A 72,089-nucleotide genomic window follows, 5' to 3' on the forward strand; every position below is an offset into this window, starting at 1 on the left:
AAAGGTGGCCTGTAAAATATAATTGGAAACTTTTTAATGAAGTATTTTTTAACATGTCCCTTTCTATTAAGTGGTCACTTAATGTCGAAACCTAAATAAAATGGCAGATTTTGTAAGGTGGGATTTTTTTAAAGGTGGCCTGCAAAAAATATAATGGGAGACTTCAAGGAGAATGAAATGTACCTCTAAGTGGGGAGCAGCACACCAATCCCCTCTAGAAAGAGTTAGGTCAGACTGATAAGCTCAACTTTTGGAAAATGATTGAAAAAGGAGTCTGCGTTCTCTGTTGATACTTAATCTGTGGAACTAGTTTTCTCTATAGTGGTAGAATTTTCTTAAATATCTGACTGAGCGGAGGTGTCCTCTGGCAACCACTAGGGGTTCCCTGAAACCCAGTTATATATATATATATATATATTTTTTTTTTTTTTTTTTTTAATACGCCAGCCATTGTAAGAAATATTCCTCCCAATGTACATAGAATTTTTGGGTAATTGTTGAAAATATTAGTCTGCATTCTCTGCTTAAGGCATGCAGCCAGAAAAATTCCCATTTTGGAAGCTTGTACTCCAAAATCCATAAGTCGGATTGCTCAAAAAGCACAACTTTAATCATAACTTTATCATTCTCACATCTCACTGAGAAACGTAGCACTGGGAGTAACAAATACTTTGTATATCTACAGCTTAAGTCACTTATATGCTAAAGAATCATGCAAAAAAACAAAGATGAGTTTACTTTTCCAATCTGACTTTATTAACATCACCCCTCAAAATAAACTGCTATTCAAGATTTTTAGACTAATAATCAAATCACACACAACAATATCCATACCATGCAGAAACCATTTCTTAATCACTCCCTGGGTGAGTTCTGGGTGCACGTGATTAAAAGCATGAGTCTACACCTTATACAATACTAAGATATCCACAGGGTCCACTTCACTGGACTAGAGCACTCACTCTAGACAAAGCCCACCAGTTAAATGTATGCCCGATGGCATGCCCATCCAACACCTCTGGCAACAATTATCTCTCTATTAATCCTCCTAATAAAACAGCAATTATCCCAATCTCTCTGTCTGCTGAGAGATATATCAACAACAAGATTAACAAAACAAAATAGAAAAATATATATTAAGATATATAATATCATATTATTTCTCTCAATTGAACTCATCTCAACCTCCATTTAAAACAATTTCAGTTTGACCTGGTCAACAATCACTAATTTTATACACAAATGATTCTTGAAACCTGAGTTTTAATAAAATCTCAGCAGTGCCACAAGCTGATCACCTCCATATTATGATGCACTGATCCAGTAATTCATGGTAAAGGAGCCCCAACCATGTACTGAGTGTATAAACGATTATTTTTTTCAGAAGATGTACATTTCCATATTGTAAATCTTTTTCTGTCTGGTCTTAGGAAATATTATTGTATTTGAGATGCTGGATATCTGATATTTATTACATACAAGCTACACTGTACATACAAAAATAAATATAAAAGAACAAACATAAAAAGACTTGAGATGTCACTATTTGTAATGAATGTATTTACCTTTGTGTATGTGTGTGTGTGATATCTTGTACATAGGGAGGGATTTTGTATGAATATGGAGGGATTTTCCGTGATATCATAATTTAATAAATACTTAAATAAATTTTTAACACTGGAATTAATTAATTAAATGTTGGGTTAAATGATTTCATTTTACAATTTAATTTTAGAAGCTTAAACATTTATTTAATTATTGAATACATTTGTTTTTTAAATGTGTATTAATAATTTGACCTTTTAAAAATAGTTACTTATTGATTTATTTAATTCAAGGTTGCCTCTACTATGTATCATGAAATAATTAAATCTGTCAATATCATCCACCAGACTTAACTCCGATCTTTGAAGGCACTGTAAGCCATGACACATTGATCACACAAGAGCAGAAATAATTCCTAACACCTCAGCAAATCATATATCGTCTCTGTTCAGTTAGAAATATGTATCTCCCAACTTTACGCTACAGAGTAGGAAAAAAACTTAATTTTCAATGAAAGTGAATGTAAAAATATTTTATTAAAGATTTTAAGTAATTTTGGAGCATTTCTATTGACCCGTTCATCATGAAATTGTCACACATTGTGAAGCTTTTGAGTTCAAATGATGATATAGCAAAACTAAATATAGACAAAAATGGAAATACATGTTTTTAATTGGATGAGGATGATATACAGTGACTATCAATTGAATTTAATTGGTGGGAGCAATACGGTTTAAGGGGTCTGTGCAAAATAATGGCACACTTAACTACTGATGTCTTTATTCCCTACAAAATGCCATTTTTGCATTTCACCCTGATTAAAATTGCAGTTTTGTAACACATTCCTAAATGAAGAAAAAAATCTTTTCTATCATGTGAAATCCAGATACTCACGCACTGTCCTGTGCTTGCTCGTCAGATTTAGATATTTTTCTGTAGCAGTAGATCATTTCGACTAGCAGCCAGAAGGTGAGGAACACCAGCAAAACGTACATCATGATCTCTGAGTAGAGCGCCGTGGGGTCTTTACTGGCTGACACACACAACATGCATCAAGAAAAGATTAGACATGGGTAAATATGTAGTGATCAAAATGATGATAAACTGTGTTGTGCATAAGCAATATGCAGATATTTTAATCCGTCTATAAAGAATTCTTTCGGCAAATGGGTTAATATTTTCAAATTTAAATAGTCTTCATATTATGCTACAATACTACAATATGATGCAAAATCAATAATGAATTCTATATACAGCTAAGAAACTTAATGCCTTACATAACTACTGCACATGCATAAATAAATAGTCAAAGGCAAGTTTCCATTAACTTAAATAGTTTGAAGAACTGGTTTGTTCATTTTATCCAAATGGGATAACACTAAAAAAAACTTTTTAAGTACTATTCTTATATATCCAAAGGTAACTGGTTTATTTGTGTAATCAACTGAATTTAATGGCAGAGTTTTGTGGCTTTATGTTTTATCTTTAAGAAAACAATACCCAGGTGAACCTGCAACTCTGAATTGCAAAGTATGAATTTTACTGGCATTACCTTAGTCCCTGACATTTTCAGACCAAAACAAACAGTGGAGGAGAATGTTTTAATGACTCTAAATACATGGAAATCTTATCATAGGGCTGGCCCTGAATATTCGAATATTCGTTCATTGGGTAGGTATTCGGTTTATAATTTTGAGATTCGGATATTCGTGTTTTTTTTTTTGTTTGTTTTTGATAAATATGGCAATAAAGGCAACCCACGTGTTCAGCCTTGTCAACATAAAAGTTTTGAATGAAGCCTAAAACAGCCGAACACGCTACAGCAACCGACTTATAACGAATCATGGCAAAGCTACAGTTCATTTTTTGTCAGCTTTACACCTCAAAGAAGCTCTGGTTTATCTGTGTACACTCTGTGCTCTTAGTGGCACCGTGTATGTACGAACGACTCAGCGAGCGGAGCCATTTGTGTAAAAGAAGTCTAACTCTCAGTCATATAAAACAGCCTAACATGCTAAAACAACACACTTACAATGAAGCGAGGCAACACCACAGTTCATTTGGTCAGCTTTGTGCCTGTAATTAGAGCACCGCCGCTCAAACGGGTTAAATTGTGTATATTCTGTGCCCTTAGTTATCGAGCTAGTCCGCAGGTTAACGAGCGAAGCTGCGCTTTGAGCCACGGTGCAGCCTAAAGATTCGGGTATTAAAGCATGGGTCGGAAGCAGATTTTGTCATTGACAACAGTATACACCACCCCACTCCCCGAGTATTCGAATATTCGCCGAAAAATATTCGCTCCAAAAAATGGTATTCGGCACAGCCCTAACTTATCATTTTAAAAACAGGTGTTTATCTACTCCTTTATACAAAGTAACTAAAAATACACGCCCCGCCCCAAAATTAACATGAGACACAAGAAATAAATCATTGTCAGTGATGCTTTTAAAGACAAAGACAAAAAAAAGACTTAAAGGGCAACGGGGGTAATATGCTAGTATACTTTTTCTATACTATCTGCATGTTTTCTATATTATCTATCTACATTTAAACACAATGTGTGTGAGTCACATGCACACATATATATATACACAGGACCAGTCATGCTCTTTATACTTTAGAAAAAAAAGTAAAAACAATATCCAGATGAATAAAAACACACGAAAATGAGATTTGACAAATTCATCTCAATACAAACAAAAAGCCTAGATGAGCAGAGTGTGGAAAATAACAACACAGAGCTTCTCAACCTCATCATCTCCAGCTGAAAAGTGATCATACATGTTATGTGATATTAATTAATTTATTTACTTATCATCTTTCAAATAAAAACAATTTAGCCCAAAGAGGAAAAAGTTGAGAACTGTTGTTTTAATGGCGCATCACAAGCAGTGCAGTACATGTGAAAAAAGGTCTTAGATCATTTTTAATTCAAAAAGTGCTAAAAGGAATTTGCTGGTGATTTAAACTGATACGTGAAAATATATTGAATATTTCAACACACAATCCTGTGTACTGTAGGGCTGTTTGTATATTAATTGTGGCAAGTATTCTTGTGCACTGCACTTTACAACCTTACGCGGAAATGGCATGAAATGTGAAAGCTGAGTTGTACTGTAGGTTTGTGGTTAACTCGTTTAAAATCTCAGGCAAATTCTAAATCCACCACTTAAATACAGCACTCTATTTCTATCTGTGTGTCAAATTCAGTGGTAGACACAGATAGAGATAATGCATTGTGGTTACATGGGTACATCAAAACAAATATACATCCTATAAAGTATATTCGACTGAAGTGTGGAAGAAACTGTGCAATCTCAAGCAATCTCAAGGCAAGCATTCACAGAATAGTATACAAGCCAGAATATGTACATTACCCCTTAAAACAGAAACAGTAGTAACAGCTTGGTTAGATAAAATTCATCCCCTGAAAACAACTGCCTTCCGATAAACAGTAGGCAGTAAATAATAATAAAAACAGAACAAGGCATACTATTACTTGAACAACAGAAAGAACACAATAACACCATATGGCAAAATGATGTCCTAAGCTCATAGTCTGATACCAAGGCTCATCTAAGTGTATATATTATGTATCTAAGTATATTCATTACAGATGAGGCCAAACCACAACCATATACATCAGACAGTCAAACACATAGCGGAAAATCGGGTAAAAATATGGCTAGCTTGGGAAGTATACTTATAAACAATGCTTCGATGGAGAGTACACTTACCTTCCTTTCTCACCACCAGGTTGATTTGTATCCTGGTACTAAAAGTAGGGGTATACAAGTTGAAGAAAAACTTGCGGTGCACCTCACACGTGTATGAACCACTGTCATTCATTGTGACATTTGTGATGCTGATGGAGACATCCTGCATGTCTTTGCTGCCATTCCACACTAGGCGACCTTTCCATGGCCCGTCCAGGTCCCGCGGCCAGTTGTCAAACTGATAGATCTATGGAAGGGAGGAAAAATGATAAAAATGCCGAAAGAGACTCCAGTAATTTGAGATAACAATCCTGCAGCATTCTTTTCACAGTAGTTTAATTTCCATAGCCATTACTCACAATATTTAATGCTTGTTTCATGCATACATATTCAAGATTTTCCACTATTTAAAAAATACAAACATTGCTATAATAAGATTAACTGATTCCAGTCCGTGTCCCGAGTAAGTTAAATCTAAATTTTCAGTTTTTTATATCATTTATGTCTTGGTTAGCTCATTCTTAAACAGGTGTACTGTTGGTGGCAACCTTTTTTCAGCATATCAGGCCAGTATAGTAGGCAATATGACTAACATATGTAACAATGTGAAAGCAGGTTACCTGTTAAGATACTCCCTATATATGGTCTTTGAAAAAGGTTACAATTTTTGTGGACATGTGTATATAACTGCTGTGGTCAAAAAACATCAAACATCAAAAGATAATTTGGCAGCACAAAGGTGATCCCCAAATCCAAAAAGAAGTCAGTAGATCCCAAGTCAGCAAACATTTCCCAACAACAGCTAACAGCAGCTATTTCAATAATAAAGATTTAGCAATCTGGCTTATGTAGAAGAATGTGTATACCTCAAACCCCAGTGAGGTACATTTTCTAAAAGTGCTCCAGAAGTGCTGAGGTGACATTTGTGTTTTTCAAGGCTGCTGTTTTGAGGTTAAAATCAGTAATTAATTGGGAGTTATGACAAAATGGAGCATAATAATCAAAATCTAGAAAAAACAGCAGAACATCAGTGCAATGATTTAAGTTGTGTTAGGTATAAAGCTTAAAAATGAAGGTGCATGACGAGCTTACAAGTTTGCCGCCTGGATTGTAATACCAGTTCACTTTGGTCTCAGCCTCGATCTCCTCTCTCTTCAAACATGAGATGCATAAAAGCTTCATGGGGCTCCCCACCACTGCTTCAGATTCAACACTTACATTCAATCCAAGTGCATGTGCATGTGCATTAGGGTCCACACACACAGGCCTACATTCTTGCACTGGAGACAGAAGGCACAAACGACAAAGTGTTACCCACAGTTCAGAGACAAAACACAGACACACTCACTAGTGAGTTAACACAAACACTCTTATGTAGTTTATGGAATTTGCAGTAAATTTCAATTCAGCCAAGAAGTTTAACACCAAAAACTCTTCAAATCCCTAAAATTAGTTAAAATCGTTTTTCATTTTAATTTAAAAAATTTCTGTACTGACTGACAGATACTGATTGCTTCGTATCCAGCACGTGGTGGATTTAGCGCATACTGTATTTTTTTTCCTTTCTGCCGAACATTTAGCCTCAATCTGCTCATCTGTTAAGGAGGTCAATTAATTTGGAGCATACCTCTGTCAAGGGAGAAGTGCAGTATCATTGATTTATTATGAGTTTGAATCCCAAAAAAACCAAAAGATATTTGCACTCATCTGGCTATCCTCATAGTACCTGACCTGTGCAGGCTGATGAACCGTACTGGCCACTGTAGGCCCAAAAGCAATAAAGACAGCAGAGCGTGCCCCACTGAGGAGGGTCTGAGTTCAATGCAGTGATGTGGAAATCAAAGCACACTCTGGAGTGCCAGCCACAACCATGAATGTGAACACAGCCTCTTGTGCCATTGTTTGAAATGGAGGCCATCTTACATAACCTACAGCCCTGATCTGATACTGTCAACACTGATCACATCTTGTTTTAAAGGGTTAGCTGGGCAAATGGAAACACTCAGCATAAAAGCACACAAGATCTCGAGCTGTAGTATAATAGACAGAATAGTTCGATTTCATTTTAAAAATTATGACACTGGATTTTCTGGAGCCCAAAATATGACGCCGGCAGAGAAATAACTTCTTTACTCATACAAACAGAGGTGTTTGTGCATACTTTAAAAATATAGTGATTTAAATGTTTCAGAAACCTCAGGGATGAACGATTCGAGATGCACTATGGGAACTAGAGGCCAATTATAATTATATTATATATTTCTTGTCTGCGACATACATAACACTAAACTTGGACTATATTTGCCATTAGGGAAATATTGCATTCATTTCTATAAGTGCAGTTTTAAGTGCATTAAATATATCAAGCAGATATGTTAGCACAACAACCCAACGTCACTGAAACATTTTGCTCTTCCATTGTACAAGTCTTCATCATGGATTTTGAAAATCATGAAATGTTTCTTTTGCCATTTAAAGCATTTAAATCAGAGGCCATGCTTTTGTTGTAAAGTTATTGAATACACTTTTAAGTCACATACTGTGAAGGACTTTGGTGAAGGTTGCTCAGTATCAGGCCTTACCAGTAAATATGAGAATTGAGAGAAACCACAGCTGGGTCTTCATTTGAGTTATCATGCTGGTAATAACGAGAGGGCGGCGTCCTGCCCTGAGTCTCGCTCCCTGTTTCAATAGAGAGGAAAAGGATGAAATATAATTTAAATATTATATCAAGCAGCCACTAAATCACCATTTCACGTCAAGGTAAAGCCCACAAACTAAAACATACGACGATTTCTACAGGACCATGGACAGCAACCGTCCTCTTCTTAAAGAATTCCACTCTTAAATCCAAAAGTAAAACAATATCCGGTTTTGTAGCGTTGTAACTTACAAGGTATCGCTGTTGAAACGGTGAGTTGGAGACCGTTAGTGTGACGTTAACTAAACGAGGCGCAAGTAAAATTCAAATCCTTCTCGAGAGAAAAGTTTGAAACGTCGAGGGATAACATTTCTGAACTCTTACCTCGATACACAGAGACTAAACCAGTCTACATCCAGAGTTTCCAACAAACCCGCGAGGTTTAAACTCAGGGAGTGAGCTCTGTTCTTTCGATCATTTCCTTCATGTCGGCGCCGCTCCTTCTCTCAAATAAACCAAAGCACTGAGACCTGTGGATTCCAGAGATTTCGTCAACGCAAATAAAAATCCTCAGAAAGAAGACTCCGAACCGAAGAGACTCGAGTAAAATCACGAACGCTGGGGAAACAGCAGTCAGCAGGTTCCTTTCCTCCAGTTTAAAGAGTAAAAGCTGTCCTTCTGTTCGCCGCCGCCCTCCATCTCGCGCTCTCTCGTTTTTTTCACTAAGTAGCCACTCAGTGTGCTCATCGTTTTCTCACACTGCGCCTGCGCATGAAGATGAAAACCGAATCAGGCTAATTCTATGCCTGACTCTCAAATGGCTCCCACCTCCCTGGAGCGCACAGCGTAAGCCATGAAATTCGAGTTCTACGGTCAAAGGGGTGGTTCCACCAGACTAAGATTAAGCGTAGTCCTGAAGCAACTATGATTGTGAATTAAAATAAGTATTATAGTCCAGGATTAGGCTTAATCACTGTCCAGGGAATCACCCCAGAGTGCAGTGCGCTACTCATTTAAGTTTCACGTGCTGTTTAACCCCTTCAATTATTGAGTAAGCCCTTAAGAGCTTTTTTCTGTTCATCAAAATTACATATTTAAAAATTATATTCAAGAAGACACCCCCAGTAATACCTTAAAAGTGGCTTAGATTCACTCAAAACCCTTTGTCTTCATCCAGTATGTATGTATCTACGAATATGCCATTAGTTAAGTAAAACCAGTAAAATAGATATCAAGAGCAGACATGTTAGCATTAAGGAGCCAACCACTTTTAAAGACTCCCAAGGCCAGTTACCAAAAGCCCCTGTGGAAAAGGTCAGTAAATGTGGCCCAACATACAAAACATAAAACAAACAAGCCAATAAACAAAAATGAGTATATCATGTTTGAGAATGTAATTTTCTTGTTAACATCCTGTGAGTCATGTGTATACAGCAGTATTACAATATGGACTATTTGTCTATTATCGTTTATATAACATCTGTTTCATTTATTATCCTTTGTATGATGAGCATTATCTTTTTAGATGCTTTCCCACAAAAGCCCATTATACTTGCACATATCCAGTGATTAATATGTGGGCCAACAGTGTTGCATGTGCTATTGCTCTTTAGGTGCAGCTAGCCTGATCCGGACGCCCTCATGTCATACGGATTATGCAACACACTAAAGCTGCTGCAAGGGGAAAGCTTAGTCAGAGCCCCACACATTTGCCACACATCAGTGAAGCACACATTATCATCTATCCCGCCGCCATCAGCGTGCTTCTCCAGTTGCACCATCCATGCTCCAACAGGCAAGTCACTCCAGACAGAACTGAGCTTGGGTCAGCTTTAAAAGCAGAGGTCCACAGTACAGAATTCAAACCCACGCACTAGTCTCTCTCCACCGAGGAGGGCAGGTTCACTGCAATTACAGTAATTATTTTATGAGTCATGCTGAACATAAATGGTTTGTACATTAAGCTAGAAAGAGAATCGTGTGTCTTTTGAGGAGACAAATTAAAATAAGTATTTTCCCACGTTTAAGCCTCCTAAAAATATTAAATTATTTACAAAAACATTCATTTTATTCTATAATTTTTCACTGGATGCTATTGAAACAGTAAGATTCTCGCACACATTAATGAGAACTATCTGTGGATTAGGATAAAAAAAAAAAATCCATCATTCTGTGCATCCCATTAATCCATTCTTGACCTTTTCACATGTATTAACGCCCATAGTGATGGCTTTATTACTGCATTCCACAGACTTCAGTTTATTTTGCTCTCAGTGTGGATTATACAGTTTTACCTTCACTTGCATCCATATCTCATTACAGGCCTTTAAGGCTGGTGAGAGCCTTCCAGTTCTAGGGTCTATCATTAATCTGACCAAAGGTATTAATGTATAGGGAACCAAGAGGAGCTTAGCGCAAAGGTTAGAGTCAAGGATTTAAGGATTGCATCACTGGGATTACATTTTCTATTCAGAGGGGCTTCTGCATAATACTGATGTTACCAAAAATCAACCAGCAAAAATGTATTATTATTCCAGGCAGTGCATGAAAACAAATTTTGGTTGTTGTTGTTGTTGTGGTATTTGATGCACCCTGTTTTATGGAACTCACAGGTTATGGACATTATTACATGTAGTACAAGGCAGTGTGGCATGGCAGAAATGTGCTGTAATAACAACAGGAGTGGTGTGTGTTGCTGAGGGAGCTAGAAGCTGGCAGCAAGCTGAGACTGAGCTCAGACTAAAAATGGCAGGCATGGTGGTTGCCATATCCACAAGATAGGGAAACCATGGCAACAGCGATGCAGGGTGACAGCAAGCACAAAGCAGCCCAGTGTGAAACTCTGCTGGTCTGTTTATTAGCCTAACCTACCAGCTAGTTGCAATCTAGTTGCAGTCCTAGCACTGCATGTTAATATTATTGCTTACTCTTATTAATAATACTGTGATTACTGCATGAACGAAATGTACAGTAAATTACTATCAATGCACACCAATCAGCCACAAAATTAAAACCACTGAAGGGAACTATGTTGTAAGAAATCAAGGGTTTTATTAGGTTTGTCCTCCTTTTGCCACAGTAACACTTCTCTGACAAGATTTAACACTAGATCGGAACACTGAAGTGAGAATTTGAAGTCATATAACCACATAAACATTAGTGAGTTCAGGTGGTTCTCAGTGGACAGTCTAGTGCTTATGAGGACGGTGTAAACTGCAACTTTTGTGGACACCATCATTCTATTACACTGAGATTCTATAAAGCATTAAACAAAATGCAATATGCTGTAGGATAGATAAATCTATAAATCCACAGGACTGTCGAGCAGTGGAACTGTATTCTCTGGAATAATTCTCTGGAACAAAAATGTGGTCCAGTAAAAGGAAAATCATATTTCAACAGCCTGAGAGAAAAACACTAACGGCTGATATGCTGCCTATATGTAAACCTACTGTTACATTTTTGTGTATATTCCAATGCTTTGTAGATTATATTTTGCATAATCTTAGTCCTATTTATAATTTAGTCCATAGTCCTATATATAATTAAATTTTGCATGTAATCATTATCGAATAAAATCTTTCTCTGAGATCTATGCTCTTAAACAGGTCAAGCAGGATGTCAACCTCATCACTGTGTACTCAGATTAAGTTCACTAAATCTCTCACTGTAACATATGTACTGTCCAAATGCTTTAATTTTTGCCTTTAGCTAGCATCCTCGGTCTCTGCCATCATCAGCTTGAGTGCTTCAGACAAGCCAGAAACATCAAGAGGAATCTATTCTCCAGTGCATCTACTCAGCAGGCCAGAACTGACTAATAATATATGTGTTATGTAAACATATAGTCTGGGGATTGCACTGATGCTGCAGAACATGCTGGATCAGATATCTGATGGGAACGATACATTACTGTAACAAATCTAGTCTGAAATAGCACATGTGATGTCATGTGATGTAATTATCTGTGTAAAGCTTCCTGTAAGGGACAATCACATTTGAGTAGTTACAACATAATAGCTTACATTTTCAGATGCTCTTTTTAAGTGAAGCTGCTTTTAAATGTTATTACTTAATTTTATTAAAAAATAATAAATCAGTACTTGATATCAAACAAGACTTCTATATCAGTATAACAAAAGGAAAACTTGTATTATGGTTCTGGTAGATCTGCCATACCCTTAGTTCACTAACACATGATATAGAACTGTTGCTCATGCAGTTCACACATACAGTAATAACACACATTCTGAACACAAAAGATAAAGCATGATAATAATCTTTTGGCACAAGGCTGTGGATGGATTTGATGCAAGGCGGATTGGGCCAAACAGAGCACAAGCAGTGAAGGGAAGCATCTAGAACAAGGGAACAGATTTTAAGGGATTTGCAGGGATTTCAAGATTACTATATGATTACGACATTTCAATACATGGCCCGACTTAAAATTAGGTGAAATCTGGCAGCCCTTTTCTGTGTATTACTTCTTACGATTTTCAGAATTTCAATCAGTTTTCTTAACATGGAAACCTTCTGGAAGGTTCTGGAAACTGCAGTACATATTTACGCATGTGTTTAATTGAATTCAAACTAATTTCACAATTTCAATATAGATAAATATGCATAAATCCAGCATTAAATCAGTGGAACATGATGAGTCAGACTGAAAAGTTGCTGCTTCACACATCACAGGCTGAAATCCAGCTGGGATATAGAGCATATTCACTGTATCACCCTGAAATCCTTGCTCCATGTCTGTGCATGTCACCTGTTTACATGTTTGCTTTTAAAGATATAATGTGAAGTGTTTGCTTGGGGCTTATCATTATTCTATTACACATAATGGGCCTTCACAAAACATAAGGCACATCTTGTTGACCCTTCCAGAATATTACTTTGCAAATCAATTCGTTTTATGCATAAAGCATTTACTTTAGATGACATAAATAATAAATGGTGACACTTACTGGAGGAAGGGCCCCTTTTAATGGAGGTGTTACTCTTCCATTGCGTCTATCCCTAGGAAAATCCCACCTCTACACAAAGTTAGGCCTGGTAAACCACTGACGGCTGTGGACAACAGAAGCTGGCTTCAGCTGAGAACTGGACTAGAGTGTTTAAGCTTAGTCAAGCATTGTCCTCTCAGGTATTGCAGCTGTCCTTGTTGTAAGGGAGAGTGCCAGGACAGAAATAGGTGCAACACTCAGCCCGCTTACCCCCCACCACCCCTTCACCCATCCTAAGAAAAACAGCATGACAACCTGTTGACAAAAATGTAAACAACTCAATCTCCAAATGTCGGAACCTTTTTATACCAACAGCAGGAACAGAAGCAAAACATTGGCCTGGGACAATGACCCCAGCAGCAGCCGCAGCTGACAGCTATGCTGAGTGGCTGGTCAGCCTGGCCATGGCAAGTGGTGCCTCTCTCTCCCTTAATCTATGAGATAAAGGGGTAGGACAGGACTTTTCTGTAGATAATCAGCCCACTTCAGTAACTCATGGCTCATGGCACAGGGTTGGAGAGCTGATACAGGGAGCAAGGATTAGTCCAGCTGACCCTCCTCAATCTGTCCACAGTCCACTGTCCTGAAGGAATACTCCAGTTCCACCATCACTCAGCCTCTGGGCACCAGCTTAATGAGTACACAGCACACTACTGTAGATTAGTGGCTCCAGAGGACACCACAAAAAATAAAACAGCAATCTGCCAGAGATGTGAGAATCTTATACATTTTGGGTGCTCACTTTTGGTTCAGTGTTCCACCGTACATTCAAGGACCTTTGGCATCCAAGGAAATTCTTGTCGGTCAGGCTGGTGCAGAATAGTGTACAAATACAAATAGCTTGTAGAATACTAAAGGAAATATCAACTTTTGATAAACAACCCTTTACCTGACAGATGAAGACAAGCTTAAGTTATGCCTATGGTAGAAACATTAAACTTACTGAAGCTTTGACGCAGTGCGCTGTAATCGGAATGTTGGTTTAAGGGCTGTGGTGACTTGAGTGCCAGGAGGACAGTGATACGGGCATTAGGGCATCTGTTCTCTCCACTCTCTTGAATGTGTTGATTAAATACAGCAGGAAATCACAGGGGAATGGACACTGACCCGTGAAAGAAAAGCAGTGGAGTGTTCTAATTTGCCAGGCCTGCTTTACTGCTGTACTAGTTCAGAGCCCTCTGAGCCACAGACAGCTGGCACAGGTCTAAAGTTAAACTCCAAAAATAAGCATTAACATACTTTACTCAGTTCATTAGGGTTCATAAAGAGGGTCTGAACCAAGGTGCAAGTGTGCATCAGTTAGAAAAAAAAAAAAATAAAAAAAAAAACAATATATATATATATATATAATTTGCGTGTGTGTATGTGCAGTTTTAGAATGACTACACACAAACATTTATAAATGTAAACACATTTAGTAATTAATAATCATTTTTAACATAGAAAGGGTAACTGTGACCTTTTATTTGTCAAATAGAGAACCCACATCCATCTAGTTAGACCACTGGTCTTGCCAAAAACTGACCTTATTGTCTTCTCTTTTTTTTACATTGATGATAACGTGGTGTTCCTTCATATGTTAAATGACTAGATTCTCAGGTCTCAGCTTATTCCTTATCCTCAACATCTTTTATTAATTTCTCTGACATTCAAGTAATAGACAAAAATAAGTTGGTCACTGTTTCCCTTTCTACCTGTGTTACAAATTATTATTAATATCTTTTAAGGTATTTAAACACTAATTAATAACCATGCTATAAGCAGATTTGAAACCATTTATAAACCTTTATAGGTGTGGTCTTATTTTAAAGTGGTACACCTTTTTTTTTTCTTAGTGGTGTTCAGGAAATGGATGGAAGGCCTTCTAACTTGTCAGGTAGAAGAACATAATAGGAGGGATACTACAGATGTACACCAGTAATGAATGGTTATATATTTTAATTACAGTACTTTTTATACGTTTATTGATATTTATTTGGTGTCTTAATGAGCACTCAATATATAAAGAAAACAGATCAAATATAAATATATGTACATAAATTGAATATGTTCTTTATGTACAAATATGTACTTGAAATCCAGAAGTTGCAAACAAATGAGGGAATACGAGTCTTGTGGGTCCAAATATTTATACAATTATTATACACACTTCTACAGTTTAAGAATAATTCAGACAGTTTGTACTGTACCCCCTGTAGTTACTGAGTAATAAACCTCAGGGTGGTGTAAAGCTGGGATTTTAAGGGATTAAAAAAATTGAAATAATTAACAGTGGGATAGTGGAGAGGTTCAAATACACAATAACAGCTTGCACAAGAGTGTTGCAGATTGTTGCTTTGATTTGTATATTTTCTTTGTATAATTTAAATTTCTCAAGCTTTAATATCCTTCACATCGTCTCTGTGTTGGCTGGGCTGTTTCTTGCTGGAAAGCTGCCCTGTAGCTGGTGTCTGGTTTTCAGCTCCATTGTTTAGCACTGCTTGTTTGCTGAAGGCCTGGCTGTCTTTACAGATCTGCTGCACTGTTTGAGAGGGGCTCTCTCCACATTGCTCTCTCTCTGAGCTGAATTTACTGAATGTGTTCAGTTTCTCTCTCATCTCCCTCAGCCTCTGCTCCACTGGCTGCTGCTTAAGCTTCACCATTAGCACCTGCTCCTGAGAGAGAGAGAGAGAGAGAGAGAGAGAGAGAGAGAGAGAGAGAGAGAGAGAGAGAGAGAGAGAGAGAGATGGTGAAAGATGAAAAGGGGATATAAAAGAAAACAAGAGAACAACAGAAAATGAGATGGAAAATAAGATGTAACATTGATAGAGGGAGAGAAACAGGGATGTGAGGATGCAGTGAGCTTTAAAGATGGAGAGATGAGGAGAGAAACAGAAAATGTAAAAGGAAGCTTGGAAAGAAGCCAACAGAAAGTGTGTGAGGAAGACACTAAATAGACTGAGAGGTAACAAGGGCGAACATGAAATGGAATGCAAACAGAGTGAGAGGGAGATGCTTTGACGAGTCATCAACACCCAGCTGACATTACAGTCCAAAAATAACCAGATCAGCAGAAGTCTGGAAAGGAGAAGTGAAGAGGAAGGCAGTGGGTTACAGACTGAACTCTAGCTGGGTCACAGATGAAGAGATTGGAGGTCAGGTGGGAAGAAGGGGAAATGGTTACCTGCAGGGCTTTTTTGAGCTGGGTCTGGCTCTGTTCCACAGAACTGTGTGTGTGTGTTTTGTTGTGCAGCTGGGAGCTGAGCTGCTGGTAAACCTCATTAAGGTGCTCCATTTCCTGCTCTGAACAAAGCACCTAAAGCAAATACATCAGCCATTCAGTTAGCCACAGAAGGGGAGGGGGAGGTGGAAGGGGAAAGCACTGAAAGCACTCTGTGTATTAATGTATTCAGAATTCATGTAGAGTCTTACCTGCTCTGGAACTTTAAGACTCATTTGTCCAGAACCTGAAAAGAAAAAACAAAACAAAACTATGGTCTAACAGAGAACCACTCAGTTTGATTTTAAATAGCCCATAGGATTATAAATTACATTTTGATGTGGTATGTAAATGTCATGTTAAAGGTATGTCCATGTGCATCATATTTGGAATCTAAAATGCAAAAACAGTCTATTTTCCATTCACTGTGTTATTGAAGTCACAAAATCCCATCATTATATATACACCTGTCTACCCGGCCTACATTCAATTAAATTTAGAGTCAAATTAATTGAATGCATTTGAAAAGTGATTTTTTTTCCCTCCCATAATACATCCCCTTTAAGTTCACTGTCTTTGTAATGTCTGTAACTATACCTTATGGAACCTCCTCCTTTAGTAGCTATAATGAGCTATGATGTCTTACTCTCTGTGGGTCTGACTGTAGGTAGTGGTTTCAGTTCCTGCAGGAGTTGTTCTAACTTGAAGTACTTGTATTTCTGAAGCCTGTGACCAAAGACATAGATTATTATATTGATTCATATTCAACTGTAATTTGGTAAAAAAACAGTAGCTGGCAGTTCTAATAAAACCACACATCTTGCAGGTCAGCTTTGCTGGTGTAGCCCATCTGTTAATGCATAATTTATGTTAGCCACTCCCAGCTACTTCATCCCTAATCAGTTTCTGGGTGGTAACCCACTCGGAACCCAATTTTGACACTGTTGCATTTACAGAACTCCATCAACAACCATCTAATTCAATTAATGGTTAATCTAATGCTTCAGGACATCAGTTACACTTAAGCAGACTTAAACAGGAAATGTTGCTAGGCTGTGTCTACCTGGACATCACACAGTGCAGAAAAAAGATTGGACAAATTTCAGTGAGGAAGATGCTTTTATAAAGAATAAACTACATTTACAGTTAGGTACAATGTATATTCATTATATTCATGTAACGTTCAATAAATGTACAAAGCAGTATATAATGTGGACATATATATTGTTCCAGCAAAATGGAGAACAAACCTTTCTGCCAATAGATTCGGAGTGAACTGAGTCTCAGTAGGAACTTTGACACTGAGGAAGTCTTCCACTAATGGTCCAAATGCCAGCTGTGAGCTCTCATCTTCTGTCTGGAACCAATTTTCAGAATAAATACCTGTGTATATTTTTCTGGTGAATTTAAAATTTGTACTGATGTGGCCTGTGACCTACCTTTTCTCTCTGCTGCTCCTGAGAGAAGGAGAGATGGAATAACTGCAGACTCAGAGCAGATATGGCCAGGTGGAGGGATCTGATGAAGGCTTGAGGAGCACAGCCTGAAAGTTATAAATTAGCTTCTTAGACAATTCAGAAATTAGTTTTGAATACAGATAATAAAGAACATTGATGCATTGATGCATAAGAACATTGATGCATGTATTATTATTATATTATATATTTTTAAGTTATACACTTAATTCAGTAACAAGAAATATGCACAGAAAATTACACAGAAGCTCCAGTGTATATGAAATATGATATTTTCAAGTTATTAAGTAAAGTTGATATATTTCTTAGCCAGTTTTGGAAACTGTTGTAATTTGTGTTACATTACTTATCTTTTCTTATACAATCTCCTCAGAAATATTTCCTAAAATTACTAATTTGTTAAATGGCTTGTTGACTGGAAACCTAAAAATGTTGATTATAATTTCCATTGGTCTACAAAATGTACATAGTCTACAGGCCATGATGCTCTTTCCAATGGTGTAAAAAACTATATTTCCACATGCCAGCAATCATGGCTTGATGAGCTGATAATTCCATTTGTGAACCAACTGCCCAAGACTATCTTGGAGGTCCTGCTGTGTACCTGAACAAATGTAGGCCATAGAGTGTAAGAGAATAGAGATGAAGTGACCAGCGTTTTGAAGCTTGCTCTCAAGAATGTAGAGGATCTGATTTGATGTATCATAATAAAAGTCCTTGTTGCAGTAGGCCAGTGGAGAATCAGTGTGAGTGACTGGGAGAGCTTTAGCCAGCAACAACATCACTGCTGGGAAAGAGCCAGATCTGCTCAGCAGCCTCACAACGTAGCAACCAAAAAGGAAGACTGAGAAGGCCCGTGGAGACAGGTTGTCAAGGGCAACAGGGATCAGGTGCGCTGACTGCCTCTCCCCGGAGTCGTCTGGATTTGCTGCAGACAAATCATAGAGCCGTACATTCACTTCATCTATTAGTATGAGTTCTCTATAAATGGACCAGTAGAAAAGGTCCAAAATAATAAGCATATAATCATAGACTTGTAAGTTGAGAATATCTTTTCTGTCTTCTGTAAATCTGTCATTTTGGTGATATAAGGTTTTGATATTTCAGCTAGTATACATTTGTTTAATTTGTGCCTGCTTTTCTGACTTCTATTTTGCACACCTTTCTTTTAAGTATACTACACAGGTCTAAAAATACATGTGCTATTCTTTCTGTTATTGTGCACAGTATTCAGCCCTTCCTTCACTACTCTCTTAATCACTATCCACTTCCTAGGTCCAACCCAAAGTAGCCAGTGGCTTGGTAATCTGTGACTGACCATTATTTAAGTGCTGGAGGATTGCTAACACAATATGTGCAACAAAAATATACGGCGAGGTTGTCTTTAATTGCACAAAAGGTCTCTACATGACAGATGTTCACAAGTCATTATTTGCAAGTCTGAGTCAAGTCCAAGTCAAGTCTCAAGTCTCTCATCACGAATTCAAGTCGAGTCTCAAGTCTCTTATAGTTGAAATTAATGAATGCCCTCTGGTCTGGCCCACAACACCGCACTGCTATTTCTTATGATTTTAATGTACAGTACTGTCGTTTTTAGCACACACTAGTATCAAAACTGATCACTTTTACAAGTATATTTCAGTGCGATGTGTAGAAACTCACAAAAAATCTTTAATTTAACAACTGTATTTTGCAATATTTTAACAACTATTTTCTGTTTGTGTTTAGCATCATTCTTCAGTGTTTGAAGAAAAAAAATAAGACTACTGTAAAGCTGCAGTTGCCTCGTGTGTCTTACGCTCTGACTCTGAGTTGACTCACGGAACCTTGAAACAATCAAAGGACAGTGCTTCGCGCGTGAACTCTCACGCGGGGAATTAGAACTTGGCTGAGGGGGTTTGGTGAGATTTGGGCTACGCCACTGCGAGTGGACATTATTTTATTTTTAAGCGGTTGTTTATTTTAATAAAAACCAAGCAAGAATAAAAATAAAGTACGTTTAATTTGGTAGGTTGTGCTTTGCTGCAAAGAACACAGTATACGTCAACAGCAGTCGGCTGAATTTATCAGACAATTACAAATTAATATGCAGCCTATAGGCTTAGTCTATGTACTACTATAAATAGAAATCCAGCAAAATATAAACAACAATTAATAAAGAAGTATACTTTATAACCAAATTTAAAGACAAAAGGCTCAGCTACAGCGGGTAAACTAGTCGCTGCTGTGGTCAGGGCCGATATCTGTGGCTGTGCGCATGCACTTTGTTGCATGAACTGAATGCAGGTCACAAAACAAACGACAAAGATATACATAAAAAAACTAATTATAGTAATAATAATACCTTACATTACACAAAGATTGTTCACGAATCCCAAATCTCAAGTCCAAGTCGAGTTCGAGTCATTTTCAATGCGAGCCTGAAGTCACTGTTTAAGCGACTAAAGTGCAACTGAAGTCCCTGGTACATGACCAGGCAGCAAACTGCAAGTGACTTAGCACACATACAGAATACGCAAATACAGAACTAGCATGAAAACAATGAAAAATGGAAACTAAATCCAAAATGTTCACAAATATTTCAGGTTGTTTATGACCTAAAAGTAAGGCTCAGCTTTATATAATATATGATGTTTAACAGGGATTTGAATGTAAGCCAGTCATATGGTTGCACACACAGCAGAAGGTTCTTTAGTTTCTGAATTCCAAAGATGTCTTTGGTCTTTAGACCATTTTCAGCAGGCAAACAATAACATCCTAAACCATGGCTGGATTTTCATTACACATTACAGCCAAATGGAGCAAACTGATTAAGTGTCACAACGCATCTGGCTCAGCATTAAAGAACAAAATTACATACACAGATCTTCATCTTCTGCTGTGGGTCTTTTATTCAGTGCTTGGAGGGACTGTTGTATGTCCTGCAGAGTTTTGGTGAGTGGGGTCAGCGCTACAAGCTTGGCCAGGTCCTCCTCACTCACACAGGCAGCTGTACTTGTCTGGCGAACTGAGAGAATACAATAGAAATCACCTATGTTCAGCAATAAGAGTTAGCCTATGTATACTGTGAGGGAATGTTAAGTCTGTGTCTTTTGCACCTGGACCAGAAGAAGCTGCCTCTGTGTCAGGCCTCACTTTAAGTTCACTCATATCAGCCGAAGAAATCTACAGCAAGTCACATACACATAAATGTCTGTGCACAGTTTAGAAACTAAAATGTTAATTATAATAAATTACAGTTCAATGCAAATGTAAGCGATACATCCTTCTGAATTTTTACCTGGGTGTATCCAGTGTGGAGTTCAGTCTCTCTGGTGTCTCTGTGGCTGCTGGTCACTGCACTGTCCTGCTGCTGATAGACCTCTGCATTCATCCGGCACAGTACTGACTCCAATGACCGATGCACAGCCACTATTAGACCCATCCAGGGCTCTGCTGCCAAGCACAGCAGATTCATACAATGTCAGGATGTGGGGTTAAGAACCTCCAAAGTTCAGTATTAGAAGCTGGCTAAGATCCACATGGATGGTGAACATTGTTGGCTGCAAAAACAAAAATTCCAGCAGCCACCCAAGAATTACTTGGTCTCCCATTCAAGTACCTGCGTAGCTTCACTGGTTTGGCATGTTCTGATGTTCAGCTGCTATGGCTGTTATTTCATTTACAATCCTCTGACCTTTTTTTTACTTATGCAAGTGTATTAGCTTATGTGAAAATCTAACTGTTTTATGACACAAATAACTGTTTTTATTTTACATTAAAATAATTAAAGGTTGTCTCTGAATTTCACACAGTACTTAACATATGCAACTACCAATTTACAATTATAATAACTTGTGGTCCTGACAATGATGTTATATATCTGGACATGATGTCCTAAAAACATAATAAAAACTCACACACACCAGCTGATCATATTACTGTTCACACGTACATGTTGAACAGTCATACCTGGAGTTGATTCTTTTTTAGCTTGTTCATTACTGTCCAGCATCTTCTTCCACTGGATCAGCTTTGAAGGCTCCATGTTCTCCAAGACGTCCTAAAGGACCACCAGGCTGTTAAAAATAAACTTCAAATAAAAAGGCAATAATGCCTTTCACCATAAAGGTTTGCCTCTCACCCTCAGAGCTTCAGTCTGCTGACACATGTTCCTGTAAAACTCCTGTGTATCTTTACGATGCTTCGCCAGCTGCGATGCCAGGTGTAGATTCTGGTCTTCAAGTTTATCATACAGCGTCTTTACATTGAACTCCTCCAGCTCCATTAGTGCATTCCTAGATCCTTCAGTGTTGATAAAAATAGGTTTTTATTTATGTGAAAAAAAATAATAATTCTGAGCACATCTGACAATAATTTTTTTTGTGTAATCTTGAAGACATTCAAGAATTGATGAAAGGCTGTTTCCTCCTATGTTTCAAAGTTATTTTACAAATTGTTAATACTTATGTGATTACATAAGTAAGTCACCTTTGCATAGAGTTGGTTCTTCGGCTTCTGCACCTTCGCCCACTCCTCGGAACCCGGGCAGACCACTTTAGTCCATTCAAAGAAACAACATTCAGAGTTACAAAATCAGGGCTAGGGACATATGACTCATTTTGTTCAGTAAGTACCATGGCTGCGTGACTCACCTGTCTCCACTGTATACATACTCAGGAAACACAGGAACATTTGGTTCCCCCAAGCTCCGCCATTTAGGTTTGGGTCTGCCTTGACAGATGAGACTGGAACGATTCGGCCTCAGGAGAAGGGCAGACACTGTCAACACCACAATCAGTAACACCAGCAGAGCCAAGATCCCTTCAAATGAAAGCACACAACCAAGTCAAATCTACATAATGTTTCCATCCTTTATTTAAAGGAGCATTCAGTCTTTTTCTCTAATGCGTCTTACTCATGTTACAAAACAGACATTATGCTGACACCTAGATGTATCAGAGATTTTATAATAAAACCATTTTACACTTGGCCATCCCTTGTAGGGGATTGACACTACGTAGCACAAACTGGCACATTCGTCATCTACTATTTGGTGGAAGTGTTACTTATTACTCCTTTAAACATTTAGAGTACATTGTGCTCTTTTACATGGCTACCTAAAAAGGAAAAGAAATAGGGTCATATGAGGAAGCAGAAATAAGGGCATGTCATAACACCTCTGGAGCAGCTCACATTAAAGGCCTTGCCCAAGAGTACTATGGCAGTTATCAGAAAAACACTTTAACCCAGAGCCAGACAGGGTCAGGATCCATTATTGGAGACAGCAAGTGCCACTGGGTCATGGCCTGACCCATTTTCCCTTATGTGGGTCAAATAACTTGTATTAGCCTATAACAATCTAGCCTGCACCTACAGTGTAGTCTCAGCAGAAATGTATTATCCTCACATGAAATGTTCAATGTCACTTTTGTGTGTACTGTTACTCAATCAGTGTAAGTCAAAAACAAACTGTTTTGAGATTATTTGGCCATTTTGTGAAAGTGGTGACAAACTTTCATGGGATAGAGTAATGTTGTTAAAGTCTATGAAACAACCATTAACATCTGGGACAACCAGAAAAACAAGTCCCTGGTGACCCTCACAGGTTCCTGTACTTTTTGTTTAAGAAGTACTTTAGTAGAAAAATGAGAACATAGTGAAATTCTCTGTAATTGTGACTAAATTTTAATATTCCAAGTTACACCAACTGATTAATTTTTAATGTATATTTTCCTTGGTATTAGGGCACTGTACTTTCCATTGGTTTAAGTGCACTGTCTTGAAGACTTCTCCTCACCTATGATGGCGCTCCAATCTGGCAGTAGGTTGAGGCGCTGTTGTTTGACGATCCCGTGTCTGACCAGCTGTGCTGGAGAGGTGGGCTGGAATACAGGTACAGCAGGGTCACATTCTGTGCCCTTATCTCTGACCACCACGATCAGACTCCAGTCTGGCACAGCATTGTCCAGAAACACATATTTCCCCGGGTCCATGAACACATGAGCAAATCTGAGGAGGACAAAACCATTAGAACTACCTAGACTGTCAAAAAATTTGTTTGTTACTGTGATATGTGTTGGCCATCATCTTATATTTTTTTCATGTGGTCTAATTTTTTGTCATTCAATTTTCATTTACTTTTTGGAAACATAGAATAATTTTACATAGCAGATTTTATGTGACATTTCTATTTTGCTGGCACATTTGATTTCTTGTTTGCACATCTGGGTGAGTGGGTGAATGAGAGTGAAGTGGCCCTGTAATGGACTAGTGCCCTATCCAGTGTGTGTTATTGCCCTGCACCCAGTGATTCCGGATAGAATCTGGATGCACTGTGACTCTGATCAGGATGATTCATTTATTTTTTATTTTTTTACTTTTATTTATTTTTCCCCCACAGCAATTATTCAGGCCTGCTCATATAATAAATAAGCATTTGGACATAAATCACCCAGCACACCTGGTGGAATTAAATTGGGAATGCTTCATAAGCCGCTCCAGTCTTCTGAATGCACCAAAGTCCCAGGCAGGATTACTGCTGAACAAATGGTCCTTCTGATACACAGGGAAATGGCTGAGGAGACGATCTGGAATTTTGATTAATAGATTGACATTACATATATTTCTTTACATAAATTGATTTAAAAGTATTTAAGAAAAACTATTTGTGAATATCCTACCAGTGTAGTTGATGGTGAGCTGAAAGATGAGCATATCGTTGGGATTGAGGCAGGCTAAGGGGTTGGGAATACGGGGTAAACCCCCAGAGATCAGCAACTCTGAATCGTTGCTATGCCTTTTCTTCCTCCGAACTCCATTTAGGATTTCAAAAGGTTCTAAAAGGAAATATAATTCACAACTGAATATTTTACAGTTCCTGCAACTCTTGTTGTAACGGGAAAAAGTACTTTAAAGAATGCCGAATGTAGATATGTAGATTTTGTACATGAACTGAATCATGAATGATCTACAGATGTTACCAGACAGAAACGTGTCAATAAACACAGGGTCCCTCAAAATCCAGCCAAACACTCCTTCTGTGGAAAACTGGACTAAGTGGATCCTTCCAATGTTACTGATATGACTGTCAGGCCCTAGTACATTTATCATATTCTGAAAAGAGAGATGAGACCAAATGATTTGGTACATATTATAATAATACACACACACAAAGTCTCATCAACAGCAAACACAGCACTTACTCTCTTCCAAATCCTGCTTTCATCCTTGGCTTTGATCTTGAGCAGCAGGTGTCCATCTTGAGCAAATTTGGCTGATAGCTCGGGTAGTGTGGACACACATGAGGAGTTACACACTTCTTCTGCTGACACATACTGCTCACAATGACAACTACAGAATAAAACACAGTTAGCAAAAGAAAAAAAAACAAGAACCGTTAGCCTAAAGAACTTTCAAAGAATGTTCAAATAAAGTACACTTTTATAAATGAGTCAGAAGTGTGAAGAACCTCGGTTTAAACAACCTCTGCATAATATAAACTTTATATACAAGTTCATTAAAACAGGGCCATTTCTGCTGTTATTCTCAGTGTTTTCCATTCATTTTTGAAAGATATTTATAGATTTATACTAAAATTGTTCAACACATTTTAACTTATATTGGCCATTCCCCCAAAGTTTACATATAAAAAGTAAGAACCATTTATGATCTTTTATTTTTTCATTTGTACATGTGCTTGGAAAATACTATAAAAGAAGAACATTTATTGCTTTCGACTCACATGCCCAAGCCTACATCCAGACTCCCTCCCTGTGATCCACAGGTAGTATTGCAGGAGTATCTAGAAGGAGTTACACACTCCCGGGAAGAAGCCAGTCTCACTTGCCCAGTTCCACAGCGTTTATTCACCTTTAGGGAGCACATGTTTTTATCAGAGTTCACAATTTTACATTAGGAATTAGTGGCATGAGTGGGACATGTATTGAGTTTGAGCAAGCACAGGTCTCCTACCTCAGGCTGACAATCCAGATCACTGTCAGTGCTGGAACTCTTAAAGTCCAGTTCATTATAGAACACATAGCTAGTTTTACAGAGACACGAACCATCAGAGTGCTGGAACACACGGTTTTTGCCTAAGCACACACATGAGGTTGCACCTAAACAAAAATGACAAAGTCATTAATCCATACATCCATTGTCTGTAACCGCTTATCCAGTTCAGGGTTGTGGTAGTAAGTATTAATGCATACATTTTGCTATACAAAGACAGGTTTGGTAACTGATATTACCTAACTGATATTCCTTCTTTAACTCTGCACCCTGTTTCAGTACAATTTGTGTTTGTCACTATTTGTTTACTATTCTATTTCTATTATTTCTTAGTCTAATGTTAGACTTTCATCTTTCATACCTTCAGTTTAAAACAAGTGTCATATTTTGAACTACCATCAAAACTTAGAGGTATATTCACTCAGTGTTGCTAAGACATGCCATACAACCAACATGCCAAATAGTAATAATTTGCCATAAAACATGTCAGGCCAATGGCCCCCACCCCTCAGAAACAAAAATGTTGTGTGTCATCATACACATCAAATTATTTGGTGCAAAATACTTCAAGGAACTGTACAACAAATAATGCATAGTTGAAAAACAAATAACGCATAGTTGAAAAAATAATTAAATAACTGTGGCATACATCTGGGCGTACAGAACATATTAGAAAAAAGCAAAGGTCTTCATGAAGACAGTCATGGCTTAGCTGACTGACTACATCTATGTTAAGAAGCCATTATAATTGTGTAAACTTATATTTGGCTCTCACTTTAAGGAACTCATGATATGCAAGTAGGTTCAGAATGTTCTAGCATGCTGTTGTTATAAAAACCTCTGTCGGAAGTGGAGGAGCTCCCACAGGGGAAACAGGCTCTCTGTGCGCTCAGGTGGTTGAAGGTGCCTGCAGCACACTGCTGGCATTCCTCCAGGAGTTCTGCATTTGTGTGGTTGCCATAGGTACCAGGTGGGCATGGAATAGGATTGGACGAGCCCTGTGGACAAGCGTAACCAATCGGACATGGCTGTCTGTTATAGTGCTCCGCACCTGAGAAAGAAGTCATAATATCATCATAAAACCTAAGACATGGTGCCTTGATAGTTGTATTTTTTTCAGCAATGCTCTATAATACTTTGATTGCATTTAAGACTAAAAAGATTCAGAAAGTATCATATTTAGTCTTATTTTTATTTACTTGTGTAAAAATCTTGTGTTTTGTTTCAGATATTTGTGCTTAATAATTAACATACATTAAACCTTCTAAATCAGATGTCACAGAACATTGGGTAAAAGCATAATAGCTAAATCACCAATCAAATAAGCAGTGTTTCACACTTGACTGGTCTGTTATTATTTACTGAATGTCTATTTAATTCTACTGACCTGGGGGGCAGTAGAAGCCTGGTGGGCATGCAAGGCAGCGAAGGTGAAAGGAGTGACTTGGCCTATAGGTGCCTGCCCCACAAAGGACACAGCTGCTTTCCTGAGAAACTCTCAAACCACTGATGTTCCGAGGCATGAAGCCACCACCACAGGACAGCATGGAGGAGCTGTTAACTGGGCAATAATATGGGTATGTGCAACTGTCAAATGAAAGACATGAAATATTTGACAATATAGATTAAATATTAGGCTTCATACTCATCCTGAATGTTAATATGTTTAATAAAACTATTAACCTACATTTGCTGTGGTGTATTGTAGGTGTATGATCCTTCAGGGCAATAGTATCCAGCTGGACAAGGAGTGGGTTCTCCAGTTTGTGGTCGGCAATAAGAGCCCGCTCTACAGCGAGTTTCCACTATTGAGCCTGTTGTTGAAGGCAAATGTATAAATAGGATCTGTCATACTTTAAGTCAGTATGCACAAAACAAATCAGGCCTGTACCTACCTTTGGGGCACTGATAAGAGGCTCTGCAGGGAATGCCCACAGTGTTGGGTAGGCCTGTGAGGCGAGAGTCAGGGCAGTAAGTACCAGCAGCACATGGCTTACATTCATTGACTGAAGTTGCCCCTGGATCTGCCCTCAAAGTGCCTGCGGGGCAGAGGACTGGAAGGCCTGTGCCACTACACCAGTAACCAGGTGGGCACTGAAAAGTTGAGAAATTGGTGAGACCTGAAAAAGGACACAGTCAATTATGTGAATCACTGCTCTTAGGAAGCATCAAAACCTTTCAAATGCTAATGACACCCCCTTGTGGAGAAGTTTCAGCCTGCTAAATGTGACTCAGTGAGGGAGTAAGTGAGGTAAAAGCCAGATCATTAAAACGCTTTGAAACAAACCACAATCTTTTAAGATGACTTATTAATGCGACATATGAAAATATTTTGGAGATGAATAGTAACAGTTTAATTTTGATAATAAAGTTGGCATTTATAATATAGTACTGTTATTTTGCAAAAGTTTGGTCCAGTTATTTAAAATACTAAACATAAGTATTTTATAAGTGTTTTGAGAAATCCTTTGTGTATATCTGACCTGTGGCATTGCAGAAAGTCCCAGGTGGACAAATGAGACAATCTCCTTTGCTCCCTGCCCCAGGGATAGGCCTGTATGTGAAGAGTGGGCACTGTCTTGGTCCAGGCCGACCTTCAGACCCATAATCAGCTATTCCATCACAATAATGACCCTCTGGACACATGTACAGCACAGGATCACCTGCATATGGAATGAAGGAAGGTAAATTCTTATTATTAATCATTATAGTTTGGAGACATAAGGAGAATATTGTGATGCACTATATGTTGGAATGTTTGTAGACACTTGCACAGCCATCATTTCTTTTCAAATGTTGGATCTCAACAGGGATTCCCCACTGCTGCAGTAACAGCCTCTACTTCTGGGAAAGCTTAGCACTAGACTGGAACACTGCTAGAAGGATTGATTTGATAGCATTAATGCATTAGTCAGCTCAGGTACTAATCTTGAATGATTAGATCTGAATCACAAAACCACATCAGCACTTTCAGAGATATAGGATGCAGCTCCGTCTCTCCAGAGAACACAGTTCCACTGCTCTTCATTCCTTGAACAAAAGCTAATATGCAGCTGCTCCAGAATATTCAATTCTATTTGTTATTTTCTATGGAAATTAGACAAATTTTGGGTAATCTGAAAACATATGTCAGTGATTGGGGCACATTAAAGTTGCTGAATTCACTCATTCACCAATTAGAAGTATCCATAAACTTTTTGAGATATAGTTAATGATTTGAAACAGTGTTAAGTACATAAAACAGATACATTAGGAATTAGTTTTACCTTCTTTGCACCAGTGACTTGGAGGGCATGGAAGACAGTCTTGAACACTGCTTCCTCCAGGACTTGCCTTTACAGTATTAGCAGGGCAGTTTTGAGGTTGTTCTGCACCTTCTGGACAGTAGAACCCTGCCAATGTAAATAGTCTTAGAACCTTTCCATCCCATTCACACTGCTGTGTTTATGACGCAGAAACCATTGAAGCTTACTCAATTTCTAAATAACCCTCTTTGTTACTGTTTGTCATTGTGCCACTACGTGTCAAGCCATACCCAGGTCTTAATTTATAATTTAGTTTAATTCAAAATAAATCTTGAGTGACCTACCTGCTGGACAGGGTCCAGCACACTGCATGCCCCACTCACACTGGCTCCTCTTGACCAGTGCAGGGCCCTGTGGAGTGAATTCTGAGCTGCCTGAGACACACACATAGCCAGCAGCACACAGCCCTTTGATCTGACCACCCCTAGAAACATAGCAGATGGTTCATTCATCTTTTCAATTACATCCAATCCAGAATTACAATGTAACAAATTTACACAGGTGGCAAAAACAAGCACTAAAAAGAAGCCATGAAGACATTCACAAAATTGCTTTACATTGCTCAAATGACAATGAATTGGGAACCTTGCAACAAGTGTGTAACAAAAGTAAGGGAAAAAACATGTGCAATAGAAGCATGTTGGGCCACAGGAACAGCTTTATGTGGTGGCATAAATCCAACATCATATTACATATCCGGTAAGAATGAAAACCCCTGGAGATGCAACTGTGCACTGCATCATTTAGTTTTCAATCCAAAATTACCCATAGATTTGAGACTTGGTGACTGTGACTACCCAATTTTCATACACATCAAACTATTCATTTGAACCTCTGAGAATGCCCTGTGAATTCTATCAGGATAGAAAGTTTGATCACAGGACACATTTGATTAATTTTATTTGTAGAGAGTCTTCCCTACAAGTGAACACAAACAATGCTAATATAACATCCCCATAGCTTAAAATAGGCACTAAATAGAACACTATGCTTGTACTGTTAATCAATCTGCAAAGGAAATGTTTTGTTTACTGTGTATGATTACCTGCAGAACCTCCCTGGTGGGCAGGGCAAACATTCTCTTTCATCCTGCAGTCCCCCTACATCAGGGAGAGTGTATGTACCATTGGGGCATGGCTGAGGAACCATAGTTGCTGTAAATACAAAAAATCAAACAAAGACATAGATTATGTCTGCTGTTTTATTTATTTTATATTGATTCCCTAATTTAGTCACTACCAATTCTACCCACACATAGGACTCCTCAATAACCATTTCTTATAGTAGCAAACTGATGCATGCATCACACTGAATGCTGAGAGGAAGAGGCCTGAAACAGCACCAGACAATAAAATCAGGATTTTCTAATGACATTTAGACACATCCACCACTCAGTAGCAGCCCCCAGCAATTTTAAGGCATGACACTGGTAACTGTATTTGCTGTATAATACCTGCTGGGCAGTAGGTGTGAGGTGGGCAGGGCAAGGGGTCTCCGACTACGGCCTCTTCACAGTAGAAGCCTGGGCGGCATGGGATGCAGCTGTCAGAGCCTGGATTGGGCTGATATTGTCCTGTTGGACAGGGCAAGGCCAAGGGAGAGCCCATGGGACAATAGTGGCCCTGAGAGAAGACAACCTGTCAGGTTTTAAGATAGACATTGAATAATGTGTGTAAACTAGATGAAAAAAGAGCTGACCTTTGTGCAGAGGAAGGCATGGGGTGTGGTGGAAGAGAAGTCTGCAGGGCAGTAAAAGCCTGCAGCACATGGACCACTGGGAGAATCTTGCCCCTCGCTGGCACAGTAATGGCCTGCTGGACAGGGCTGACAGCTTTCTATGGAATATCCTCCTGTGGCATTGATCAATGCAGGGTGACATTAAAATTCAAGCTCTGAGCACATATGACTTACTGAATGAATTTGTCAGTTATTGAAGTGCATTTACACACCAGTCAGATTACGCATGCTTCCTGCAGGGCAGGGCAGAGGGGTGAGGGTGCCCGAGGGGCAGAAGTGGCCCTTAGCGCAGGGACCATTCTTCAGAGTGCCAGATGTGTTCAGAGGAGCAGGATATGCTGAACCACTCTGGCAAAAATATCCCTGCTGGCACGGACCTAGAACACATTGAACAATTTGTATAAATGTGGTGAGATTTTAATTACACATCATTAAAAATGACAGAATTAACCTTAATTTTACAATAATTCCTTAAGTTCTTCTATAATTTATTTTGGTAAAGTTTATTTTATCTCATGAAACATGCTCTACAGACTTAGTTTCAACATCACAAAACAAATACATGTGTAGAGAATTCATTTGACAAAGTATTTGCCATTTTTTGGTGGGGATTTACACAGATTTATATATATAATTTAGTTTTAGCCCAGCCCCACAACAATCTGAGGCAGATTAATTATTTAGTGACTACATATAATGAGTAATATATTTGATTAAAATTCAATCATCCATAATATGTACATTTTAAAAAATTACAGGACAAAATTTATGTACATTTGAATGGAAATGGTTTCTATATTATCTTTCCTTTAACTTTGTTTGGTCTGTCTATTTTCCTGTCTCTTATGTTTGGTTTATGTACAACCCCAAATTCCAATGAAGTTGGAACATTGTGTAAAACATAAATAAAAACAGAATACGATGATTTGCAAATCCTTTTCAACCTATATTCTATTTAATACACTACAAAGACAAGACAGTTAATGTTCAAATGGATACGCGTTATTGTTTTTTTTGCAAATATTCACTCATTTTGAATTTGAGACCTGCAACATGTTCCAAAAGACTCGGGACAGGGGCAACAAAAGACTGGGAAAGTTGAGGAAACACCTGTTTGGAACATTCTACAGGTGAAAATGTAAGTGTAAACAGGTAAGTGTCATGTTTGGGTATAAAGGGAGCATCCCTGAAGGGCTCAGTCATTCATGTGCAAGGATGGGGCGAGGTTCACCACTTTGTGAATAACTGCATGAGTAAATCATCCAAAAGTTTATGAACAACGTTTCTCAATGTACAATTGCAAGGAATCTGAAATGAGTGAAAGTGATATTTGTAATCTCAAGTAGTCTTAATTTTTACCTAACTTTAGTATTTTCCCTGTACCCGTATGTCATCAAATACTTTACGTACCAACATCTAGTCTAATGTGTTCTCAGAAAAGTCAAAACTCTTACTATAGCAAATGTGAGGCAATTTACTTATTAAGATAATACATTTAAGAAAAACTTTGATTTTAGTATAGTAATAGCAGAAATATTGGTGGTAGTACTAATAATAGTACTAGAATTGATAGGAGTATGAATAGAATTAGTAAATATCGGAATTAGCAGTACTAATAGTAGTAGTATTAGTAGTAAAAGTAGTAGCAGTAATAGTGGTATAAGTAATAGTAGCAGTATTATTAGTTCAATTAGTCGTAGTAGTAAACTCAGAAAAAACATGGTACAAGTCCATTATTGACAATAAAGTTGCAAACAATTTAAAGGTACATTTAAACTGTTTGCACAACAGTGGCTTTAGAATTCAGCTGTGTTCCCTAAAGATACACTATATTCTATTCTCCAGAAGTGAAATGGGGTATATAAAATCACTACAAGTTACAAAAGACTCCAATTATTATAGAATTTGGTACAATTACAAAGTACAAATTTGGTACAAGTACCAAAGGTACTTTTGAGGGTACCACCACAGTGATAGCAAAAGTTACCCAGTGTGACAATTTTTCTGTCACGCCCTCATCCTGTCATGCCTGTTTTCCCTGCCATGTGCTCTCTCTATTATTGTCCTTGTCTCCGTCCATGTCCCGCCTTTGTTCCGCCTCCTTGTCCTTAACCCTCGTTATCTGTTTCAGGTGTGTCTCGTCTGTTCATGTATTTAAGTTCCCTTGTGTCACTTCCTTTCATCTGTCATTTGTTTTGCTATGTTTCAATTCCAAGTCGTGTTGTTTTGTGTTGTTCCTATTACAAGTTCCTACTCATGTTCCCAATTCCTAGTCAGTTTTGTTTCCTCATTTCATGTTGTTATTTCTAGTCATTTCATTTATCAGTCGTTGAGTTTACCCTCAAATCTGTTTGTTTTGTTATTTTGGTTTAAATAAACGTCTGTGTGCGTCCGCCTCCATCAGTCCGCCCTCCGCGAGTCCCTGACATTCTGTAAGTGTAGAAGTAGTAGTAGTAATAGTAGTAAAAATAGTAATATTAACAATATCAGTAGGCTGTTAACTTCCACAATGATATAAATATGGCAAATATTTATTGATTATTTTTTTTTATTTAAAGTGTATGATTATCCCATACTGTGGTATACAAAACCAAACTGATAACTATTCTATCCTGACTATACACTAATCCGCTGGCAAATGCAATGTGTATAAAAGTGTCCTAGAGAAAGCAGACCTTGTGGCTGAGAGGAACCAGGTACACTGCAGTAGAGTCCAGTGGGGCATGGCACACAATTAGACTCAGACTTAGCCCTAGTCACCTGACCCAGAGTGCCCACAGGGCAGGGCAGTGCTGTAGAAGTACCAGCAGGGCAGAAGTAACCTGAAAAAAACATATGGAGGCCACAAACAGTAGCTAAGTACATTTGGATTTTTGCCCAAACAATGTCATAGGTTTGCAGCATAGCTAATATACAGGTCCAGATTGTACTTGGTCACCAATTCTGGATATTTTATTTGATTTAATCTAAGTAAACAGCTGTGAAGGAACAAAGAAGCCAACAATGTATTAGGTTTTGGCTAGGTTTGAACTTTGAAACTTTCACAAATTTTTAATAGCTTGCTGAAAATGCCTGTTGTGAAGTAAACCTTTAACATGTAAGGAACATGCAGTGTAGTAGAATAATTTGAACTTTGAACTGCAGGGAAAGTATGTATAGTCTATCTCACAGTTTGTGACTTGTTACAATAAGGTCTCATGATGTAAAGCCAGTCCTAGACAATAATCTATCATCTAATCCTTAATGAATAACGAAACTGGGGCCAACAGACCTTTAGGGCATGGTGATGGCTCCTGAGTGGCTGCTGAAGGGCACATAGTACCAGCAGGGCAGGACAGACACTGGGAAGCACCAGGAGCACTGCTATATGTGCCAGGCTCACAGGGCACCTCTAAAGGGGTACCAGTGGGGCAATTGTGCCCAGCAGGACAAAGATATCCCTCAAGTCCATCTATTGGGCGAGCACTCCGACTACCTCCAAGGCACACATAACTGAGGAAGTAAAGAAGTTTAAATTATATTACAGAATGCATCTCTTTATTCATTCTCTATGATGCAAAATTAAATTAAAACACTATTCTTCTCTTTTCTATGACATACAGGTAGAGTTTTGAAGGACAAAAGCATGTGCACTTAAACACATTAGTAGCAGAAGAGTGCAGCATCTCTAACTCAAGTGGAGGTGGGTTTATTTTGGTCAAATGTTCACCCACAGCTCCTGGAATAGATGATATTACCCAGCATCACAAAGAAATGCATCAGAGGCCTGGGCCATGGCTGGCTTCTCACAGAAGTGGCCGGGTGGGCAAGGCTGACACTGCTCCACTACGCTTAGCCCTGGAGAGCTGGACAGTGTGCCAGGAGGGCAAGGGAGAGGATAGCCTGTGCCAACTGGGCAGTAGTGACCAGGAGGGCACATGTTATTACCAGCTGACTCCATCTGCAATCACATAAGCACATAGGGTGTTATTAAAACCATTTGGGGCATATTAGAGGCAGACCGAGCACATCATTTGTGTACTTATATTTATGTCTTCACTAACAGTAAGCACTTATAAATCCCTCTGCCCTTTCATTAAAGATAATGAATTCATATTTATTAATTTTCTGTGTGTACAATTGCTTACAGGTACTGCAGGACAAAGACTTTGCATTTGAATATGCATGCAAATTAACCTGGTATAGTGTAGTGGTTAAAACATCTGTTCTCCACATGGGAGACTGGGGTTAATTTCCCAAGCCAGGTAAAAAAAAAACACTACTCCACACCAATAGAAGTCCTTGTACAAGACTTATTGTACTGCATGGGCCTACTAATCTTTTTTGGGACTAGCATGCCCAAAAATAGAAGTTGCTCTTGATATGATGCTAAATGCTTTAGGTGCACATGCAAATTTACCCTGTGACCAGTGGCATTGGGGCTGATGGCCCCTGGGGGGCAAAGGTACCCATCTTGGCAGTGCCCTGTGGGCTCAGAAAGCCCAGGGAAGGCACAGAACATGCCTGCGTAAGAAGAGAGCATTAGTGAAACACTTCATATTGCACTATATGTAAAATGTCTATACATTCCCTCTTACAAGTCCCCTAAACTCCAGATATGATGTGTGTACTTTATTGTTTCTCATTTTGCAAAATTTATATAACATCAGAGTTTTTGTAACTGCACTTTTATATGTAAAATACCTGCTGTTTTCACATTTCTATGTGATCGTAATGAAACTTTGGATATGCTTTGATCCAGATTTCACAAGGATAAAGCACATCAGCATCATTCAAACCAGACTGATGTTCATTTTCTATTCCTTTAAATGAATATGAGCCGTTGCTCACCCCACCTCTGAGCAAGCAGGAGCAAGAAACTCTGGTTTTAACTTCTCTTATTTATCTGCTCTCATTTCTGTCATTTTTTTGGCAATTTAATTGTTGAATTGTTATCTCTACATCATCTAAAAATATGAATCACTTTGTACGGCCATGAAAAAGTGTGCGTGACATCACAGTGTCATAATGCATAATTTGTAATGCAACCTGAAGGGCATGGTAAGCAGTCATCTTCACTAGAGCCTCCAGAGTGAGGCTGCACTGTCCCTTCAGGGCAAGGGAACTCTCTTCCCATTACTGTGCCTTGGGGGCAGTAAAAACCCTGGGGGCAAGCAGCAGGATCCACCACTCCATCCCCTAAATACAGATTTAGAGAAGATGTTTAAATAAGACTCTAACACTAAAGACATACTAAGATTTCCAATATATGGCAAAAATACCCACCCTGACAGTAGTAGCCTGCTGGGCATGGCTCACAATTGTCTCTTTCACTGTTCCCCATCACTGAGCTGAAGGTCCCTGGCCCACAAGCGATGGGTTTGTCTATGCCTCTCGGGCAATAAAACCCTGCTAGACAGAGTCTCTGTTCTGGACTGCTAGATCCCCAGTCACAATAGTAGCCTGGTGAACAGTCGCCTGTAAGTCCAGAACCAAGAAATTAATTTCCGATCAAGTCATAGTCCAGTGTATTTCTGTCCATTGATTTACAATGGGAGTACTTTATTATTCATTGGAAACCCTTTGCAGCTGAATATTTTGAAAGAATAGCATCTCACCAGTTCTGACTCCCAGCTGGCAGTAGGCCCCTGTTGGACAAAGAGAGCCTGTCTTGTTGTCTGTTGGGTTGGGAACCGTGGCACGCACAAAACAAAGGAATCCAGAGGCACAGGGTCCAGAAGGCAGCACAAGTCCATTTGAACCACAGAAATAGCCCAATGGACAGACCAGGCACTCATCTAATCCCAATAGATCAGACAAACACAATGGAACCAATCAACTAATAGTATCTACACTTTCTTGGAACTGTGTTCCTGTTTTCTTGGAACTGGATGTTCACATTTTAATTCCTCAGATCTCAGTCTTATAAATACATGTGTTTCATAGTAGCACTGAAGTGGTGAACCCTGTGACCCTGTTGTGAAATTATCTAGCAGTTAATATGAATTACCTAGTAACTACTACAAAAGTTACACAAAATATTTAGCTATGAGAATAAGGAATTGAAATGTGGATCCACACTTTTAGAGTTTAGGATTTAGAGACATAAATGAGTTTACTCTGAATTATTTTTATATTAAATAATGTATCACCTGCTGATGTAAGGCCTTTATTATTACTATATGTGCCTTTGGGGCAAGGGACCGGCCTGCCTAGTGTTTCATTTGGACAGTAATAGCCTTCTGGACAGATCAGAGGAGCACTGCTCCCATTAGACTGTTGGGCAGAGGATGGGCAGTGGAATCCTGGAGGGCAAGATTTACAATCACTTTGGCCTCTCTGGTCCTGGAACCGTCCTGTAGAAGAAATACACACACTCATAAAAGCAAACAGTCTATCGTAAGAGACTCATTTGGTGAATCAATTGTGTCTGCGACCTCTTTTAGACCAGACAGACTTTAGTCTGGGCTCCAGTTCAACTGTGCTGAGTTATAGTAATGTATTACCTTCAGGGCAAGGCATGCAATCCTCCACACTCTTTCCACCATTCTCAGAGCGGTAGGTGCGCACTGGGCAAGGAATGGGTACTGTGCTACCACTATCACAGTAGTGACCAAGAGGACACACATCTCCAAACCCAGTAGACACAGGGGCTGCTGTGGAAGAACCCTCACTACAGAAAAAGCCTGTAGAATTAAGCAAAGTCCTATTTAGGAATTAGAAAGTGTTGAGCAGTACAATGTGATTGGCTGAATCATAACTGGGTTCAAAACATACTTTACATATCTCTAATGGTAAAATGTCTTTGCAACACTAACTGAGCAAATTTATTTGGAGGAAGAACTGTTTATAATTATTTTTATTAGCAATGCATTATCATCGTATTTTATTACAATTTTATAAAATTTATAAGCCATTAGAAGCCATTTGTTCAATGGCTTCACTCTCAGCCTTGAAGGACTGGTTTTATTTACAATTAGGATTCTCACCTGGTAGGCATGGACCACTAACTGTATTCAAACCTGGCTCTGAGCAATAGAACCCAGGAGAACAACTCTGGCATTGCTCTGCTTCTGTTAGACCCAACTGTACACTATAAACCAAACATTCAGAGCTTTAATTTTAAAAAGTCTGTGCTTCACATAGCCTACAACTTCTACATATTATTTACAGCCGTTACATACAATCCACCTTATACCTGAATGTGCCTTTAGGGCAGGGTGTTGCAGTAAAACTCCCAGCGGGACAGTAGAAACCAGGTGGGCACTGTGTTCCTGTTACATTGTCCACAGGGGTTGATATAGAAGAACCTCCAAAACACAGGAACCCAGCAGAGCATGGACCAGAGGGTGAAATATTTCCTGTGCAAACACAAAAGAGTCAGTTGAGTTCAGAGAAGTTTTATAAAGGTTTCATAAACTGACTATTTAAAAAGTCTATATAACTCAGACTCTATTCTGTACCTCCTCCTGCACAGTATGTGCCGGGGTCACACACAGTGCATTCAGATGAATCAGTTAAACCAGTTCGGTTTCCATAAGTCCCTGCAGGACAAGGCTGCTGATTAGCTGTCCCAGCTGGGCAATAGAATCCAGGCCTGCATGTGATTGGGTGTGTCATAGCTAAAGAAAAATAATCCAGAATCACGGATACTGAACCACTATAATATCAGTAAGCATGTTTTCAATATAAAGGAACATGGTCTACCATCCTGAGGGCAGGAGAAACCAGCAAGACAAACTTCACATCTGTACTGGCCTTCACTGGGCTGGTAGGTACCCACAGGGCATGCTTTATCACTGACACTTCCCTACAAGAATATAAAAATCTAGTAAAATGTATGTAACGTTAAAGAGTATATCAAGCTGTTCCTTTTTTCTCTGTCTTTTAAAGATAAAAAAAAAGAAATTCAAAAAAATCTCCATCAGAGAGTAAATATATTCATACTGTATATATATATATATATACAGTATAATTAATACTGTAATATTCCAAAAACTGACACATTTGAATGTCTGAATTTAGATGCATTTCCAGGAGCTTAATAAGTATGTGATTTCACCTTTTCACAGTAGTGACCTGCTCTACATCTGTGCTCTGAAGGCTGCGATGAGTTCTGCCCTCCAGGGCAATAATATCCCTCAGAGCACTGACCGATGGGTTGCATTAGCCCTCTCTGGTTACAGAAGTATCCAGATGGACAGAGTAGACAGTCCTCCATGCTAGACCCTCCAGCAGCATCTAAGTAGTATAACCAGAGTTTAAGATGAAATTTATAGAGCATTAAAAACCACAAAAGGATCTCTCAGATTACATAAGAGTACTCTGAATGCATACAGGCCTATTAAGCTCTTTAAAAAAAACTGTGCATAATTAAATTGGGAAATGGAGAAAGATAAAACAGGTCACTTACTCCTCAAAGTGCCTGGCAGACAGGGCAGGGGAAGAGGTGTGCCTCTGGGGCAGTAGTGTCCAGGAGGACATGGGGTTGCATGAGGATTTGAAGAGCCTTTAGGGCAGTAGAAGCCAGCAGGACAGGAGCCCACAGGAGCATGAAGGCCAGACTGATTACAATGAGAACCTGGGTCACAAAGTTGTGGCAGGGAGGAGCCTACAGGGCAGTAGAACCCTGTAAACACATTTTACTATGTCTTACAAGAAAAATAAAATAATCAAGTCATGTGTGTATTATATATGCATCAAATTGTTTAAATACATAAATACATACAAAGAAGGACTGCATACCTGGCGGACAAATGTCTCCTGTGAAATCAGAGCACAAAGCTTGTGTAATCCCCGAAGCTGATGCCGAGTACAGTTCAGTCTGTGCTGAATTTGTGGCAGGTCTGAGGTCCACACTGTCACACTGTCCTACTCCACCTTTTGCATCAACAATACACTTTCAACCAAATACATGATACATATATATAAATATGTTTGAGTTCATAGCATACCTGGGGTATCTGCTGGGCAGGTGGAGTTGTCTCTCTGAGCACAGAGAGGATATTCTGAGTGGCTGGACCCATGGATAAAATCACAGAAGCATCTGAGCTGGATGGGTTTGGCCTGTGGAGCAGCAGTCACAGCTCCTCCTGTACAGTAGTGACCAGTAGAGCAAAAACCTGCAACCAGCAGGATGCAATAGTAAATAGTAAAACCTAAAACCACACTAATGTATTCAAATCGTCCACATGTGTTGTCGTTTAACTATTTTAACATCATCAGAGCATAACTATACAAACTACACAAATTATGCCCCCTTTGGTGAATATACATGAATGAGAGAAAGGTCCATGAGGTGCTTTGAATCTAAGAAGCTCTTCTTTATTAACAATACACAAATACATTGCCAGTGTGGTTATTTTAATGATTATTTAATGTTGTGCTTTAGATACCTGTAGGCTGGGAGGAGCCCAGTGCATGGCAGTATCGTCCTGGTGGGCAGGGGGAGCAAAATATATGGGAAGAAGCTCCTTTATCTGCCAGGTAGTGTCCAACAGGGCAGGGCAAAGGTGCACTGCTCTGCTCAGGGCAATAATACCCTGCTGGGCAGATGTCTCCATACCTCTGAGAGACTGGGCCTGGCTCTGTGGCTCCAGACGAACAGAAATGACCTTTTGAGGAAACAGAATAGAATACAAATTATGAATAAAGGTTCCAGCAATGGGAGAAAAACAGTAAGTGATACTCACCAGGACTACATGGTCCTGAGGGGCTGGTGAGTGCTGTGGTGTTGCAGTAAAATCCTGGAGAGCAGGGAGAGCAGTCCAGTAGAGACTGTAGCCCTTCGAGCTGACTTATTGTGCCTGCTGGGCAGGGCATGGGAGTAGTTGTGCCTTCCAGACAATAAAATCCTGACACAGGAGAAGAAAATGTGAACTTTCAAACATTACTACACTACTATTCCAGTAACCTTACTTATTTATGTATGGTTTAAAAAGAACACTACTCAAATATTTGCTGTGCAATGTTAGTAAATCAGCAGAATCTCCACAAGCCATTCTAAGGTTTGTATAGTAAATTTGGAGTAGATAAAGTTCTAGCAGATTTTTTCACTGCCCTTACTTCTGCAGATTGCACATTTGTGCCTGAAACTGGTGAAAAAAATCTAAGAATATCTGTACCTCAACATATCTTTATCTGATTTGAATGTTGTTTTATATATTCCCCATATGTTTGTTTATGTTTTCAGTGTAATTATCATGTATTCCATTCACCTGGGGGGCAAGCTTGGCAGGATGCCTGAGCTGGTCGAGACTGGTAGGTACCAGGGAGACATATGGCAGGCTTTATACTTCCATATGGGCATGCATGACCAGGTGGGCACTGCTGACCTGAACAATTAGACAACGCATGTCATAAAGGAATCATTTATAACATCCATCATCTATAAATCAATAGCGTTGGCAGTGGGCCTATCCTCATAGGATAACGTAATGACCCGTTCATCTAGGTAGCATGTAAAAAAGTGATTGATTGTAATTCACTGGAAGATAATTAAAACTATATGGTGCTTAGTTGTCCCTATAGCCTACCAGGCTCTTGTCCCATTGCAGAGCCCTCAGGGCAGAACCAGCCCTCAGGGCAGACAAGCTCAACAGAGATTTGACCCCAGTCTGGACAGTAAAACCCAGGGACACATGGCTCACAGTCAGACTCAGAGACAGCGCCTTGTCGACCCATAAATGTTGCTAAAAGGGAACAGAAGCACATGCCATTAATGTCATTAGATTAATGATCAAACATTCCCATTAACCAATATAAATTGACCTAATATCATTCTGTCAAATGAGAACATGCATTTTCATTTAGAAATGCAACAATTGTCAAGAGATGCCAAGACGTTTTCTACAGAGCAAAGTGTGTTTGTTTATTGGAGCCATTAGTTGTTTTATCCATAGTGTAGACTGGGTCTATGATTTCCTTTTTTTATATATATAGTGTCCATAATTGTCTCTATGCTCAGATACGTCTTTTTACAGTAGCATTATTTAATGTGTTTGTCAGTGTTCCTGATTTAGTCATAATAGTGTTTTTAAATATGGTTAAATATATGTGTATTTGATGGTAGTCAGAGCTGTACCTGGGGGGCAAGGAAGTGGCTGGATACTTCCTATGGGGCAGTAGTGCCCTCTGGGACAGACATCACCGGTCATCTGAACCAAAGTAAAGGGCTCATTTCCTGTATTATGTACACGTTCTTTAACTTCTGGAACAAAACAAATTACACGGTTACTGTGATAATTGTTTCCATGGTGTATGCCAGTTTACTCTTCACTGAACTGTACCTGTACTTGTGTTATAGTGAGGTGTAGGATAGCTGGCTCTGAAAGTGCAGTAATGCCCTGCACTGCAGGGGCCAGATGGCGAACTCAAGCCATAATCTGAGCAGTACTGCCCTGGGGTACACGGCTGACACTCTTCTACAGACACTGCCCCTGTTGGAATACATACACATAATTAAAAAAAAAAACTCAATAACTCACAAGCAGGAACATACACTATAGAGCCAAACATTTGTAGACCTACACCTACTCATATTACATTTTTTTCTGATATAAGGTATATGTAGGGTCTTTGTTCCCATTTGCTGCAGTAACATTCTCTTTTTCTTCTCAGAAGGCACTAAAGCCACAAGAACATGTTTAATGTCAGCTACTGGTGCTGCACGATAATTTCTGAATCACTAACTCCACTCTGAAGGTATTAGACGGGAACCATCACTCCTGAGAACATGGTTCCATTTCTTCACATACCATTGCTGGAATTCTATACACTTGTAACCCAAGCTTAGCACTTGGGCAGCTGTTTCACACTGTTATATGTTACTGAAAATCCTGTCCAAAGTGTATGAAAGATGAATCCAAACTCTGGAATGATGCAGTAAACAAACAGACCTTCTAATGAGCTGAATGTGCCGGGTGGGCAGGGCTGCATGTAGCTGCTTCCTGTGGGGCAATAGAAGCCAGCTGTGCATTTTCTTCCAGTGGAATCTCCAGGAGGTTGAGACAGAGAAGAGCCCTGAATACAAACATAACTGCCAGAAAACATAAGGAATGAAACAGTTAAGCACAAAAATAAATATTTAGGATCATATATTCAGACCAATGAAGTGGTGTAGTAATTGTATTTGGGGTCACTGACCCTGGAGAGCAGTCTCCACTGGGTGCAGGAAGGCCAGAAGAGGCACAGTACTTTCCAGGGGGGCAGGGAATACACTGCTCCACACTGGACAGCCCCAACTCACTACTGTAAGTTGCAACAGGACAGGGGAACTCCTGCCCAGAACTTGAACCTGCGGAAAGATCAGAGCCATAATCAGTACAAAGTCACATATTTTCAACTCTCCAGAGAAGGACTACTAATTTCTAGAAGCTAAAAATGCATGCTAATTTATGAGTCTCATAGAGTCATAAACTTTGTATTAATGCTTTTATTATCTTAATATTTGAAATGAAATAGAAGTAATGAAATCAAATATTTCCTCTATATTTTCTAGGTAAAACAGCCAACCTCTCTCTGGGTAGAATCAGATGCATCCCATTGTTTAAAACAAGATAAATCACTGTCGAGTGATGAATAGTAAAACTCAAGTTTAGAAATCATAAACATGGGCTGCCCAAGTTCTTAACTGAGACATTCACTGCAAAATTGTAACATACAAAATATAGAGTTAGGTCTGCTACTGGCTTCAGATTAAATAATAGACAACAATAATTGTGTACTACTCTACTACTGTTAACAAAAACACATCAGAATTATTGCCCATTGAAACCAACCATATGTTACATATAAAGAAAAAACTGACTGAGAACACTTCAGAGTACAGGGCAATTTTATCACTACCTGCTGGGCAATAATGCCCCATAGGACACAGATTGGGCGTGCTCGTGCCTCCTGAGATCCCTGTGTCTGGGTTAACCGAACCTGCACAGAAAAACCCAGGCAGACAGACCAAGCATTCTGCCTGTATAGGAAAACTATCACTTTTTAGTCATATCAGGGAAATCCTCAGCAAATAAAAATTAAACAGTCATCTACTTTCTGACCTGTCCATGTAGACTTTGATAGGTCCCAGAAGGACAGGGAACCTGGAAAGAGCTGCCTGGGGGACACATATGGCCGGGTGAACAGGCGTATTCAGGAGGTTGACTGGAACTCTGGCCTTCTGGGCAGTAGTAGCCAGCATGGCAAACATAAGAAGGAGCAGACAGCCCCCTGCTGGAGCAAGCAAATCCTACAAGCGAAGAAATGCACAGGTCAAAATAAAGAATATTTATTGAGCATGTTTACCTTAAAAAAATGCTTAAGAGACATGCTGGATATTTGAAGCTGTAATAAGTTTTATCATTTTCATCTGGGCCAAATGTGTCTCAAGTCTTTTTTACGTCTAAGTTTTGAATAATATATTCCTATGGATATTGTTCACCAAAACTAAAAGCTTAAGCTAATGTAACTAGGATTATATGGAAGCTCACTTCTTAGCATCATGCTCCATGCCAAATGTATAATAAATAATGCATACAGTGGATACATCGATCACCTATCAGTTTATAAGAACTAAATCTTCCCCAGCTGTGCAACCTGTGTTCCTTTACTTACTGATATACTTAAGTATTATGATTTTAAAATGAAAATCCATCAATATTTTTATCTGACTGGTGGCACGTTAATGAAAATAGTACAAACAGATGTTTTAAATTATCAAAGAGTAAAACTACTTCAGAGTCACATATCCACATCAATTACTGTTAGTGTTATATAGTCTTTTGCAGGTTAATTCTACATTAAGGACTATACAGAAAAGTGTACTGGTCACCAGCAGGGCAGGGCAGGCAAGCAGTCAGCTCAGTGTTCCTGCTAGTGTTGCTGAAGTGACCAAGTGGACAGGGCTGTGGAGATGAGGAGCCTCTGGGACAGTAATGACCAGGAGGACAATGATCACCAGTCACTCCATCGTCAGGAGCCGGGGAAACAGCTCCAGAGAGAGAGAAGTATCCTGCTTTACAAGGTCCAGTCACAGCACTCTGACCAGAGGGCTCACAGAAATAACCTGAAAGTGAAATAATATTTTACAGGAAATGAACACACTAGCCATTTGCATACAGTACCCTTCAGGGAACCGTAACAATGAAACACTAGATATTTGTGGTTGTAAGTGAAGTAGCAGATCAATAATTATTGTATATTTAAATGTGTTTATTTACTATTTTGTTGTGACGTTTTACATTTAGGAAGCTTCAATTTATACTTGGAAATGGCATTTTTGTCTAAAGGTGGGAATTGTTTTTGCAGCAAGGAGTTCTCAGTCCTACAGTTGCACCCCCTATTGCTCACTAGCAGCTTAACACAGAGTGAAAATATGTCTGCTACAGAATAGGCTTTAAAGTGCTGTTACTGGTCTGTAAATATCTTAATGGTGTTGGACCAGAATATTTATCAGATCTGCTACAGAAATACGAGCCAAGCAAAGCTCTCAGATCTTTAAGAACTAAAGTGAAAACTAAACATGGAAAAGCAGTGTTTAGTGTTTAATGGAACCAGCTGACTGAGAATATAAGAACAGTCCAGACTTTAAACACTCTTAATTCAAGACTAAAAAACTTCTCTCTTTTATTGCACTATTTTAATCGTTTAAAATTACTTATGACTTTTATTCTTGCCCATAATTTAACTGTTTTTTTTGTTTGTTTGTTTTTTTTACTGTTTCTTTGACTCACTCTTTTGTAAAGCATTGTAAATTGCCCTTGTACAAAACGTGCTCTATAAATAAACTTGCCTTATAATAGTATAAGGTGTACATATGTTATTTGATTTTATTAATTAATAATGTTTCAGGTGGCACGGTGGCGCAGCAGGAAGTGTCGCAGTCACACAGCTCCAGGGACTTGGAGGTTGTGGGTTTGATTCCCGCTCTGGGTGACTGTCTGTGTTCTCCCCGTGTCCGCATGGGTTTCCTCCGGGTGCTCCGGTTTCCTCCCACAGTCCAAAAACACACGTTTTTAGGTGGATTGGCAACTCAAAAGTGTCCGTAGGTGTGAATGTGTGTGTTGCCCTGTGAAGGACTGGCGCCCCCTCCATGGTGTATTCCTGCCTTGCGCCCAATGATTCCAGGTAGGCTCTGGACCCACCGTGACCCTGAACTGGATAAGTGGTTACAGATAATGAATGAATAATGTTTTATTTTCCACCAGCACGATGGCCAGTGAAATGTTAAATGAAGATAAACTTGAGAAATTGCAGTCATTAATTTAGTGCTCTGCCGTTTAACATAGTGTACCTGAAGGGCAGGGTGCGCAGTCATCTAGGCTGCCCATCCTTGTGTATGGATTAACAGACCCTGCTGGACAGGGATACTGATTTTTCAGGGAGGTGCCTGTGGGACAGTAGTGACCTGCAGGGCAGTCGATGCCTTCAGCTGATGTACTGTTTGCAGGACAGTAGTAACTGTGCAAGAAAAGCAAACACCACAGTGTTAAAGTGTTAAATGTTTTAAAAACATATGAATAAAGTCTGACAAATGAATCATTTTAGGCAGTATTTTTAGGGGCTATGATTTTATGTGCTTATGTGTGCATGTATGTGTGTGTGTGTTTACCCCCGGGGGCAGAGGCTGCAGCTGGCCTGGCCCTCACTACTGCTGATGGATCCTTGCGGACAGACTTGAGGACCACTGGAACCTCTAGGACAAAAATAACCTGCACAAACAGAATGAAGAATATAAAGGAGGTCAGTGTGAAGGCAAGGCAGATGGGTTGAATTTATCCTGAAAAAGGTGTGCCTGGGCTACCTCTAGGACATGGTCCTCCTCTGTGGTCTCTGAGTATAGCATTGGGGACTGAAGCTCCATGTCTACAGTAGAAACCCTCCCAGCATTGTCCCGTGGGAGACGTCAGCCCAGATGTGTCACAGTAATGACCCGGAGAGCACAGAACACACTCGTCCTGTAGGAGATTGTGTTGTGACATTGTAACTTATAATAAGAGGCAAAACTACTACGTGACTTGCTATAATGCTGAAGGAAGGGGTCAGAGTTATTACTACTATAAATTCATGGATGTTGCTATTAGGGCTTAACCTCATTTTCTCAGGATTTAATGATATATACACATGAAATAAGGTGGATGAAACATCCGATTTCATACCAGTGACATTAATTTTGTCCTGTTACTAAAAGTCCCCACTGGACAAGGCTGTGGGTCAGTGGAGCCCTGTTGACAATAATGGCCTGCAGGACAGGGTCCACCCACACCTGAGGAAAACAAAAAAGCCAAGAGTTCATTAGAACCAGTATATTCAACAAACAGCCAAAACATAAAAATGGCCTCTTGGTTTCTACACTCCCTCTTTCTACACTCCACTTCATTCATAGAGAATTCATCCACATAACACCTACTATGTAGCGGTCCTGATAATTTTAGGGCTATCAATATTTAAAGAACAATAAATGGACTAGAATCTGATATTGTTGAACTACAAAATACAAAATCGTTGATGTGCCCGATTTCTGTTGTTGCCAGAGCTTGCATATGCAATTAGTTAAAAATGGCAACTACCCACAGAGAGTTGCAACAGGAATTCCTTAATTAACTGAAAAAAGCACATTCCAATATTTGTAGACTCATTCAATCCAAAAGTCAGAGTGGTTTATTGTGTAATGAACAGCTCTCTGTAAATAAATTACAGATGCACAATTTGCTAATTGGTGGTGACAGGAACCCAATGCTGTGATGTATACAAATGGTTTAGAAGAAGCTTTGTTCGCCCTGGTTTTCCTGTTACTTCTGTTTCTTCTGATATTTTTGTTTTTACCACTTACTAACCATCCATATATTTATTCTATAGATTATTTACTATAGAGGCACCACACCTGCCACCTGCTCCTGCAGCAACATTTCTGGTTCCTAAATCAACCAAAAGCCGTAAGAACCTGCAAGCCTACAGCAGATTTTCGCCATTAAACTGCTGGATGTCCAAGTGGTGTTCCGAAAATCAAGTGGGCTTTATAGACAATTGGTTACATTTCAAGGGCAAGCCTGGTCTTATAGGCAGGGATGGTATCCAACCCACGCAGGAGGGTGCTGCCATACTTTCTTGCAGCATAGCAGATTGTCTTTTAGTTAATCAGCAGAGTAGTGCAAACAGCTGCTGACAATCCAGAGCCGGAACCAGGCCGCAGATAGATAGGCTAAACCGACTGCATCCAGGTGTCACCTAGGTTCAACTGTATTGAGACTGTGTCTTTGCCATGAATTAAATGTAAACGTAGAAAAAAACAAAATCAGCCCATTTCAACAACCTAATGAATATTAAATCATATTCAGATGATAACAGCAACAAATCAGAAACCCAAAATTTGGGTTACTCTGTATAAGATCACTAAACTCAAAAGCAGTCATTGTAAATTATATTGATCATACATTTTATGTTCTCTGTCTCTCGAAAACGTGGGTTAGACCAAATGAATATTCTGCACTAAATGAAGCCACCCCTGTAAACTACAATTATGTACATAGCTCAAGATTATCAGGAAAAGGAGTATGTGTAATATACCAAAATACTCCTGATATCAGTCATAAACAATGTGACACCTTCACTTCTTTCAAGGTTCTTTCTGCCATTATTACAAATCTGGTCACAAAAAGGGACATATTTTTATTATGTAACATTTATAGACCACCAGGGCCCTACTCAGAATTTCTAAAAAAAAAAAAAAAATCAGTGATTTCGTTGCAAACCTAGCTGTGTGCAATGATAAATTTATTAGTTTTGACACTAGGTCTTAATATCTTACTGCAAACCTCAGCAACCTCCGACCATTACCTATTTTCATATGAACTACATCTTAGCCGTAATATATGTACATCCCTTCGCTACTCTACAAAGCATATAATAAAACCATCTACCACCCTACGATTCATAGACAACCTCCCAGAACTATCAACCCCAGTATCCACTCTATCAGACCCAATGGAGCTAGACGTATTAACTGACAAGTTAGAAAATACCTGTAGATTGACTTAAGAAAATGTGGCGCCACTTTTTTTTACACAAAAAGTGTGAGACCGAAAAAGCTTGCCCCATAGTACAATGACAAAACCTCAACCTTAAAACAAACAGCATGGAAACTAGGGTGGAAATGGTGATCAACCAAGCTGGAAGTGTTCCACTCCACCTGGAAGGACAGCCTTATAGAATATAGAAATGTTCTCACTAAAACTCGCTCAGCATATCTAGCCTTGCTGATCTAGAACTACAAAAAAATCTGGCAGGTGCTGATCCACAAATTCTGGCAACTCTCACGAGTAAGGTCTTCACTGACGTTTTTAATAATAAAATTGCGAATATTAAATAACTAATTCGACCCACAGTATTAAATCCGACCTGGCTGTCATCTGATGTGGCAGACATAAAACATAATGTATTTGTAAAAGAAAGACTTGAAACTTTTTACCCACTGGCACAATTAGAACTACAGAAGATCATCAGCGCTGCAAACTGTACAACTTGCACACTTGATGCAATTCCCACAAAATTACTCAAAGAAGTACTACTAGCTATTAGCAGTCCTCTTTTAACTATAGTAAACTCCCTTAGCCTGGGCCATGTACCCTAAGTTTTTAAAATAGCAGTTATTAGACCTATGATTAAGAAACCAAATCTTGATGCTAGCATATTGTCTAATTACAGGCCTATTTCTTAATCTACCATTTCTACCTAAGATATTAGAAAAGGCTGTGGCCCAACAACTTATTTCATATCTACATAAGAATCCATCCATCCATCCATCCATCCATTATCTGTAACCGCTTATCCATTTCACGTTGCTTTTCTTGCACAGTTACTACTGTCCTGCAAACAGTACATCAGCTGAAGGCATCGACTGCCCTGCAGGTCACTACTGTCCCACAGGCACCTCCCTGAAAAATCAGTATCCCTGTCCAGCAGGGTCTGTTAATCCATACACAAGGATGGGCAGCCTAGATGACTGCGCACCCTGCCCTTCAGGTACACTATGTTAAACGGCAGAGCACTAAATTAATGACTGCAATTTCTCAAGTTTATCTTCATTTAACATTTCACTGGCCATTGTGCTGGTGGAAAATAAAACATTATTCATTCATTATCTGTAACCACTTATCCAGTTCAGGGTCACGGTGGGTCCAGAGCCTACCTGGAATCATTGGGCGCAAGGCAGGAACACACCATGGAGGGGCCGCCAGTCCTTCACAGGGCAACACACACATTCACACCTACGGACACTTTTGAGTTGCCAATCCACCTAAAAACGTGTGTTTTTGGACTGTGGGAGGAAAGCGAAGCACCCGGAGGAAACACACGCTAACAAGGGGAGAACACACCAACTTCTTACAGACAGTCACCCGGAGCGGGAATCAAACCCACAACCTCCAGGTCCCTGGAGCTATGTGACACTACCTGCTGTGCCACCGTGCCGCCCAAATAAGAATCATATATATGAAAAATTCCAATCTGGATTCAGGCCACATCATAGCACTGAGACATTTGTAGTCAGGATAACAAACAGTCTTCTTCTTGCCTCTGATCAAGACCACATATCCCTGTTGGTGCTTCTTGACCTCAGCACAGTTTTCAAAACAATAGACCACAATACTCTCCTAGAAAGTTTAGAAAAAATGATTGGAATCACTGGGACGGCCCTATTGTGGTTCAAACCTTACTTAATGGAACGTTATCAGTTCATAAAAGTAAACAATTTATCTTCCAATTATTCTAAAGCAAGATTTGGAATTCTGTAAGGCTCGATCATTATTATTTACAATATACATTTTACCGCTAGGCATAGTTATAAAAAACCATGACATTAACTTTCACTGTTACGCAGATGACATGCAATAGTACATATCAACCAAGCCCAATTACAAACAGAGATTAAAGAAAATAGAGGCCTGTGTAAAAGACGTGAAAGGCTGGATGTTGCATAACTTCCTCCTTCTATATAGTAACAAAACAGAGGTCCTGTTTTGGGTCCAAAGGTGGCAAGTAATAAATGATCAGATTTCGTTTTAAATCTTGCTGACTTTCCAGTTAAACCTGCTTTAGCAGCAAAAAATCTTGGTGTCATAATTGACCCGGATTTATCATTTGATAAGAACATAGGCAAGACCACTAGGACAGCTTTTTTACATCTTCACAACATCACCAAGATTAGAAATGTCTTATCCCTGCATTATTTCTCATCGATTACAAAATTCTGTTATTAACATATAAAGCCCTACATGGGCTCACTCCTGAATACCTTCAAAATATTATTTCCTATTATGAGCCTCCACATTTACTCAGATCACAAAATACTGGATTTTTAATAATTCCCAGAATTCAGAAGGCCTCAGCTAGTGGAGCACAGCTTTTTCTTATAAAGTCCCCCAACTCTGGAATGATCTTCTAGAAAATATTCAGGACCCAGATACAATCGCAATCTTCAAATCTAGGCTAAAAACTCATTTGTTTAGTTTAGCTTTTGGTAGTCAATGCTCCCCCATAGATAAAGGAGACAGATCCAGGGGTCTATGGACACAAGGAATAATAGTAAACTGAGACACTGGTGCTGTCGTCCCGCCACTTCATGTGATCACTCAGGTTTGTCGACAGTGGAGTGGAGGGATGCCAGTGTTTCAGGATGCTCCCATGTCTGTGTGTCCTTCTGGTTCTCTTCCTTTTAGTTACAGCTGTCATAGTTAGATCTGCCGGAGTCATTAGCCACTCTCTGGAAATCACATTTTCTGTTTTACATACACCCTTCGATACATTTTTCCAAGTAAACAACTGCCCACCTGTCCGGCTAGGCACTGATGGATGACAGTCAAGCTCCTGCTCCACGCTTCAGACCAGCTGCCCACCTTAGACTTTTTCAAGTTTTCATTGTGTGAATCACATTGTGTTTCATTGTGGGTGAATTTGTAAACCGCTGCATGAATTAGAGTTATTAATTCATTTGAAGGACCAAAGTCTTCTCTCAAGACAATTGTATAACAATGCTTTAGGCATCAAGCTGCAAATTTAACTTTGTTACTTATAATAACTCTCTGTGAGGGAGCATTTAGAGGCATTAAACCCTTTTTCTGTTTCCTATCAACTCAATTATGAACAATTCTTACTCTGTAATTCAGAACAGTTCTCATTAAATTGGATAGAAATTTCTAGTGAGGTATAAAGCACACTGTGGACTGTGGAGAACTTCACTTATGTTTCTTTGGAGTTTTGGAATTCAAATAATATTTTGGAAATTTTTGAGTGGCTTTTATGCTCTGCCCAGAGTGTGTTTGTGCCTTGTACCCAATGATTTTGGGTTGGCAACAGTGTGACTATGACCAGGATGAGGTGGTTCCAAAAAATAAATAAATAACCAATGAATGGTGTGGCTTATATGATCCAAAACTAATCATCCAACATCAGTACCTATACACAGAAATGCCTTGCTATAAAGAAGAAGCCATGACTGCAGCAAAGGGAGACACATTACATATGAATACCCTTAATTTTAAATGAAATTGACCACAATTTGCATGAATTTGATTACATTTATATGGTGGCTGTTTATTTACAGTGTACCTGCAGGCACTGTGAGAGGCTGAGGTGAGATGTTTCCTCTGGAGCAGTAATATCCTGCAGAACACTCGCCAGAGACAGAGGTGGAGTTGGGCTGAGAGCAGTAGTGTCCTCCATCGCACAGTCGACACTGAGAGCCCAAACTCAGACCTGACTCTGAGCTGTACATACCCAGTGGACAAGGCCTCCAGTCATAACCTGTGCCCTCTGGACAGTAAAACCCTACAGCACAAATCAATACACTTATAAACAGGAGTGGAACATCAAATAAATCTTTTTCAGTCTCCACAGTGTGGCACTGTTGTGATTTGATGTGTGTTTTTGCACAACCCCTTCAAAACAGCAACATAATTTCAAAATATGCTCATGTGTCCTGGACAGAAACTCATGTAAAACTAGTATTACTCATTTAAAATTTGGCAAAATGAGGTTAAAATTATTAGACTTCTTATTATTCTTAGACTTCTTATTATTTTCTCACCCTCTCAGTCCTAAATCTGGAAGTTTGAAGTCTAACACAAGCTTCCTTTAAGAGATGTGAATCCGGCCGCCACTTCTTTTCAAACTGCTGCTCACATGCCACTGAATAGTTCAACACCCTTTGAGGAGACCACCTGCCCAGTTCTGTTAGTTATCAGATGGCTGCATTGGATAACATTATGCTCATTGTTGGGGAGAGGGAGAGCCCTCCTGTCCACCCAGACAGTGAGGCCAAATAAATACTCTGTGATTCACGTGCCTTCACCAGGCATTACCAGGGACAAAACTGACAAATCTTCCAGAGATATAACCAAAGAATGAATTCTGTATAACTCCTAATTCCTGTGTAAATCAGCAAAAGAACTTATTGGGTGCCATTCTATGTTTATTGTTGGTTTTATCTTGGTTTCAAACTAAATGCTGAAGCTGCCTTAGTGTTTTTTCAGTGCAAAATAGAGATACACAATCGCAGTAGGAACTAAAATAAATGACCAAAAAGCTTGATAACGTATTGTGCAATAATAGAGCTATTGAAAGGAGGATTCTAACCTTGAGGGCACTGCAAGCGAGTCCCGTCCACACAGTACCAGCCAGCAGTACAAGACCAGCACTGAGATGCCTGTGTGGCTGTCATAAAAGTCCCTGGATCACACGGCACTGGGCGAACCGTTCCTCTAGGACAGTAATGACCCTCAGGGCAGAGATCACCTGAGGTCTTGTCAGTAGGCGTGGAAGTTGTTGCTTTCTCAATACAAAAAAACCTTATAGGGAAATGAAAATGCAAACAACATTGGTAAAACGATATCTCACAGATCACTACCAAAGACCAGGAGAGTGTGGATGTAAATTGGCATCACCCTTCCGAGCAGAGCCCTGTGGGCACATTGAGGCCTGTGGTGGCGCAATAGGATCCTCCAGGACACAGCTGGCACTCTTCCTCACTCCTATGTCCTGTACTGTTAGACCAGGTGCCTATTGGGCAGGGTACAGGCCTAGCAGTGCCTACAATAAGAAAGACATAAAATATAATGTGTATGTGTATATTTATGTGTGTGTATAAATAGAAGTGACATACAACTTTTCTAACTGACTTACAATGATTCAATTTATAATAGTTTGATTTTAACAGCATTTCAAATGCAGTCTTATTTTTCAGTCAGTATCAACCACAACTTTGAGTTTCAGGGTCGTAACTGTATCAAAAATGATCACAAAGGAATATACCTTATATTTGTCACTCTGTACCTCCTATGGTTTGAGTCATGCTGTGACTGATGCATGCTGTTTATGATTCTATTACAGTGAAAGATGAGGCTGCTGTAATACCTTTAGGGCAGTAGTGTCCAACTGGGCAAATTGAACCAGAAAATCCAGCAGAAGGACTGGCTGAGTGAGAGCCTTCTCTGCACCAATATCCAGAGGAACACAATCCTGCAATAATCATCCATTACGGAGTCATACTGTGAGTAACGAAGAGGAGCTAATGAGGTAGGTCAATGAATCATTAATTTTCATGATTAAAGAAGCAATCAGTCATTTTAATAATATAAATCAAATAAAATAAAAACATTGAAAAGAATGTCGATAAAGAGCAACTCACATGTGATGAAGAAACAAATTATTTTGTAGTTTTTATATAAGCTTAGTACAGGTACTTCCTGGTTAATAGGTGTCAGCATAATTGCATGATACACATGTATGATAAAAAATAATAATAATTGGAGGAAATGGCATATTGCTTCTTTAAGCACTCAAAGCTTTTTTAACAAATACTTCTAGAGTTTCACCTGCAGGCTCTGCTAGGCCCACTGTTGGACAGAAGTTTCCTAATGGGCATGGCCTACAAGCAGCAAGACTGGCTGTGCCTTCTATTGGGTTGAAAGTACCAGCAGGGCAGGAAAATTGTATAGCATAACTAGTTCCTTTAGGGCAATAATGGCCCTTAGGGCAGGGCTGCAGGACTGATGCATTAGCAACTCCAAATCTCTCATCACAGTAAAAACCTGAAGAAAAAAAATGAGGAAGTATGTGATTATTCTTGTTCTAAAATGTAATTAGTTGTAAAATACTTTATATGTTTTGGAATGTAATTGTGCCATTTTTTCTCCTTCTGTTTCTGGCAGCCATAACAATGTAATTTAGGATCTCAAAATGATCAATTTTAAGATACTAATGCTTAGTGGATATATTTTAAGATTATAAAAGTGGAAGTATTGAAAAAATAAGTCATAATGATACTGATATAGTAAGTCATTCTGAGAAAAGAGTCGGTATACTGCCATTATTACTGCATTATTAGTACATGTTATTACAGCTGATCGAAACCAAAAAAGAGAAAAATCATATGTACATTTTGGTTTTAACCTGGTGAAATTAGACTTAGATATACATGATCAGATGTTCATATACAATGGAAGTTTATTGCAAGCTGACAACTTAAAAAATTTTAACACTACAACTCAACCACAATAAGACTTTCTTGACTAAAGCTTATGAATTATTTAAAATTAATTTCTTAAGATTTTTAAATTGGAAATAATCAATATTATTATAACTGACTGGGTCAATGTGAATTTGCATAAGCTTGAATATTTATAACTGATTATTGATTAGGTGTTTGAAAGGTGTCTGTGACCTAATTAATAACAGTAATTTAATAAATGTAAAATGTTGATAAACACTGTGACCTCATCCTATATTATGCTATATTGCTGAACAGAAAAAACTGGTGAGTGGCAATATTTATATTAATAAAATAGGTAAATAAAAATAAAGTAAATAAAAACTTTTATGTTATAACTTAATTTTTTTTATCTTATTTATTATCTGACTACTTTTTGTCACTATTTTATGAAATCAAAATGTCATATGAGGTCATATTGTAGTGAAGGTCTAAAACACATATTAAAGTAAATTATTGCTTTAATCTAATATGACACAGAACTACAACCCATCCTCAGCACTGCTGCTGAAATCAGTGGTTGATGAGAAGATGTTTATAATTATCCTGCCCTCTTCACATAGTGTGCAGTTGGCCTGCTTCTGTTTGTCCTGGTATGTCCCAGAGGGGCAGAGAACTGGGGCAGAGCTTCCTGCAGGACAGTGATGACCGACCGGACAAGGAAGGGCTAGGTCATCAGTCTGACCAGGGGGGCACCAGAATCCTATCACAAAGAAGACAGGGACAGAGTCATGCAATCCCAAAAAATACCACCAGATTATGAGGTTAGTATTGATAGAAAGAGGTGTTAATATGCTGGCTGGATTATTGCTAGCAGAGTTCAGATTAAACTGAAATGAAGTCAAGATGTACGACTTTTAATTTGGCTATACATACACAATTTGTTGTTTAATTACATGGCAAATAATGATCTAAAGTTTTTAAAATAAAGTTTTTGATATTTAAACAATGATCTAAAATCAAAATGCTTTTCCTTTGCAGAAAACAAAAATGTATACATAACAGTATTTTGACTTATGCAACACTAAGCATATAAATATATTTAAAGTATACTTACAGAGTTCCAATAACAACATATGACTAGTACACTCAGTATAAATTGTAATTAAAATGTAATTTAAATTACATATTAGTAATGACTTAGTAATTAGCGGTTCCAAGTACACAAATACACAAATAAGTACAAAAATAATCGCTAGCTGGCTGCATATGGCTCAGAGAAGGCATGTGTCTTCCCCAGGGCTTAATTTGTAAATCATGAGGTAAGGGAACACTGAGAGTAGAGTGATCCAGCAAGAACGTACGGCGTGTAAAAGTTGGGGTTGTTGTAGGGGAAAATATATCATATTTTCTATTTAAAAAAACTTGCTGGACCCATATATGCCACAGTCTGGCAGAATTTGGCTCAAATTAAGCACAGGTCCTCCCCTACCCAGCTTGGAGGCATCATGTGAATGTGTGAGACCTAACATTTGGGTAGAATTAAAAACTACCCAAATAAAAAGGGTTGATGTTTATAACATATATCCTCTTTTAACCATTATCACCAGGGGTAACATGTTGAATCTTGATAAAGACCAAGTTTAAACTCCAGAAAAGAAATAGCAGCTATATTAATCCTGCTTAGATGTGCCTTGCATATTGTAGATAAATATCATGTGCCCACTCTCTTATTAGTTTGTCTAATTAGCTTCATATCCATTGGCATTAGTAATCTCTGAGCTGAAGGCAAATGTTGGTAATAATTAGTCAGTAGTTAATCCCACATGAAATAGGCTTTGGTCAGTGTGCGGTGTAATGGACTCATCTTGACTCACCCTGACTGCAGATGGCAGTGGGTGCTCTCAGGCCTCTGGAGCTGCAGTAATGACCAGCTCTACACTGCTGACACTGAGCTGGACTGTCCAGGCCTACAGCTACTGAGAATGTCCCCAGTGGACACAATTCTGGCTCTTTGGAGCCCTCAGCTGGTAGAAAAAATATAAATAAATAATAAAATAGGGTAGTGACCAAAGAGTTCTATTGCTCTGACACTGGGCATCTACAGACAGACTGATGAGCATTATTTACCACAGTAAGAGCCTGGAGGGCAGATATTACCAGTGATACCATCTGTTGGTTTAGAGTCAGTGGCTTCTCCAGTGCAATAATACCCAGCAGCACAAGGACCACTTGGCAAAGCCAGACCTGTTTGGGGAAAGTGTAATATTTTTATTGACTACTGCTAGACTGAAGGGGACGAAGTGAACTGTTACAGAGAAAGGCAAATTTCATTAGAGTGCTAGTGATGTCTAGAGTAAACTATAATCCACTGTACACAATGTATCACACAAAATGCATAATATCAAAAGGACTGCCATATTACCAGCACGGCTAGATATATATTGCACCTTGAGTAAATAATGTACCAGTGACATTGCAGAAGGCTCCAGGAGGGCAGGGAATAGGCTCTGAGCTGCCTGATGGGCAGTAGAACCCTTCCTGGCATCTACCTCCAGTGGAGGTAGCAGGACAAAGACAGTTGGCATTGGTGTAGTTATCCAGGTCAAAAGGTTGAGGGTTCCAGGCAGCAGAGACACAAAACCAGCCTATGAAAGCAAAAAAAAAAAAAAAAAAAAAAAGTAAGACAATTCTTGTTAGATAACAATTTAGAATCTGTTATAAATATGTTAAAGACAGCATACTGCTTTTGGTGTATCATAGTAGAGAACATGGCAGCACACTCACACCCCACATGCTTATATTTACATTTCACTATATTAGAAATGAGTATTCATGTCTCATATCAACTCTGGGTTTTTTTATAAAAGTGATATACACTATATTAGTCTACTGCAACCATCACTATGACCTCTATCAATATGCTCAACTGAGCACTTCAACTGACCAGCTTTGCATTTCCCAGATACAGCTGTCAGTCTTTCCTTTTCACAGTAGTGTCCTGGAGGGCAAGGCAGGCAGCTGTCCAGGCTCTGGGTCATAGGCTCAGGGTTATAGTAACCTCTTGGGCATGGGAACTGCGTAGCATGTCTTGTGCCTGTAGAAATATCTCCTTGCATAATTCTGCTAAGAGTTTATAAACAAGTGAATAAAAAAAATATGACAGCAGTTGTACCATCAGGGCAGTAGAAGCCAGGTGGGCAGGGAAACTGTGTGAAGTTGCTAGTTTTCTCTGGACAGTAGTATCCAGCATGGCAGGGTCTACACATATTTTGGCCAGTAAGGTTGGTGTAGGTGCCTGCTAGGCAGGGAAGAGGCACGGCAGTGCCTGCTGGACAGTAATGAGCCTGGGGACAGAGTCCCCCCTCTGTGCCAGAACCTGAATTGAGATAATAATTACCCAACTGATTGTCCTGAAATTTTACACATTACACATGCTATTAAAGATGACATAATGATGATGATTTCAAAATATCATAAGCAAAGGAATAATTCATCTAATTCAATGCAATTCAATAAACGGTTGATATGTAGAAATTGCATAACATCCAATGCAATGCTGATGTTGAGGGCTCATACCAGTGGAAGAGGTAGCACCACTTGGGCAATAGAAACCCTCCTGGCAGCGTCCAGAGGGTCTGCTCAAGCCCACAGAGCCACAGAACTGCCCAGCAGGACACAAACTGCAATCCGATCGCTCTGTGATATATAGACTATGCAAAGATTGTCAGTTAGTTAGCTATCTGTAAATTTATTAAACATATAATATCCATCAAATGAGTGCTACCTGTTTGAGAAGCTCCCAAGTGGGCAGGGTAAAGGCAGACTTGTACCCTCAGGACAGTAATGGCCTATAGGGCATGCTCCCCCAACCCCGGTGCTAAAATTTCCATCAGGGTTCTGAAAATTAATGCCTGAAAAAGAGATCAAATGTAAAGTCTTGAAAAGGATATCATTTTCTTCATCTAAAAAGGTTGCAGTCTCCAAACGTTATGTGGAAAATAAAATATTTTTTTTTAAAGAGACAGATGAAACTAACTTGGCATACCTGCTAGACAAAAATACCCTGACTGGCAGGGACCAGTTGGTTCCACTAGTCCCCAGTCCTCACAGTACATTCCTTAAAATGATAGGTGGTTGTGATAAATACAATACCCGATGAATGAAATTAAGACTGCCAAATAAGTAAGTATAGCAGGGGCACTGTTCTCACCAGCTGAGCACAGTGAACACTGCTCTACTTGGCTCTGTCCAGCTTTGGGACTGTATGTGCCTGGAGGGCAGGGGAGGATGTCCTCCACTGTGCCCCCCAGGCAGTAATGCCCCTCAGGACACAGCTGGGCTTCCTCGCCTTCTAGACAAAGCCATCCAGGAGGACACTCACTGCACTCTTTAGCACCTGTTAGTACAGGAATGATTTGGAATAGAATAGAATAGAAGAGAATAGAATAGAAGAGAATAAAAAACAATTATTGTTGTTGTAGCACATTTTGTTTTTTATATGGCCAAAAATTTGTGGACTTTTTTCTGACATTTGTAAACTCAAGGGAGCTTCTTCTCTTCTGAGAAAGTGTGTATCATGGCATTCAGCCACAAGAGCTAATGGTAGTGAAGTTTTGAATTACTAAGGCTGCACTAACTGATGTCAAATTTATTTTGAAGTGCCCTGTCACTGTAGAGAAGAGGTCATCCTAAAATACGGACATTTGATCCAGGTTCCAGGCCAGAATTTTAAATGGCTGGCTGGTATGACACTATGCCTCTCTAGTCAGGTGCATTAAAATTCAGGTCTGAAACCTGGATCCAACTTCTGGATTTGAAGAATTCTGCCCTAGAGAATGCAGTTCCACTGTACTGAGTGGCTTCAAACCCCTGTATCTAATACTTAACACTGAGCATGATAAGCTAACATGCATATAATCCAGAGCATCCCATTTGTTTCAGGCTGTTTTTTTTTCTTTCACATTAATTGGCATACATAATTTATATCTGATTAGCTGGGTGTCCACAAACATTTGGACCTATAGTGTACATATTATTAGAGCACAAAATAAGAAATAGATAAAAGAAAATAACAAAAAAGTGTAATGGAAACACAGGCAACATAATGTAACATCATGAAGAAAGAAGCAACTGGTAACCATGTGAACCAAACAAAGCCAGCATCTATTTTTTGCACCAAGTCACAGTGGAGTTTTCATGCTCAGTATATTAACTGAGAGGTACAACACAAAAGCCTGAGACTTTTTTTCAAACCAAAAAAGCTAGTAGATATCATATTGGTTCTCTCAAATTGTCATTTCTTGCTTAGCCAGCTAACATTAAGCATAGTTGATCTAAGCCTGAATTCTCCTGTCTCATAACAGTGACTAACTTCATTTCCAGGCTACATCATCATGACACCATATGCTGCACACCTTACATGCACTAGGGCAGGTTCTTGGCTCAGTGAATGTCGAGTTTTAAAAACTCAAGAGCTGGACCCCTCTGGCCACTATTTAAACCTGCAAAAATGATGTTCACTGCCTTTTGCTACAATGTCAAGAACACTGTAAGTTAAACCTACTATATGAAACAGACCCCTAGTGTGATGATCCTGACGGCAGAATACCAAAGGTGAGAGTGGAAATAAAGTTAAGTATGATGTGTACCTGTAGTGTTGGAGTAGGTGCCATGAGGGCAATGTTGTGGTGAAGTGCAGCCTTGTGGGCAAAAATATCCCGTTGGGCATCTGTTTCCTGTTATTCCATCTTCGGGCATGGAGGTTTTAGCACCACCAATACAATAAAAACCTGCAGGATGCAGAGCAGAGGGCTACCAGTTGATATCCTGTTCACTCCAACTGCTTGCTTCATTAATTAAAGGCAGCCTAACAGGCAGAGCTGCAAGTCACTGAACATACCTGCAGCACATATTCCTGTAGGTTGAGTGAGAGCGGTGTTGTTGCAGAAGAAGCCTGCAGGGCAGGGCCAGCAGACAGATTCATTCTGAGCTCCAATCGTGTTGCTCCAGGTGCCAGGGGGGCAAGGGTACTGACGTGGGTGCCTGGTGCCTTCAGAGCAGTAATAACCTGCAGGACACACATCTCCCGATCTAAAGTTCACCTGGAGAAATGTACATTCATTTTATACAGGGTGATAAGTTCCTTTTAGATGTGAAGCTTTTAGATGTGTGAGTGAGTGGTACTCACTCACACATTCAAACTCATACAAGTACATACTCCAATTATATTCACTCACTCACATTCACCTAAATTTGGATACTCCTCCACAAGGGAGTGCTATTGTACATTGCTTCAATGACACTTTGCATCCTGGATTGGTGTAGGCCGATGGCAAGGGGTGGATTTTACACTTGAAAATAGTATATTGGCCCTAAAACGGCCTTTTCAGCATAGCGTTTCATCAACTTTAGACATCTGTTCATAGAACCATCCATATCCATATTAAACCTCCAGTTTGAGTGTTATTTACCCAACATAACTCTTCCCAACTGCAGGCAAGGCACTGACACAGGAACCAGCCACTGCATCTTTTTTTTATTTGCAGCTAAATCAACAAGCTCACAGAGAAACATTAACTTCTGAGTTCTGTTTGTAAAGTAGAGTGTGGTTTGTGTTTTAATATAACACTGGAGTAAAGTACAAATCTTCCCCAATACTATTTATGCATAATAGTGAATTGTTGTAGAATTTACTCAGGTTATATTACCCTCCTAGGATTTTAACAACCCTAGTATTTTATGTAGTATATACCACTAATAATATTATGTGGTGTTTGCTGTATTTACTGGAGTGGCAGTGTTAGCTCCGCCGCTGCAGTAGAAGCCAGGCTGGCAGGCTCCCTGTGGGGCAGACAGTCCAGGAGAGTGACAGTACTGACCAGCATCACATGGACCACAGTGTTGCACTTTCTCTGCTCCTGGGTTAGCCACATATGTACCCTTCATACGAAATGTAAAAGTAATTAACTGTGTAATGAACAGTCCATAACAAAACTCAACAAATTCAAAAGTATTTTTTCAAAACATATGTTGTTGGACTTTCCAGATAGAAGAAATATCAATGCTAGTATTAATGAATATACAATACTGTGTAATGAAACCCTTTATTTAAAATGCTAATTACTGACCGGAGGACATGGATGTGCAGTTGAAGAGCCTAGGGGACAGTAGTGTCCTGGTGGGCAGAGAGGCTGCTGGGACAAACTTGTCCGGTTACACAGTCGACCGGGCTGACACTCAATACATGAGCTTTGGCCTCTTCTCTGAGGTAGGAGGAAACAATTATATATGAGTATATACATTCATATATGAAAATATTGATCATATTCTCTTGGTCAGTATTTTATATTAAATTATTTTATTTTAAAGATAAATCTTACAGGTTGAAAAGTGCCCAAAGGGCAGGGCACGGATTTCACAGCTCCCTCTAAAGAGTAGTGGCCTGCCTCAACTTGATGTTGGACAGGAGTTGCAGAATTGCCGGTGCAGTAATACCCCGCAGAGCACAAGCCAGTTGGAGAAGTAGAGTTTGAGCCTAAACAGAAGTAACTAAAAAAAAAAAAAAAAAAGAAAAATTCATTACACTTCAGGAATCATACTGCACTATTTTCCTGTTCTAAAATCATTTTTGATTCATGATGCAGGAAATCAGTCGATAAATTGTTCTATTTTTGTGGGTAATACCCTGCAGGACATCTGACACACTGCATGGCCTGTCTGAGGCCAGTGCTGTTGCTGAAAGTGCCTGAGGGGCAGGGCTCTGGGTGTGCTGAACCTGGTGGGCAGAAACTGCCAGTAGGACAGAGGCCTCCAGTCAGCCCATCAATAGGAGTCTGCATTAGAAAAAAACAAGATAAAAGCCTTAATACACTACTCATCAAAATTCAGTCAATCAATTTTACAGTATATTTAAGGTAAATATAAAATTCATTCATTCATCATCTGTAACCCTTATCCAGTTCAGGGTCGCGGTGGGTCCAGAGTCTATCCAGAATCACTGGGTGCAAGGCAGGAACACACCCTGGAGGGGGCGCCAGTCCTTCACAGAGCGACACACACTCACACACTCACCTACGGACAATTTTGAGTCACCAATCCACCTACCAACGTGTGTTTTTGGACCATGGGAGGAAACCAGAGCACCCGGAGGAAACCCATGCGGACATGCGGAGAATACACCAATCTCCTCACAGACAGTCACCCGGAGCAGGACTTGAACCACAACCTCCAGGTCCCTGGAGCTGTGTGACTGCGACATACAAATATTAAAGGTAAATATTAAAGCTGAATAATTTTAATGTTCTTACTGGACTGATAGATCTTTGTGTACAGTAGAATCCCCCCTCACAGTCTCCTGAAGGCTCTGTCCTGCCAACTCCAGTGCAGTACTTGCCCCCACTACAAGGGGTGCACTCTGATGCTTCACGCAGAGCTGACCGAGAGCTGTATGTGCCCTCCTCACATGGCTCAGGGGCAGAGCTGCCCTCAGGGCAGTAAAAGCCCTGTGAAAAAACAGTGTCATGTCTCATACAGATATATTGAATATATTTAAACTGTGACTGAAATAGCTGTTACCTCTGGGCAGACTGAAGGAGTGTGTGTTGCCACATTGGTGCAGTAATGTCTTGCTGGACATTTCACACAAGCACCTCCATCATGCCCATACAACTCATTCCTGAAGAATCCTGATTCACATGGGAATGAAAGTGGATGTCCAGTACCCTCAGGACAGTAGTACCCATCAGGACAGCCCCCGGTCTGAAAGCAAAGCGAATTTACTTTAACATTTTTCATTACACTTTTCACCTGAAAGTAAGCCCTAAAGGCACAAGTTAGGGGCTTTTATTAAAACCAAGATGAAAAGGAAGAAGAAGCTATACTTACAGGTTCAGTAATGGGCTGCTCCTGGGGCAGCTGTGAGAAACAGAACATTCCCACTGGACACACTGTGCAGTCTGAAGGGTCACGCAAACCTGGCTGTCGGCTGAATGTGCCATTGGGGCATGCTATGGGATTTGGGTTCTGAGGAAAAAAAAAAAAAAAAGAAAATTCAGACTCATGTTGGATGGTGAAACTATGACTATGTCTCTAATGATGCCCTTTAGGATCAAGAATAAAAAATACACCTAAAGAGGATTAAAATAAATAAACAAATAATAAAAATAACAATTAAAATAATAATAATATAAATATATATACGCATATACACACGCACACGCACACACACAAACACACACACGCACACACATATTCATTTTCACACAATGTGAAGGGAAGATGCTGTGTTGAAATGATGTAGTAAATGAGATATAATCCCTCCACCGTTTCCTGGGTCTACCCTGGGGGCTCCTTCCAGTTGCTTGGTATACCTCCAGTGGATGCATCCAGGAGGCACCCTTATCAGAAGCCCAAACCACCGCAACTGGCTTCTCTCAATGCAAAGGAGCAGCGACTCCACTCTGAGCTCCTCACCCAGCAACCCATCAGAGAAAACTTCTTCTTCTCGTCTCTCATTCTTTCAGTCATTACCCAGAGCTCATAACCATAGGTGAGTGTGGGAACACAGAATGACTGGTAAATTGAGAGCTTTGCTTTATGGGTCAGCTCTCTCTTCACCACGATGGTCCTGTACAGTGACTGCATTGCTGCAGATGCTCAATCTAACCTACGGTCAACCTCACAATCCCGTTTCCCATTACTGAATCTGAGATACTTGAACTCCTTCATTTGGGGTAGGTTCACCCCCTACTTAAAGAGAGCCTGTCTTCTTTTTCTGGGAAATAACCATGGCCTCAGACTTGGAGGTACTGATCCATCCAATTTTTTCAGTATAAGCGTGTCCACATTTATGAGAGGGCTTATGAGTCTTACTAGGAGTTATACGTTTTACTCTTACCATAATTACAAAAATGTTAAAGTCCACCTTTGGACCACTTTTTCTAATCACCTCAGATTTTTCTCTAAAAGATAATTTGGAAATTAAATAAAGGAAAGTTATGAACAGTTCTAGACAGTTAAATATTTGAGTAAAAGAACAATGTTTTGACAAATAAAGGGACAGTCCTGAAAGAAATTTATATGAAGCATGACTTTGTTCATTGCCAAGCACTTACAACCCCACCCCCAGGGCAGTAGAAGCCTATAGGGCAGAGAATGGCTGAGCGCTGAGGCTCCCGATCAAGACCCTGAGAGCAGAGGAATCCTGCTGGACAGACCATGACCCTCAGCATGGCCTCTTCACTGGTGGTCTCATCACTACAGTAGTGACCCGGCAGACATGGCAGACATTCTTCTGACCCCTCGTCCTGAGAGAGAGAGTGAATATAAGAACATGTTTATAAATAACAGCAACATGAAATTGCTGTGTAAACTGACTCTATGGTGTATATCACACAAATAAAGATTTATTTACAAAAATTGTAAAAGCCTACAAAAACTGGAAAAATAACAATAAAATTCTAATAACAAAATAAAACCCTAAAAGTTAGTCCTAGTTAACACTTGCTTATTCAAGGTTTGCAAACTGTAGCTGCATCTGATTAGGCAAAAAAAAAAAATCAATTATTTGAAACACCATAAACTAATTTGGCTTTGTCACTTTGCCATGTAGAATAGATAACAACCAATCTTACATTTAATAACTTTTACATTATATATCCTACACTATACATGTCTGAAGTATATAGACACCACTTAAAATCTGCTGCACATGAGCCAAATGTCACCATGGTCAATGTTATATTGCTATGTGGGTATAAATCCTCCATCATTGGATTGTGGAGCAGTTCAACTGCATCCTCTGGAGTGATGGAGCTCAGTACATGACCACATTAATGTTCCTCTGGCTGATCACAATGGATTCCTCACAGAAATGTGGTAATATCCAATTTAATATAAGATCTCATACTGCTGATACTGTAGGAAATGGAGGGGCGTCTATTGGTATTAGTTATAGTGAGAGAGTATTTCTATTTTATTTTTCAAATAAGTGATGGGCTCACAGAGTAGCTTCCAGTGCCACACACTCTCGGGTTGACCGTGGCTGAGTGAGGGCAGAAGTAGCCAGCTGGGCACACCGAACAATCCTCTGGCCTCTGGCCTCCTTTAATCCGGCGAAATGTTTTTCTGGACACAGAGAAACAATGTAAAGCATGTAAATGCTGCAAATACACATAAGGATAGTGTAGCGTGTACTTACGGTGGGCAGGGTGTTGGTTTGGATGTCCCCTCCTTACAGTAAAACCCCTCGGGACACACTATACAGTCCTCTTTTCCTCCATTTCCCATCTTTGTGCTGTAGCTGCCTCTAGGACAGGGGAACTGTGTACCATACATAGTTCCTGAAATGTACAGTAATACAATTTCAAAAATTGTAAAACCCTTTTAATGTATGTTTTATACCTATGGTTACTGTAAGAGAACTGGCTCATCTACAGATTTTACACTATTTAACATTATAACATTATATTTAGCTTTGTTTGAAGATTTTATGACAAGTGCACCAATAGAATCGATCCAAAATACTTGGACTGACATCTGAATCATTTGTTGACATTTGAACTAATACAAAATTCTAATGGCACTTACTGTGAATTAAATGCGGTATAAATGCAGTAACTTCACAACATAATTGTGTACAGCACAATGTAATAATGTATATTGCTTACTTTACAGATATTAAATCATTTGAATGCACCATTAGCTCTTTTACAGCAAATTTTACAGCGCATTCTACAGTTTACCTTCAGGACAGTAATGCCCAGAGCTGCAGCGTCCAGATGGAGCTCCAACACCTGCCAGGCAGTACCAGCCTCTAAGACAGCGGCCACACTCGCTCTCAGACTTGAGCCCACTTCGCTCACTCCATGTACCTGCCGGACACTTGTGCTGTGTAGGGAACATGGTGCCAGCCGGGCAGTAATGTCCTGCAAAGCAGAGTAGTGGAGGTCTCTGGATGCCACCAGTGCCTTTGAAGTAGATAGTAGATTGGATCAATGATTAGGCTCATGTGAGCAATTTATAGCTTACAGACAACTGACCTTATTCAGACTATGGCCATTGTATCACAAGTATGGGAACTTGATTATTAAATAGTAAATGTCTATGGAGGAGTATCTTCTCAATAAAATAAACAGAAAATTACATTCATGTTTGTTCCTTCTAGAGATAGTATTATTTTAACTTCATGTCATTTGACCAGTAATTTCAAAAGTTTTGTAGTAGTAAAAAATTACAAAATAGAATGGCACCTCGGAGACAGGCGTACCGTGCTGGACACTGCTGGCATTGAGAGCGGTCAGTCAGGTCTGTGCGATTGCTGAGGGTTCCAGGTGGGCAAGCATTGGCAGGGTCATTAGGTCGGGCTGTGCCAGGTGGGCAAACAAATCTGAAAAGAGGTAAATGATGAACGATGTTAATTATTGCTCAAGGCTAATTACTGTTCATGCTAATTAGTGTCATCTGTTTTTCATTGTTTAACTCTTTTTTTTAGCCAGTCCCTTGATATCTGGTAAAATGGAGTGGGTTCATTAAAGGATTTACCCAGGCATGCAGTTGACGTCAGGTGCCTTCAAGGCCACTTGAGTGCAGGCCTTCCCCGGGTAACAAATCCTACAGTCCGCCAGAGCATCCTGACCCTCCAAAGGGTTGAACGTGCCTGGCTGACAAGGCAAGGGGTCACTGATGCCTTCTGGGCAGTAGAAACCTCCTGGACACTTTAGACAGTCTTTCACACCTATAAGAAGTTGATCAAATACATGATATTTGAAAAAGAGATGAAGAGATAATGGATGGAACAGTTAGTTATCATTTTAAGCCTAGGAAATCACCGTTCCTATAGAGACCATAGACATAAACCTATGCCATATCAAACTGATGTTAAAGAGTAGGTGCATGTATTATAACATTTTGTGTAATGTATAATTGTAATTAAAATGAAAACATTCTCCCACTCTATAATTCCAACTCTAACAATTGCTAATGTATTTAAATAAATAAATAAATAAATAATAATAATAATAATAATAATAATAATAATACAAAAAATTATATATTAATACCCTGGCTACCTGGCTAATATTGAAATCACCATAATTAAATACATTATACATTAAATCATGTATACCAAAACTCACACATAAGTTTTGATGCAATATTATCCCCAAGAAAAGAACAAATTAATGTAAAAGCTTTTGAGGGAAATTTCCTTCACAAACTCTACTCACTTGCCTTATTCAAACTACCCAAGTTTAGGTCATTTTTTAAAATAAAACAATATTTTTTATTTTTAATACTAGGTAACAGTGACCATAGAATTTTGAATTACAGTTATACTTTACCTAAAAATTTAATTTAATTTTTATCTGTACTAATATTTCTCTTGGAACAAGTGTGGCTATTCTGTGAAAGTTGTGGACAATATTGCTAACTAAATTGTATCAGTTGATTTGAACTTGATATTAAAATTTTTCTAGCATTCAAACTTTTGATTTGGCATATACTCTTTTCAAGAGAAGCTTTACATTTATTCATATTATTTTGCAAGAATATGTAGTGTTAGAAGTCTTGCAGAAGGACTCTTACTGGTGCAGCACTCTACTATATTGTACACTACACTACTCTCTTCTTCTCTACACTGCTTTGGCCACGCTAAACCTTTAAGAGTGTAAGAGTTATTTTAAAAGCTGAGAATTTAAAATTCTCTTACTTAGAGCTCCTTGATGTGGGGTGAAGGTGCCTTTTGGACAAACTATCTCTACAACAGTGCCTGCTGGGCAGTATCTTCCACGAGCACAGAGCAGGCCAGGCCCTGCAGAGCCTTTTGAAGACAAACAAAAAGCAGAACAACAGCTCAAAACATGTTCTCCTTGAAGTTGATATGGAAGCTCTACAAACACAAGCATAAAACCGAATCATAAATGTGTTTTCAGGAAAAAACAAATGAAAATAGAAAAAAATGACAGTTGAAACTGAAGCAATGTCTAAAAGGAACTAAACTGGGATGTTTTCCATTCCCTCTACACCCCTGAACCACATCACACACACTGCTGCAGATAACAGGCAAGGAAACAGTTGAGGGCAGGAAACAACAGCGTAGTAGTGTGGGTTTACTTTAAAATACAGTACACACATATGTAACATAAGTAACACAAGCAAATCCATTATTTTAGAATTATATTATATTACATTATATTAAAACAATATATTAAAATTTACTTGAGCAAATTGTATTTATTTTCAACAATATGATACAAACACCATTAAAAAAGTTATTGTATTGTAAAAAAGATATTGTAAAAAGCACAATAAAAGCTGAAATGTGTTAATTCAATTTTTAACCTTTTATTTAACAAAAATGTTTTCAGTAATTAGTTTAATAATATTTGGTAAATATAAATACATTTAAAAATTGATGTCTAAACAATCAAAAGAGCTGTAACAGTAGAACGTTTTAATTGTATGATTAAATCATTTAGGACCTGAATATACTAATTGTTGTAGTTTATGTATACAAAACTTGAGCAGCTAAACAGTCTACTGTTGCCAGATTCTCCCCTTAATGGTGCATCATACATTTTCAATAGGAAACTAGTCAAGCACCTACAGTCTATATCTATGAACCCACACTGTTGTAACTCATGCAGAATGAGTCCTGGCTTTGTCCTGCTTAAACAGACATGTCCTTGTCTTGATGGCAGCATATGTCTCTCCAAAATACCAGCTCACCAATCACATGCAATGTCACGTACACTCCTACACAGATGCTGATTTTTACACCTTTCTTTGTTAACAGTCTGGAAGTTTTTACATCTTTGGCACATAGTAGCCTCGTCTGAAAACAGACCAAATTTTCTTACAGTCCATCTCAGTTGAATTTGGGTACAGAGAAGTTGTTGGGTTTTGGTGCAAAATTAATATATGGTTTAATCTTTGCCTAATACAGCAACTGCATTTCTTGATGCAGTGGCTGACTTTTAATTGACAATAATTTTTCAAAGAACTCATGAGCCCCTGTGGCTTATGTTCATCACAGTAGTATTAAGGTTTCTCAAACAATACCACTTGAAGACTCAATGCTGATGCACATTCAGAAGCAGCCCTTGGAATACTCACTAAGATTCCCCTGACCCCCTGAGCCTTTTCATGATATTATGAAATGTTAATGTTGAAAGACCATTCTGTGCAGAATTCAAAAATTCTGTGCCATCTAGTGATAGGAAACATTATCTTTGGACTGACTATTAATGTTCTCATTAAGTTTTATCACTTCATGAGAACCATGACCCATCCTTGCTTCAAAGACTAAGCTTTTGGTGGATGTTACTTTAGTATGCAATCTTGATACACTCACCTGTTACCAGGTAAACTGCCAACTGTGGAGCCTTATAGAACAGTGTTCTAGACAGTCTTATTTTGTCTCTGTCATACCTGTTTCCTTTGTTTTTATCAGTGTTTCCTTTGTTTTTATCAGTGAAATAAAAGTTTACAGATTTTAGTTTTTATTACACTTTTAGTAAATGTCCCAGATATTTTGTATATGGGATTTGTACACTACAGCAACACAATTATTGCCAAAAGTAAACTTAATAACAAACTGTTACTGTAGAAACCTCAGTTCCAGAAAAGCTGAAACCATAGGTAAGAAAATGTTTTAATGAAATACTGATTGGTCTGTTGTAAGCTGAAAACAATACATGGTATTAAATGTGAATATTTTAGCTTTGGATGTGTTCATTCATTCATTCATTCATTATCTGTAACCACTTATCCAATTCAGGGTCGCGGTGGGTCCAGAGCCTACCTGGAATCATTGGGCGCAAGGCGGGAATACAGCCTGGAGGGGGCGCCAGTCCTTCACAGAGCAACACAGACACACACACACATTCACTCACACCTACGGACACTTTTTGAGTCGCCAATCCACCTACCAACATGTGTTTTTGGACTGTGGGAGGAAACCGGAGCACCCGGAGGAAACCAACGCGGACACGGGGAGAACACACCAACTCCTCACAGACAGCGACCCAGAGCGGGAAACGAACCCACAACCTCCAGGCCCCTGGAGCTGTGTGACTGCGACACTACCTGCTGCACCACCATGCCGCCCCGTGCTTTGGATGTGTATTATTATTATTATTATTGTTACAATTTTAATTAACTTCTTTATTTTTTTTACATTTGTTTATTTGCCTTTTGCACAGTGTATCAGTGGCAGGACTAGGGGCTATAATAAAGGACAAGGGGATTAAATCTGTTGGCTGTGGTGGGGCATTAAAACCAAGTAATGCTGCATTTTACACATTTTTAGGGTGCAGGTGCAGGCCTGCCATTTGTTAACTGAAAAAAAAAATGCAAATGACATTAGGAGCCACTGGGGGTGTGTGTTATTTAAAAGTAAGTAAATAAATGAATAAAGATTTTGTTATCAGGGAAATGTATTTTTCAAATATTTAAAATAAATAATATTTTCCTATTATATTACATTTTTACTGTTATTACCATGAACAACAATTATTATTGTCTGTATTACCTTTGCATTTTTATTGTTAATAATAACACTTATGATGAAAATAGTAAACTACTAAACCAACAATAATTATAACAATATTATTAATATCATCATTATTATTGTTGTTCACTGTGATGATGATAAAATTAATATTTACATAATAACATTTTTGTTTACTTTTTTTTCCTGCTGTTCTTGCATGCTCTCTGCCATGACACAATTCTCACTGAATGCCACCATTCTTTTGGCTCTAAAGGCGATAAATGGCATGCACAACCACATTTTTTAATCATGTGTTCAGTTTAAGCTCAAACCTTTTTTTATTATTGTACCTCTGTGCCAGTTATGAATACAGCAAATGTCATTTTTGCCATCTCTACCCATGCCTTCACTGCAGTCTTATTGTGCTGTGTCCACAAATATGTAACACTAGTTGCTTTCTGGATCCTCCTTTTATTTACAAATATGATTGCTTTACCTTTTGAAGATGCTTTCTAAACATTTTACAAAGCTCC

The 72,089-nt window shown here is 39.1% G+C and overlaps 2 protein-coding genes across 3 annotated transcripts in view; both read right to left on the reverse strand.

Moving 5' to 3' along the window:
• The window catches only part of scn3b (sodium channel, voltage-gated, type III, beta), a 15,176-nt gene extending 6,574 nt beyond the window's left edge, over nt 1-8,602 (reverse strand). For both annotated transcript variants that reach the window (XM_066662765.1, XM_066662756.1), the window contains exons 1-5: nt 8,287-8,602; nt 7,844-7,943; nt 6,354-6,541; nt 5,283-5,508; nt 2,440-2,578 (exon numbers count right to left, since the gene is read on the reverse strand). In XM_066662765.1, coding sequence (XP_066518862.1) covers nt 2,440-2,578; nt 5,283-5,508; nt 6,354-6,541; nt 7,844-7,898 — 608 coding nt within the window. In that variant the 5' untranslated portion in view covers nt 7,899-7,943; nt 8,287-8,602. The remainder of the gene's footprint in view (nt 1-2,439; nt 2,579-5,282; nt 5,509-6,353; nt 6,542-7,843; nt 7,944-8,286) is intronic.
• Nucleotides 8,603-15,068: 6,466 nt separating this feature from the next.
• Nucleotides 15,069-37,595, reverse strand: si:ch211-286b4.4 (zonadhesin). The gene is made up of 42 exons (XM_066644509.1): nt 37,585-37,595; nt 37,102-37,268; nt 36,748-36,951; nt 36,214-36,393; nt 35,882-36,073; nt 35,645-35,794; nt 35,016-35,119; nt 34,354-34,556; nt 33,888-34,108; nt 33,292-33,438; nt 30,829-30,993; nt 30,578-30,729; nt 30,333-30,501; nt 29,925-30,033; nt 29,164-29,303; nt 28,841-28,966; nt 28,058-28,237; nt 27,470-27,694; nt 27,262-27,388; nt 26,962-27,161; nt 26,413-26,625; nt 25,536-25,681; nt 25,306-25,433; nt 24,767-24,914; nt 24,545-24,677; nt 24,245-24,400; nt 24,025-24,151; nt 23,362-23,573; nt 22,217-22,385; nt 22,053-22,117; nt 21,706-21,866; nt 21,534-21,624; nt 20,863-21,017; nt 20,681-20,747; nt 20,443-20,589; nt 18,187-18,510; nt 17,547-17,650; nt 17,358-17,464; nt 16,754-16,833; nt 16,320-16,354; nt 16,072-16,203; nt 15,069-15,562 (listed from the first exon to the last, which is right to left on the reverse strand). Exons 1-42 carry the CDS (start codon nt 37,593-37,595, stop codon nt 15,281-15,283), a joined length of 6,354 nt encoding a protein of 2,117 aa, XP_066500606.1. The 3' UTR covers nt 15,069-15,280.
• Between the last annotated feature and the right edge of the window lie 34,494 nt (nt 37,596-72,089).

Source organism: Hoplias malabaricus, chromosome 1, assembly GCF_029633855.1.
Source record: "Hoplias malabaricus isolate fHopMal1 chromosome 1, fHopMal1.hap1, whole genome shotgun sequence".
In the NCBI taxonomy this organism is placed as follows: domain Eukaryota; kingdom Metazoa; phylum Chordata; class Actinopteri; order Characiformes; family Erythrinidae; genus Hoplias; species Hoplias malabaricus.

What these genes read in the sequence shown, in the direction of transcription:
- si:ch211-286b4.4 (XM_066644509.1), bottom strand. An exon ending in AAGCATGCGTAATCTGACTG is followed by an intron (nt 30,730 to 30,828) that starts GTGTGTAAATGC and finishes TCAATGCCACAG; the next exon opens with GAGGATATTCCATAGAAAGC. An exon ending in TCACACCTACTGCCCAGCAG is followed by an intron (nt 30,034 to 30,332) that starts GTATTATACAGC and finishes TTGTATTTACAG; the next exon opens with CAACTATGGTTCCTCAGCCA.